Genomic DNA, 69,569 nt, shown 5'->3' with positions numbered 1-69,569 from the left:
AACTATGAGATGGTGTACCCGAAATAATAAAACTAACAAATTTGTTCTTGTTGTAGAATAAAAATAAGAAAAAAGGTAAATTTTGAAGGGTAAGACGCTCACGTCTTCGACAACGCATCGAAGATGCTCTGTGCCTCGCTTGTAACACCCACACCTATCCTCTCAGCCTCTATCTCTGCTTGTCTGCAACTCGCCACATCGAAACATTGAAATGAGAAACGCAAATAAAGCAAAAACTGGTATATGGGTTGTGTTCCTTTTTTTTTTTTTTTGATAAGTAAGATGGTTGTGTTCCAGAATTGATCACCTTATAGCAGATTCCTCCCTGGCTTGGAGACTATTAAGGTCGAGGTAGCATTTCTTGAGATCGAGTGGGTCTTCTGCCTGGCCCAGAAGGTTGAATTCTTTTATGTAGTTAGCCTTCAAGAAGCGAACGTTCCGACGAGGTCCAGTTTTCGAGCCCTCTTGTGCTGATCAAACTTCGTTAGGGAATTCAATCATGGACTAAAGAAAACAATACCCAAATTAAAAAAAAAAAAAAAAAAAAGAAGAAGAAGAAGAAGAAGAAGAATCTTTTCCGTTCCTTATTGTCAAAAACAAATCCAGAAAAGAAAAAGAAAACAGAAATTATAGAAACACCGAATGAGTTAAGGAACCTAGAAAGCTGGTAAAGGATATGAAGAACGAGAATGTTGGAAGGTCTGTCGAAGGTGATGATCTGGCCTTCGAACTCTTCCCCTAATGTAGTCTTAATGGCGAGCAAGCAACCCACTGCGAATTCGTCGCCGTTGTTTGTATCCGTGGCCATCGCTGCGCTGCTGCTTCGTCTTCTACTGCTATAAAACTCAACTAGGTAAGGCAATTTACAGCACCTCGATGCGCACAATAGCTAACATACACCCTAGGATTTCTTCCATACACACTCCCATCTCCAACGGAGAATGGAGATGGGCCATCCTCATCCTGGACCATAACGCTGGACTGAGAAGAAGCATGGGCCACCACCAGGCACCAACCAACCAGCACGTATGTGGAGTTGTAGACCACGGGGCCACCACAGTTGCCACGTGTCCTTTGTAAGATCCACCAATCTGAGGATCCTCCCTCACACATGGACGGTGGATATCTTTTGAAGTTTTGGGTCTTGAGTCTTCCTGACAAAACCAACGTTTTCGGCTTTTGGCTACGAAGTGAACAATCCTCAATATAAACATGGCCTGGTGTGGTCTAGTTATGGTCCCAAAAACGATATCCGATCCGCCCTCCATCCGGAACTTATAAATTTGGAAAAGCAATTTCAGAATTCAAACTGACAAATGCGAAGGAAGGTTCGGCCTGGCATAGTGTCAAACCAACAAATATAAACCCCCAACTCAGCACTCGTTGAATGAGATTTGATACCACCGCCTCAAACTCGAATCATGATCAACATTCACCTTCGATAATGATAAATGCAAAACTATGATTATCATGCTATACGATGAGTCCCATATGCATGGCATGGACTATGATTATCATGTTATATGATGAGGCCCATAGGCACGGTTTAATTCTGTGCTACCACATGTTCTGAAATTAATTAAAGAGTAGGGGTGGTCACGAGTCGATGAGTTATTTCAGTTCGGTTTAGTTCAGTTTAAATCGAATTTTAAGTAAGCTCGATATATAGGTTTGTTTGTTAATCGAGTTTAGTAAAATTTGATTCATGAGACTCATGAGCTTAATCAAGCCTATATATATATATATATATTATTTGTATTTTTATATATGATAGTAAGTAATTTTTTTGTATGTATAGTAAAAATCATATACTTTTATTTTTTAGAAAAAGCTTGACTTGCGGTCGAGCTTAAACTTACAAACTTTTTAACCGAATCAAGCTCAAGTTCAAGTTTTTACGAGCTCAAGCTTGAACCTAATACTATTTTTATGAATTGAGTTCGAATAGCCAAGTATCCAACTTGACTTGGCTTGAATGCACCCCTATTAAAGAGATTTTATGTGATTTGAACCGATCTGGTTGTTAAACCAATCTGCTTGTGCATAGAGTACGATTAAATAAGGACAAATTATCCAACCCTAGGCCAGTTCTAATGGCCTTCTTCTTGTAGGATTGGGATTCTTCAATGAGGATGGAACTACTCTTGTATGGGTATGGAACCTCCCAAAAAAGGTAGGTGTGCAATACAACCCTTTCTTGCATTCTTGGTTTTTTTTTTCTTTTGCTTTTTTCATTGACTATTCTCACTAAGATTGAGAAGCATGGGAGAACCCACATCATTAGGACTCTCTAACTTATTGTAGGTTTTCGAAGACAACTCAATTCATTTGTTCATCTTGATTCATCCTCTTTCCTCCTCTTTATCTATTACTATAATTTAAATTATAAAAGAATATGTATCACTAATAATGGTTATCATTAGTCTATGAAACAATTATATCATGTTGCACTTCTATCGAAACTCTAGTGAGCTAATTCTCTAAAGATGTAGCTTTATTTATCTTTAGTTTGTACATTTAGAGGTGCTAATTAAAAGGGTACAAAAGTTTTCTCTCGCTTTTCCTAGTATTTTTTCGAAAGACATAAATTTATAATGCGAATAAACTTCAGTTTCGAAATACATGTCTAGCCCTAATTAGGTCGACACACGATCTATAAAACCCACAAAGGCACAAACCCTTAAAGCAAATAATGACAAAAGTTACTCTTATGTTTGATTGGCTACTTCACCCTACATATAAACCAAAATTGATGTGTATGCATGATGACGTGTGGTGGTACGGTTGCCACGCATGTAAGGGACAATGTTGGCCATATGACAACTATTCCATGGATTTGAATTTTATGGCTACATTACTGTGAATCATTGATCTCTTTTTCTTTTTCTTTTCATCTTCCTAATTCTACATGCGTGGCTACTTTTTCTTAATTAAAACCAATATAATATTTCTTACATGGGGTCCATTCCATCTGTAGCTTGTGGCAGCGTGCGGGTACAACACGTGGAAATAGTAGTGTTTACAAAACAATGGGATAAATTCATCGGCCCAATTAGATTGCCATGTCATTTTTTTAGATTTTCTTTTTTTGTTTATTTTGAACAGAAAAACAGTAAGAGCTGATAGCACCATATATGTCATAACTGCAAATTGCTTTAAAGAGGATAACAGAAAAGTTGAGCTTTTTGGGCATCTAAATATAATATATACCTTTTGAGATTTGAGAGATAGAGAGTTGTCAAATTTGCAACTCTTTCACGGCACATGCATGCATGCTGTCCAAAAGTTGGTGACTAGAGTCTATAGTGATTTTACACGTGATATTACAGTCTATGCATTTCAACTAATAGCTTTCTCAAGTCATCTACAACAACCATACAGGCCAAAAACTTGCTTCTTTTTCCCACAGCCAACGAGACTATTTATCCAAATGCAAACGTTATCTGTAATGAAAGCTATGCCTTTTGGTTTATAGTTAGAACGGATAATCTATTATTATTATTTTCATAGTCTCTTTGGTGTAGAGAGTAGATGAAATGGGAATTCGAATAATCATCTATATTACCTATAAAAGGGTGAATGTCCTTTTTTTCTAAATTTTTCATTCCATGTTTTTTGTACCTTGTCTAAATATACAGCAGGCATAAAAAGGGCATATATAACTTTTACTCTCACTTCAAAAAATGTCCATAAATTATAAATAGTTTTATCTTAAAAATACTGTTACTAGTTTACTCAAATGGAGGAGTGTCATTCTAGCAGGAATTTGAATGAAATTCCAATTCTTGTTCAAACAAACAGCTTGAATCAGAATGGCCACTCTCATTCTGATTCCACACCCCTATTTCCACTAACCAAAAGGACTTGTTTGAATTTGAAACCACAAATCATAAATTCAATGTATGTCCCATGGATTTGTGGATTTTGGTTACTCCATAACCCGAAACATATTTTGTCACGAATTACCAGAGATGGAAGGCCCATTTATTCAAAGTTCAAACTAAACACATATTTCCGATATCAGTGATGTGGTTACTCCTGATTGGGTTTCATACATCCTTGCACTCATCTTGTTTGCGGTAGATCCGAAGTGCTTTGGTCCTACTATCCAAGCTTCATGAATATTTTTCCACCTACTACTATTCTTTAGGTTTAGGTTACTTCTTAATTGCAGTCTTCACATGCTTGTATACTGAACAGTCTGTATGTATGAAAGGAAATCTGGGCACTTGTCAGGCTGTCACATTCTCGTCGTTTAATATGCTAGGAAACGAAACCAAGTAACAGACATGACTGGTTGAAAACAACCGAAATCTCCCTTTGTTTCACTTGCACAAGTACATTGCAATTCTGCTTCACTTTAATTTTATGCAACCATTTTCTTACCCCCACACTGCTACTATAAGCATGGTAATATTCATTAGAAAGAGAGGTCATTTGCACCTACACTGTCCACGTATATACAGCCATGGAGGTCTGTCTACTTGAGAGGAAGCATTCAGTTGAGTGCTTCCACCAATCATCTATTTTTTGAAACATTCAACAATCTTCCAATGTTATATGTAGTTGGTTAGTTTTCCAATTCAATTGGTTATGAAAATTTCCGGGATATGCCTACAAATTGCATACCTCAAATGAATAAAGAAAGTTATTCATGGATTGTATACCACTGACTGTAATTTCATAAGGGTCGGTTTGGAAGGAGTACAAATGTAAATTTATAGAATACAAAATCTTATGTATTTGTACTCTTTCCAAACTGAGCTCAAGAGTATACAACAGTTGCCTAAAGCACTTCAATTTTTGGATTCAAGTCCTAATATGAGACTCCCCGAATTGAATGCGGATTAATGCATGTGAAGAAGGGCTACCCTCTTTGTTGTGGCGCAATAAGTAGGACCCAGAAACTTATAAGTATTTATTATTATATATTCTAACTCATTTTCCTTATTTGATCAATGGATGAATAAAGTTAGACGGATCCACATGGGAGTTGGAATTGTATAAGAACTGCTAATGTCATTCAAAATAAATTAAATTGGTTTCTAATTTAAACCATGCACAAACAGATCTTCATCAGGCTTGGTACATGTCCAGTCACGCCCAAACAGATTTACCTTTTGCCAAACCTACAACATCACATAAATCTTTTGCTAGTTTTAGGGTAAAAGGAAGGACAAAAGAAAGAGAAGTAGAAGAAGGGCAGTGACATGAGTAGAATATGGGATCCAATATTCTGCAGATAAAAAAAAAAAAAAGAGAAGACGAAGAAAACACCAAAGGTTGCAGGTTTGACAATCAAATCTACGACTACGAGATATATTATAGCATAGGTACAATTTCATTGACATGATTGGATCAATCCTACACCGTACGAGCAAATACCTACCACACACACACAAATAGCTGTGTACTTTGGGCAGGTCACAGAATCAGTGATCCCACAATAAGCCGAGTCAGAGGTTGCATTTGCGTCCATGCCATGTCACGTCTTACTACCCACCGCAACCCAATACTGCCCTTTAATTTTTGCTACCCATCACACATGCTCCCATTCCCATACTATACAATCCTTAGCGGGATGCAATTTGGGCGGGCTGGGCTAAGAATTGGATATAAGGTCCGTGTCCGCGGTCAAGTCCCAATTATTCAATAAATTTGATCCACTCGGGTTGTTTAATAAATTCAAATCGAAATTTAATGTATATATATAAATGGATGGATGTATATAGAAAATTGCATATATGTATTTGCATAGGTGGGTTAAACTTGGGGTAAGATAAGATAGGGTTGGACTTGGACTAGGTTCGGGTCATCTAAGAACTAAGCCTGAAGCTGGTTAAAAAAAAAAAAAACTAAACTTTTGGGCCAGGCAGGTCAGGACCCTAAAATCCAAGCACAATTAGGAATGGCAATTTCTCCCGTAAAATCGGGGCCCCACCCCAAACGGGGTGGGTTTTCCCTAACCTTGAATAAGGATGGGGTGGGGATGGGTTTTGTATATAATTCCCCCAACCCAAAGGTAAATCAGTAAAATATCTCTAAGTTTAATATTGATAATTTAAAATATCTCTAAGTTTTCCCTAAATTTTTAAAATCCTAGGATCCCATAGTTTTATTTTTGAATTACCCCTTAAGTATTATAATTCAATTCTAAAATACCCCCAAATTCCTATATCCTATGTATAAATTGTCTATAAAATAGATAATTTTTAAATAATTGCCTTGGAGCAAGGAAAATTCGGGGATTCTCCGTCTCCGATGGGGAATGAATGCCCCACCCCGCCACCGAGTACGGGACAAGATATCATGACTTCGGGGTGGGGACAGGGAGGGGGTGCCCCGCCCCGTTGCCATTCCTAAGCACAACCCATGTAAAATTGCAAACTGGGTTAGGCCTATCCAATTTGCACCCCTTACAATCTTCTAAGAAAGTAAACTTCACAACAATGGATGCTAGAATTTGGGACTTGGGAGGGAGAAAGGGGGCAACTCCTTCATGGTAGTGATACCCTTTGGGTGGATTCGAGTTGAATCGAATATTTAATTATTCGAGTTTGGTTTGGTATAAAATTATGAACTTTGAATTTGGGCTCAATCTCGATTCGAACTATAAACTTGAACTCAAATATAGATCAACTCAAAAATTATACACACATATAAACAATTGTTTCTTATTATATATTATAAAAAAATTAAAAAAAAACTACTTATATATATATGGGGAAATCTATAATATGGACATATCGGATGAGATGGACCAATCAACTTTCGACTTTTTGTTTCTGCGAATACAGGTTATCGTAAGTAACCTAACAACAATTAAAATCACATTTGAAAAAAAAAATCATTTTAAGAAAGACATTAACTTACGGAAAAGTACTGACCAGCTTTCTCCCTGATATCTTTAGCTCACCACCCCTGTTAAATCATCGTTGACAACAATGGTTTCTCTTCGGTGTCACCTCGTCACCCTTGTGCTTCTTCAAGTGGGAGACATGGATAGGGGAGAAAAATGCACGTTGCAAATATCTATTTGACTGGGTATCATGTTCTACAATGTTACGAATTCTCTCTCTCTCTCTCTCTCTCTCTCTCTCTCTCTCCCTTGTAGTTCAATGATACATGAACTGGTTTTGAGATTTTTTATAGATCTAGATGTCGTTGGGAAGGAGATAACAAAAGATGGGAACTAATAATGGGTCCTTCAAGGATCTAAGGTTTCGCGTCATCTTATTAGTTGTCTAGTTTTGTCATGAAATAGAGCAGGAGAAAGTTCTTTCGTGTCTGGAAGTCTATAACAAATTGTTGAATGTGTCCTGAATTTGATTCCCATGATCTATATCTTGAATTACTGGAAGAAGATAATAATGTAACGGAGTATTTGGTTAATGGATAAGTTAAAGACTTTTAAATTTTAATTAACATATAAAAAAACAATTACCGGTTACTTAAATAAACCCAGTAACTGCTGTATACATGGCAACAATACAAGTTTTAGATATCATATGGTTTTTCATATCATAGTCGGACCTATTTCCATATAAAAATAGAAATGGTGTCTCTTTATCCTATGCACCGTTCTCCTCGAAATAAAGAAAACAATATAAATTACAAAAAAAAAAAACAAAGAAATACATAGGCATTTACAAAAAGAAAAGAAAATCATAAAAATTTCTATACCATGCTAACAAAATGAGAATGTGAAATACACAAAAAAATACAAAAAAATATAGAAAATCATAAAAAGTTCTATACCATGTATATCTTATATACTAAAAAATGAGAATGTTGCAATTAGTTTGTGTCAAAACACCCTTATTATACTTTCCAACTTAACCCTCAACTTTCTATTTCTTCCATTATATATATTGTCACTACAAAATATATCATATACTAAAAAATGAGAATGTTGCAATTGGTTTGGTCAAATCACCCTGATTTTACTTTCCAACTTTACCATAAACTTTCTATTTTTTTTTCCATTATATATATTGTCACTACAAAATAATTATGAAAAACATAAAATCAAGAAAACAATATAAATTACAAAAAAAATATATATTGAAAATTAAAAAAGAATGTAGAAAATCATAGAAACTTATATATCATACTGAAACATGAGAATGGTACAATTGCAACTTTACCCTCAACTTTCTATTTTTCTCATTATATATGTTATTGCAAAATAATTATAAAAAAGCATATAAAATAAAAAAAATAATATAAACTATAAAAAACAAAAAAATACATAGAAAATTTATAAAAAAATATAAAATTATATAAATTAAAAAAATAACATAAATTACAAATCTATACCCAATATATAAAAGCATAGTCAAATATCACCATAAACTACTTTGTATGTTTTCATAAAAAACTCCCAATTACATTAGAGTCCTATTTTAGGTGATTTTATTTGAAACCACGGATGGATACTCGGGTTTCAATTGGGTGTCAGGTAGGTCCGGACTGCGGAGGGCTGGACCCATAGTATATGACAGACTGTACGAACACATACATACATGCGTCAGTGGTGTGTTGGGACCCGGCACCTTTTATTTTATTTTATTTTTTGTTGGTACATGGGTTTGGCCCCTTGCAGTTGTAGCCCAAATGACTTTCATCCACCCAGTGTTAAGTGTCAACCAATCCTGCCATCTCAAATTCTCAAGTCATATATATTTATTACATAAAAGTTCCAATCCAATGGCCAGCTTGAAGTTGAAACATGAATGGAGCAAGAATATTGACTCTTTCTCTCGCTGGTTTGTTTCCATCAAGTGATAGGTGATGTTTGATCATTGATGAAAAGAAAAGAAAAGTGGGGGGGGGGAGGAATTCACCAATAAGCCCTTGAACCTGTTGTCCTCTACTTTAACTCTAGTGTCTATATGTATATGTTTATAAAAAGACAACCAAGTGAAGTCGTTATTCACCCAAGCACTCGTGAAGTGGCACGTTAACATTGCACCTTTTAATTATTGAGCCAGGACACGAGGACCAGGACATCCTACACTTTTTTTAGTTTCCTGCACTTAACCCATCCGGCTTTAGAGCTTTTTCATTATAACAGTACGTGTGCTAAGAGGCAGAGTTACTGATTTTCCATATAAGGCCTGGACACCCGTCATACAGTGATTGGTTGACGTAGAGTGCAGGAAATCGGATGTCGTCTTTAAAACCGACCAATGTGAGTCGGTTCCACCTAAATGATTGTGATTCCAATCAGGTGGGACCCGTTTCATTGATTCTCAGGAAAATCAGATACACGACGGGTTTTGAGTCCCACGTTCCCGTTCTTATTCTATGCTGATGGGCTGATGGCGAGATTAACAACTTTTTCATCACAACAACAACAAGGCGGTTTAAAGTGATTATCTAAATTTAAGGCACCCCATGTTGATAGCTTTTATAACTTAGGTAGCAAGTGATAATTTTGAAAAAAATGGCAAAGGAAGAAAACCGGTGGTTGAACTTTTGAAGTTGAAGTGCTCCCCGTGAATTGACTACCGCCCCGGCCACGAGTCCAAACCCGATACCCGATTCGAGGTGAGGCCCGGCCTGACTGCCGTGTTGTATATATATACTAACCGCGCACTTTTGTTCAACCCTTAAGCAGAAATTCGTGGACATAAGCTAAATTGCACATTTTATACTGCAAGAGAAAAAAAAAAAAAAAGAGCACTGCCCAAGCTACCCGAACTGCCCGTCCTGTGCTACCAAGTACACCCTTCGCTTTGCCGTCTCGCGTGGTCTCAACTCTCAAAACACCATTTCGTTTGTTTCTCAGGTCTCTCCCTCAGATCGCGAAATCCTCGCTTGAAAGGCGGCTCGAAATCTCTTGATTTCGTTCTTCGGATTAATTATCTTCCTACCTGGAGCTGAACTAGGGATTACGAAGCTTCAGTTCGTTTGTCGAATCGTTCTCCGACTCATGCAAATTGAGCCCTAATCTCGGATTTCCTTTGTTTCGAGGCGACGTATGAGCTTAAATTAGGGTTTTTGTTTTCAGTTAGGGCTCGGAGATGCTAATAGGTGTTTTGGGGACGGATCTAGGGTTTCCTGCGTCGCGAATTACCAGAGTATTCTAGGGTTTAGTCGTCGATCGAACGGTGGAATTACGACGGTATTGATGTTTCTCGTTCGGGACGAAGGTGGGATCGAAACTAAAATCGGCGAAGATGCAAGGTTATTATGCATGGGCGGGAAGGTGAGGAGAGGAAACGGAGGCGGCACATGTGGCCGGTCCCCGCGCTCGGTACGACGACTGTAGCTTCTGATTCTACTATATCTACCGTTGATTCCATCTTCAAGGTATAACTCGATTCCCCTTCATGTATTTTGGGTCTTCGTCGTTGTTTCCGATTCTGCTTTCGCCTTTCCGTCGATTTGGTACATGCTAATTGGTTGGCGTTCTTTTTTTGTTAGGGCCTTTGCTTAGATAGGTATCAGGTAGAGAAATGAGGTGGACTTTGGGAATTATAGGATATCGTTCACCGCAGATGGATTCCGTATTGGCAATTATCTTGCTTTCTTTCAGTTTCTGTTTTATCCAGTGGATTTTGAGGAAAGGTTCGAACTTTGTCCCATGGATTTGCTGCTTATTAGGATTTATAGTCCCATATCATTTTTCCAAGGCTCCTCTTTCTTTGCTACTGATGGAGGGGTTAGATTTTGTGCAGAAACGTGAGGTAGGGATCGATATTTGGGCAGAAATGGGCATTTTGGTGTTGAACCGTCTTGTAGGATTTTGTGTTAAAGGCGACTATAATTTTTGAGTCTACCAGTTGGATTATAAGCTACTTAATAATTTGTACCAGAGGTGCTGATTTTGGTGAATCTTAGATTGCCCTGCAGCTTTTTATTGGTCATGCTCTGTTTGGTCAAAGTTTTCAATGGATTTGATGGGTTTTGATCTGTATTGGGATCATTGAGAGCTTAGATGGAGATTGCTAATAGTGGAAAAAATTTGGTGAATAACCACCAACTTAAAAGGTTTCTTCATATTGTCCTCATAAATTCTTTATACTATTAGCTACTTGAGTACCTTACCTTGGTGTATCTGGGCCATTAAATAGTAACATTGCCAAAATGTCCTTATGCTCATGCCTATTAAGTAGTAATCTTAGAAGTTTAGCGGGCAATTGTGTCCTACTTTGAATCAGCTGATTTTCATATAAGAGGCTATAGATCAATCTGACAACTGGGTCTTCTTGAATTTCAATTGGGGCCTTTGGTTTTGATGATTATGTTACTATCCTTGGATGCATACTTAAATGTGTGTTCTTGACTATTTAGGGAGTATGTGATTGTGCCTTCCACCATTTTGGGGCCATATGCAGTATTTAAAGGTCCACAGCATTCATTTTGATGTCATTTGGAACCTTTGAGATGTTTATCTGTAATGTTCTTGTTATGTAGAAGACAAGGAGCATTCAGACATATACAAATAGATACATGATAAGCAACTCTTGGTAGGTAATGGTGCTTATTTGACAGAATTGACCTGTAAGGATAATTTGTTTTCTCAGGGTTAAAGGATCATTCATGGAACTGTCTTCTAGTTTAACTTAAGTGATGAATCTGAGGATTACCTGAAGAAGTGTCAGTGGTATATTTGTAGCAATAAAAAATATAGACATTTAGGGTATTTGGAATATCTTTGCCTCGAATAAATTTACAAATTTCTTAGAATAATAATTGATTTTCTTATAAAGGATCTAGTAGAGCTTATTTTGCTTCAGGATATTGGGTTGATTAGTTTTATTTGTTGAGTGTATCTAACAAAATGCTTAAGTGAGGAGGCTCTCAATGTGTGGAAGATATTTATCCAATTATCCTTCTTGTAGTTCTGTTGATATGGAAAGAACCACTATTTGTGTGTTATTTATTCCACTGATCATTTAAACTAGAGGCTTTTGGATTTTAATGGACCATTTTCTGCAACATGAATGACATTGTGTCATAACAACGAGCCACTCAATCACTGGAGTGATGCTCTATCAATGAGCTACATGTCCTTATCGGATGGGTAAGAGCTGGTTGTATAAAATTAGACCAATATACTGTAGGATGATTTGTCTCATTGGATGTCTAGAGCTAGGCATTTTAAATCAAAATAACTATGATATCCTGATGCCTGTAAAGGGTGCTGTATCGTGTCCAATACTTAAATTATTATTGTAAATTTCATATCTGATACCATATATCCAATGATGTCCTTTAAATAGTGGCAAGGATGGTGTGCAATGTTAAAAAGAAAATACTGACAAAAGACGGACAGACACCTATGTGTTAAAACTTGGAAGATTTTTCTAGGGCAAGTGTGACGAATGTTGTTTAGCAATAGAGTGAGATAGTGGTCATAAATGCATATTCCTGCATAGTCTTATTTTGAATGGATGACTTCAAGTCTTGGACATGTATAATTGGAAACTTAAAAGTTTCTGATTGATGACAAAAGTAGAATTTCACATTTAGAACTTGAAAAAATATTGAAAAGGCTATTTCCGTATATGTAACTAAGATTTATTCCTATGAAAGCTCATTTTTTATCTTAGTAATCTTTTTGTATGTAGGCATAATAGAGTTTGCTTGTTGGCCCTTGTGAAGTATCTTATTGAACAGGGTTTTGTACATGTTTTTTTCAGATTAATATACTACTTTACCTTTTTCTCAAAAACTATTTTTCCTCTGAAAGCTATTTCTATATGGTACTTCAAGGCAGCAAACAATATTCCGAAACTTGTGCTTGCCTGTATAGTTGAGTGCCACTAATTATGTGGTTCTATCTCATTTACTGTATAAAGATCTCTTATCTTTGGGGTTTCCTTCCTCTAAATCATAATAAATTATAATAGATACTATTTATCAAAAAGAATATTCATGCTGTCACACACTTAGTATTCCTGTACTTATCACTTAACAGACAGCAAATATTATGTCTGTTGTTGGTGATTCTGTAGTTGTGTTATATCATCTATGTGTATCACCTTAACTTATTTTATTTTTCACTGAAGTTTGTCCTGTTTTGTAGGATGGACGCAGGATTAGTATTGGTGATTGTGCACTTTTCAAGCCCCCTCAAGAGTCCCCACCTTTCATTGGAATAATTCGTTGGTTAACCGGAAAAGAGGACAATATAAGATTAGGAGTTAACTGGCTCTATCGACCTTCTGAAGTAAAGCTAGCTAAAGGCATTTTGCTGGAGGCTGCACCAAACGAGGTCTTCTATTCTTTCCACAAGGATGAGATACCTGCTGCATCATTACTCCATCCGTGTAAAGTCGCATTCCTTCGTAAAGGTGTTGAACTTCCTTCAGGGATATCCTCATTTGTGTGTAGGCGAGTATATGACATTGCAAACAAGTGTTTATGGTGGCTAACTGATCAAGATTATATCAATGTAAGTGCCTGGTTTGTTGTTTGATCACTCCTTTCTGTAAGATTTTTAGTTCTCTTAAACATCCTATTAAATTTTCTGCAGGAGCGACAGGAAGAAGTGGATCAACTACTAGACAAAACACGACTAGAAATGCAAGCAGCAGTGCAATCAGGAGGGCGTTCTCCGAAACCATTGAACAGTCCGTCGTCAACACCGCAGTTAAAGCCTGGTTCAGATAGCGTACAGAATAGTGCATCATCATTCCCCTCTCAAGGCAAGGGAAGGAAGAGGGGGGAAAGAGGTGATCAGGGCTCTGAGCCCATTAAACGGGAACGTTTGTCAAAAACAGATGATGGAGAATCTGGTAATTTTAGACCAGAAAACATGCTTAAATCTGAGATTGCCAAAATAACAGAGAAAGGGGGACTTGTAGATTTTGAAGGCGTTGAGAAATTGGTTCAACTTATGCAACCCGACAGGGCTGAGAAAAAGATAGACTTGGCTGGCAGAATAATGCTTGCAGATGTGATTGCAGCCACTGATAGGTTTGATTGTCTTGGACGCTTTTTGCACCTCAGGGGGCTTCCTGTGTTGGATGAGTGGCTACAAGAAGTGCATAAAGGGAAGATTGGTGATAGCACTAGCCCCAAAGAAAGTGATAAGTCTGTAGAAGAATTTCTCCTAGCTTTGCTTCGTGCACTTGATAAGTTGCCTGTTAATCTTCATGCACTACAGACTTGTCTTATTGGAAAATCTGTAAACAACTTGCGTAGTCATAAAAACTTGGAAATCCAGAAAAAAGCTAGGAGCTTAGTGGACACCTGGAAGAAACGTGTTGAAGTAGAAATGAATATAAATGATGCAAAATCTGGGTCGAGTCAAGCCGTTTCATGGCCTAGCAAGCCAGGTTTTACTGAAATTTCCCATGGAGGAAGCAGACGCACAGGGGGATCATCTGAAGTTGGTATAAAGAGCTCTGTTGTACAGCCTTCTGCATCTAAAACAGTATCAGTTAAGGTTGGCCATGGAGATTCTGTTAAATCAGCATCAGCATCCCCTGGGTCGGTTAAGATGTCAGCACCGTCGCCTGCATCAATGGGTGTTAGCTCAAAGGATTTGCACTGTAAGATGGGAGGTAGTGGTGGCATGACAGATCTACCTTCTGCAACACCAAGGGAGGAGAAGAGCAGCAGTTCAAGTCAATCTCAAAATAATAGCCAATCTTGTTCAAGTGATCATGCCAAAACTGTGGGATCCTCTTCAAAGGAGGATGCGAGAAGTTCCACTGCTGCATCCATGAATGTGAATAAGACCTCCAGTAGTGCTTCTCGACATCGGAAATCAAGCAATGGTTATACGGGGACGGCTGCTTCCGGAATTCAGAAGGAAACTGCCTTGGGCAAATGCAGCTCTTTGAACAGGAATTCCAACTCAGAAAAAGTATCACAATCTGCAATTACATCTGAAAAACCTCATGATATGCCTAGTGTTGATCATGGAAACAGTCACCGGCTGATCGTTAGATTTCCAAATCCTGGACGAAGTCCTGCACGGAGTGCCAGTGGGGGTTCTTTTGATGATCCTTCCATCATGGTTAGCAGAGCTTCTTCCCCAGCACTATCCGAGAAGCATGACAATTATGATCGAAAAGTAAAGGGAAGGAGTGATGCTTTTCGGGCTAATAATGTAGCAGATGTAAATACAGAATCATGGCAGAGCAATGATATGAAGGATGTATTGGCTGCATCTGATGAGGGTGATGGATCTCCTGCTGCCATTCCTGACGAGGAGTGCTGCAGAAATGGTGATGAGATGGGTAAAACAGTGGAAGCATCTAAAGCCACTTGCTCATCATCAGGAAATAATCCCAGATCAGGGAAATCATTTGAGGCATCTTTCAACTCCATAAATGCTTTGGTTGAGAGCTGTGTTAAGTACTCTGAAGCAAGTGCTTCTATGTCAGCTGGTGATGACCTTGGAATGAATTTGCTTGCCAGTGTTGCAGCTGGAGAAATATCAAAATCTGATCCGGGGTCTCCAATTGGTTCTCCTGGGAGTAGTTCGCCAGTAGTAGATGACTCCTATATGGGTAATGATGCAAAGTTGAGGTTATCACGAGAAGATGTTGGGGATCAACGTCAAGGCCAGAGTGACGATGGCAAAGATTATGATATTGGGAAGCATGGTAATGTTGTTGTTTCTTCACTGGTTAAGAAGAGATTTGGTGTATGCTAATATATCAATTTATACTTTTTTTTTTTTATGTTTTCAGGAGGCAGCAAAGCAATTTTATCTTTGCCTGAGGAGAAGAAGCCAACTGTAGAGTACAGTGAAACTTCCAGCATGGTTTTGCAACCAATTGCAGACTCATGCTTGAAGTCCGAAGGAAGACCCAATGAGACAACAGCAACTTGTATGGATGTGTCAAATGCAGAAGTGAGAGAGGATGCTATGGATTGTGATGGAGCCACCCAACTTGATGAGAAAAAGATGCCAGGTGTTGTTGGGGTTGGTAACGATGGTGGACTGGATATGAAATCGAAGATGAAGAGTGGTTTGTTAGATGAAAAGAAGAAAGTTGATAATGTAGATGAAGAGATAGCAGATAGTAGTATGCCAGTAGCATCAGACTTGGTTCGTGGTTCTGCAGGTGTTGAATGTGGTCTTGAGAACACTACTTCAGTTACGAAAGTCGAGAAGGAAGTTGTTGATGAGTCATCACAATTCCCATCTTTAGAAATGGATGGTGGAAACAAGAATGTTGTGCATGAAGGGTTGACTTCTGGCATTTCAATTGAGCAGAAGCCACTAACTGTTCATGCAAATTGCCCAGGGACTACAGGTGAGAATGGTGATGATACTGTACTTCCTTCTGGCTCTGGTAAAGGTTTGGGGCCAGAAAGCATTAATGAGGTGAAGGGTGAAAGGGCTGATAACATGGAGATTAGGAGTCACGGAGAAAAAAATGAGAACCAGAGGAAGGAGCAGGTAAGTCCAGTCATTGCAGATCAAAAAAATGAAGCTACTGAGGATGATTCAGAGAAAAAGGATGTTGTTGATGGGGAATCCACTCCTCATGGAGAACCACCCACAGTTATTGTGCAAGAAACTGACCAGGGCTTAAAATCCAATGGTGCTGAAGCAGATGATAAGGAAGAATGTACATCTGCTGCAGAAGCCTTGTCTGTTGCTGCAGGATCGGACATGTCTGCTAAGCTGGACTTTGACTTGAATGAAGGTTTCCCCGTGGATGAAGGGAACCAAGGAGAGCAAGTTACTTCCTCTGCTGTCCATCTGCCTAGCCCTCTGCCCTTCTTAGTTTCTTCAATGTCAAGTGGTCTTCCAGCTTCAATTACAGTAGCTGCCGCTTTGAAAGGACCTTTTGTTCCTCCAGAAAACCTACTTAAGTGCAAAGGGGAACTTGGGTGGAAAGGATCAGCTGCTACAAGTGCATTTCGTCCAGCTGAACCTAGGAAGGTTCTGGAGATGCCACTTGGTACAACCGATACCCCTACAGATGCCACTGCAAATAAACAAAGTCGTCCTCTATTGGATATTGACTTGAATGTCGCTGATGACCGAGGTCTGGAGGACACGGCCCCTCAGAGTTCTGCACAGGAAACAGGTTCAGGATGTGGCACTGCTAACAATCGTGATTTGGGACGGGGTGAGATGCTCAGTTCTTCTACACCTGCTCGTAGTGCTGGACTTGATCTTGATTTAAACAGAGTTGATGAGAGTACTGATATTGGACAGTTCATAGCAAGCACTAGTCGTAGAGTGGATGTTCCTATATTGCCAGTTAGGTCGTCATCATCCAGCGGACATTCTAATGGTGAAGTTAATGTCCTGAGGGATTTTGATTTGAACAATGGACCAGGCCTTGATGAGATGGGCACAGAACCAGCACCACGCAGTCAGCATGCAAAGAGCGGTGTACCCTTTCTGCCACCTGTTGCTGGGATAAGAATGAACAATCCTGAAATAGGAAGTCTTTCATCATGGTTCCCTCCTGGGAACTCCTACTCAACTGTGACCATCCCATCAATCTTGCCTGATAGAGGGGAGCAGCCTTACTCCATCGTTGCAACTGGTGGAGCACAAAGGATATTGGGACCGCCTACTGGTGGTTCAACTTTTGGGCCTGATGTATATAGAGGGCCAGTGCTGTCATCTTCTCCTGCAGTGGCCTTTACCCCTGCTGCCCCATATCCATATCCTGGGTTCCCTTTTGGCACCAGTTTTCCTCTACCCTCAACGTCTTTCTCTGGGGGTTCAACAACATACATGGATTCTACTTCTGGTGGAGGTCTTTGTTACCCTTCACAGTTTGTAGGGCCTGCTGGCACAGTAACACCCCATTACCCCATGCCCTATGTGATAAGCCTTCCAGATGGTTCATCCAATGGAGGGGCTGATAGCAGTAGGAAGTGGGGAAGGCAGGGCCTGGATCTCAATGCAGGTCCAGGGTCTACAGATATAGAAGGGAGAGATGAGAGGTTATCTTCGGCATCAAGGCAACTCTCAGTGGCTAGTTCTCAGGCCCTAGTAGAGGAACAAGCAAGAATGTATCAGGCAGCAGGTGCAGTGCTGAAAAGGAAGGAGCCTGAAGGAGGCTGGGATGCAGAGAGGTTTAGCTACAAACATTCCTCATGGCAATAGGAAGGTTAGGAGGCTTTGGGAGAACAATTGTGCAAACCATGGAGGCTTGGTAAGCCATCAGTCTTCTGTTCTTATGACTTAACTGTATACCATGTCATAGGATTACTGCTACTTTTAGTGTGTTATCACTATGTTGGTTGTGCTCAAGGTTGCACACCAAATGCCATATGCCTGAGCTTTGTAGGATCTCATGCAGAATCCTGAGCCTGGGGGCCCTTAACATGTCGCTTATTCAGAGGATCAGCTCCACTGTAAAAATGCACTTGCTATCGACTTTTCTTGGCCAGCTAGTGTTATATTGGGAGACATCCAACATACCAATCCTCAAATATGCAACATGTGGCAAGTTATGTAGGCCCAGGCTTCACTCAGTCCCCTACAACACCCAGATCCAAGCCATCCCTCTTGTGTGCTTACATGCATGCATTGAGTAAGTTATACATATTTTAACATGGATCATGTTATTAGAGCCTTGAGCACTGTAAAGAAATTGCTCCGATTGGAATCTTACAATTATGGTTTCTTGACTTTCTTCTGGATTTTTTTTAGTTCTGATTTCTTGTAAAAATTTGATGTTTCAGTATCTATTGGAAGGATTTTCATGCATTTATTACTGTATTTGTTGTCTCTTTGTTTTTCACTAGGTCTCTCGGGATGAGCTCCAGCTAACACCAGGAGGAGGATCTAATCGGTGGGGTCTTGGAAGATGGGTGGTAAGTGAGTTTCCTTCAACATGTTCAAAGTCTCCGACCACCACCTCTTTCGTTGTACCAACTGTAACTTAAGAGAATCGGTCGGGGTCCTGAAGCTGTTTGTTCCTTGGATCAGTTCTGGGTGGGTGGCCTCTTTAAATCAGTTTCCTTTTGTAGATATTTAACTGTTGGAAAGCATGTGTGCTATGTTACCCAGACACTTGTCAAAATTGGTGCCTCGACTGTTATCTGTCGGGTCACACCCTGCTTCGCCTCCGGGTGCAGCTTTTTCTATGAATGGGGTTGGGTGTATGAACTGGCCTGATCAGAAGCCCTTCTATATTTTTCTTTACTTTTAATTTATATCTTTTTCTTGCGTATATAGTTATAATCTAGCCTTTGACCCAACAATTTTGGTAATTGAAGTTTGCAGTTCCAGTCCTTGATTTGGCATGTCGTGGTGATGGCCATGTGATGTATTTATTATTTTAACCCTGAAAGTTGTTGCCTCCAATGATGCCATACACGAAATGAAACGACAGCGTGTTAGATTTGTTTGGCCTTGGTGGTGCAAGCAAAATGTGCTATTGATAGATGATTATCAGGAAGCATGACCAAAAATTACTCTGAAATTTGTTTGGTGTATTCTTTATTCGTGAGAATTATACAAAGTGCTACGAGGTCTCCCTGGTATATCAATCATGAGTTGTAATGCATTGCACACCTGGCATATTCGTATTCTTTCTTGCTTTCAGCCTTGATCAAATAATCGCAGTAGTTGCTAGTTGGGAGGGGAAAAGGGGTTTACTGGTTTACCCTTGATCAAGAACTGATGAACTAGGAATGCAGCATTCCTACTCCTGTTCGGCCTTTCTATTTGAGAAAGCATTATTTACTTGATGATCGCACTAGTTACTGTTGGGATTATCTGTTGAGTGAGTGAGCTTTGGGGATGAAGCTATCGGACCAAACTAATATTATCGAGTTTTCTGTGCAGCGTGCGTCTACAGTGGTTGTAACTTGTAATTTGCAGAGCTTTAAATGTAGATGATGCTAGATAGAGCCGGTTTAGTTACATCTCATTATTTTCTTTTGGAGGAAGAAAAGAGCGGGCCAGGGATGCTACTCTTTGAAGTTGTATTCTAGTCTCTAAGTATGAATTGCCATTAATTATCGTTTGTAGACAGAATAGACTGGTGACCGTGGTTTTATAGTTTATTATTGTTGATTTACTGAATACAGATGTAGGGTTTTCTTTTGGGCGTGGAGCCGTGGACTGGACAGCAAGCAGTCATTTACCTAGCCGGCTCTCCGGTCCAGTCCATGCAATTTCATTGACTTGGAGTCTTGAATATGCGGTTAGACACTTTGGGGGTATTCTATAGTGTGACACTTTGGTGGGTATGGATTGGTTCACACATCTTGTGGTAAGGATCAATTCACATTACGCTACAGTCTACAGTTGTTCTGGACTATGGACAAATTGTGTGGATTCGATCGGTTCACACCCACGGTGGCATGCTGTAGGGGTGGTGCATACCGGTTCACACTTTTTGATTCTATGTATCTCATAAATGTTTATGAATGATTTGCACCAACATTTAAAAAAATGACCCAGAAATGGAATCGTTATGGGCAATGGTTTTCGGGTCGATGGTTCAATCGTCCAGTTTGAATAGATGGCCCGTTTGACAAATGAATTAAAAAATAAAAAATAATTAAAAATAAAAATGGTAAAAAACCGTTGAATGGGTTGACGGGTTGAATATTCGATTGCTCGTGTCAATGGATTGTTGACTTTTTCAATGATTTTTGGCCAAAAACTGGGTTCGGGGTAAAACTGAATCGCTTGTTTGGATGTTTCTCGGGCCGAATAGTCCAACCGTCCAAATCAATGGTGGTTCAAAAATCTTGATCTACACAGTTAATCATAAATATCTATATTTTGCATTTTATATGATAAATGTATTGAAAAAATTCATCAATGAATTAATATTAACCAATAAATATTAATTTTTATAAAAAATGATAGTAAAATAATTAAAATTTTAAAAAATATATTTTAAACATTTTAAATATTATTTTATTGATAAAACATTGAAATTTAAAAAATTAAGTAAAATAATTAATATTTTATTAAGAAATTGGGGTGTGGATGGGACCGAAATACCGCTTTAGACGGTCTCCATTTGTGGCTGTGGGTGTTTGTTTTGTCAAACTTTCTGTTGGCGTGGGTCTTATGTCTTCTGGAAATAGCAAATAGGAGCTACATTTCGAGATTGGCTACAATCAATGCAGGCTCCACTCGAACAACCTTGCACTGTTCAATGCAAGCCCCTAAAGGCTGGTCGAACGAGCCTTGCACTGATTGAAGCTGAGTTTAGAGTTCAGTTCCTCCGGAACTTGGTAGGCTAGGCTGCCTTGTAAGGTGGTGGGGGGCTGCAGGCTTCAGGCTGCTATAGTGCTTTCGCTATTGTAAGGTTCTACTATCTCTACGACTCTATTTCCCTTTGGTTAGGCTGCCTTGCCTCAATTTATCACATTAAAATCGGGGTTTGGAAATTTGTGGTGGATGATGGCTCTGTTTAGACCTGGAAAAAAGTTAACCCGACCCGACCCAACCCGAAAAAGTAGGGTTAGGGTCTCATGTTTAACTACCCGAATGCGGAAATGACCCGACCCGACCTGATTGTCAACTCTAGTTGGGATTATTTATGTATTGTTAGAAGTTTTCACTCTTTAGTTTTTTTATTGTCAAATGTTCAAGTTTTTTATTTGGAAATTTAAGGTTATTTCTTTTAGTTTTGATATTTTTCATGTAATTTTTCTTTATTTTTTTAAATTTAAATATTTTTTGGGATGACCCGAGTTGACCCATGGGTCAACCCTAACATGAACATTTAGGGTTAGGGTCTAACATTTGACAAACCAACCCAAAATTCAACCCGTCCCGAATTCAACCCAAATTACCTTAACCGAACCCGAACCACTGAAGCCAATTGTCAGGTCCAGCTCTGTCTGCTTAACTGTCATGAGCACAAGGAATTGTTACGCGGTACAATTTATTTTTCATCTTTTCCGTAATCCGTATTAACTTACCAGTCAGATTATGAGATACCATAAATCCATCGTATCTGAAAAAGTGATAACCAATCAACTGGTTTCATAAATGCAAAAGCAGTAATCAATCAATGTATCGGGTTGGGGGGGTTGGGGTTGTGAAACTAGGCAATTCACCACCTTTGTTCGGGTGTTTTGTGTCACCCACTCCCATTTGAAGCTTGTGGTTTTGACAAACGGATGTTCATATTTCTAGTCTCAAGTCTCAACAAAGGCAAAGCCAACATTCGGTACAGTGCCTAACTAGTAATTAAGCAAGTGGGTCACATGTTCGGCTGTCTTGATCACATCACATCTGATGCAGCACTCCCTTGCAATCCATCTCTTTATGAAATGTGGACAGATCGGCAAGGGAAATAAACCCTTAAAAAAAGAAACCATCACGTGAACTGCTTTTTTAATTTTCAAAACTGGCGTGCTCTGCTCAGTGCTCATGTTTCACCTGGGATTTTGGGGTCGCAACTCGCAAGAGAGTGGACAGTGAACTCCTTTTAAAAGACCTTCTGATCTGATCTGAGCTCTGATGCATAATGGTACAAAGAAATTCTTTTACTCTACATTATTACCGTCGCAGCTCGCAGGTAAAAAAGCCCAAGCAAAGCAACGGGCATGATGGATGTAAGGCCATCATCGAGATTGATTCGTGGACGGCTAGTGGGCCACTGATTAATGAGAGAGAGAGGAGTGAGGAGCGGGCACAAAGTTGATAACATGTTATTATTGGGTTTCATAGGAAGTGAGAAGAAGTTAATAACTTTGATTGATGGCAAGAAGGAAAAGGGGGGGCCACGGTAGTCGAGTCACAAGTGTCCAATTGTCCAACGATAGCACTAGCAGGTATCGTTATGGTTAGTTTAGGGGCATCCCATCCCATAGATCCCTTTGTCTACTTCCAAAATGGTGATGAGGTTGGGCTTGGGGCGAATCATCATCAATACACTCGTATACTTAATAATGCTCACCCACCCACCCACTTCCCTTTATTTTCATACCGAGGGCCCATCTACCATTAGAAAAGTCAGCCCACTTCCCTTTTCACATGACACAGAAACCCCGAGAGTGGTGGGCCCCCGTTTTTCACTTCAAACAAAAAAAGTTGAAAAAACTATGAAGGGTAAGGGTAGGTGGTCCCCATCTCCCTTGAGGACTGTTGGTCCCGGGCTACCATCCATCCATCCGATCACATCATCATATCATATCATATCATCTCATGTCATGTGTCATGTCTCCAGCGATGGGATGGTCAATATTGAGGGGACCAAACCAAGGAAGCCCTCCCAAAATATTATTAGGTACCCATTCTTCACCCTTTACGTCAATTGTTCGCCATTCCAGTTCTGATCCTCTTATGTTTTGAATATAACATCTTACACCTGCGCCTTAAAACCGCTCCACAGCCAATCCCAGCCGTGCATTGGGAATATCTCCCAATGACAAGTACGGGTAATGTTCTTACTTCTTACTGCACGCTGAGATGCGCTGTGGGGCGTTTTTGGGACGCAGACGTTAACTCTTTTGGCCTTTTGAGTCTAATTTTATGTTACGCCACTTTAGATTGATCTGTTTACTGACTTCCCAATTAATACTAGGGCAATTTTTATGGTATATTAGTAAAAGGTAAAAACTTTGCCGGAAAGATATAATACCGAAAGGGCTTTTGATACTTAAGAGTTTGAATTTTCAATTGGGTTATTTTAGTATCACGAGCTTTTAAAAATATTCTAATTATGTTAAAATGAGAGTAAAATTACAAAAATGTCTATATTTGAATACAATCAATATTTAAAAAAATTGTCACTACCCAATGTTACATTTATTTTAGGATACTAAAATGTTGCATTTAACAGTTCATATCCTTCTAATTGTCACTACCCAAAGTATAGGGCACCCATCTCCAATTTACTCCACTTTTATAATGCCGGTTGAATGATTATAAGGTTTTTCCGACATGTGAATGTTTTTCCAGTATGGAAGTGGAAACCATTATTATTAGGGTAAAATATAAAAACCACTCTTGAAATTTAAAACAATTATAAAAACCTCCCCTATAATTTTACATTAACAAAAACCTCCATTCATTGATTCAGAAGAAAAACCGATAAAATTATAAAATTTCTCCTTGATCTCTCTCTCTCCCCTTCATCCCCACTTTCTCCACTCCCTTCCATCAAGCCAGAGCAACCAAAAGGAGCTATTCATTCTTCACAGTGGCAACGAATAGAGTTCAGGCAACTACCAACGACGACCTTCTTGAAGCTCTCTCGTTCTCTTAATTTCTCTTTCTTTCTCTACACTCCTCTTCTCTCCCCTCTCCCCTTTTTCTTTGTTTTCCCCCTCTCTCTTCTTCCCCATCTTTGTTTCTCTCTTCTTTCTATTTCCCCTTCCTCAGTTTCTTTTGACCGCCTGACCGCCATTACAACTCTCAACAACGATGGTCTGCTTTCTCCTCATCCCTTCTCTATTCAAGTAGAACACAAATATCCATCCAACCAACTAACAAAAAAGAGAAACCATAGATTTCTTCGTCGACCCATAAAACCCCAATTGTCTCTCTACCATTGAAAATTATCGCCCGAATCGAATTTTCTGCAATGACGCCGACCCGAGTTTTCACAAGGATATTCCTCCTGTTGGCTCTCTATTGTGGGATCGACCCTTTTAAGCACAGTGCCATCTCTGGCTTCCCTGATTTTGTCGCTCACAAGATAGATTTGCCTCCATGGTCAGAGGTTCCAGTCGAGAGGGACACTCAAAATCTGTTGCAGAAAACCGAGATTAAGTTTCTGAATCAGGTCCAAGGTCTAGAAAGCGTTGCCTTTGACCCGATCGGCCAGGGACCTTACACTGGTGTTGCCGACGGTCTGGTTCTTTTCTAGAACGACAACTCTTGGACTGATTTAATGAGGAACAAATACCCCAAACAAAACTTGTGGGAAGGCACGAGGGCGAACTCCAACGAGTTCTCAGTCAGTGCATCTCCATGATTCCAATGAACATGGAGGTTGCTGCTGCTACAACACAGACCAACTTCTTGCTTGTCTGGGACATCTCCATGGGAGGAGGATGGATAAAGACTACAACACTTACCATATATGCAACCCATGATCGGAGAATTAAAAACACAGAGTACAACTTCTGAGGGAATCCTTAGAAGCAAATGCAACGGTTTCAAATCAAGATGGGAGCGGGAAAATCGGCTTTTACAAAAAACAACATTGTGGAATTAACGGGAGTCCTTTTTGAACAGAATTTCTACTCTGGGACTGGGACCAGGATAGAATTAAGAGTGAAATAGAGAAGAAGCCAAATTACGCAATAAAAGAATCCATAACCAGCCCAATGTCTTTAACGTTGGTTGCTTCATCGTGGTGATGAAGAGCATCAACGGGGACGATTTTGGTGGTGCTGGTTTCTTCATTTGGAACCTTGACCAAGGGAGCCAACGTTTTCTTCTCCGGACACCAAAGCCGCTATTAGTTTTTGCTGCTTTCATGTCGTCGAGGTCGAGGACTCAACCTTAGATGAATAGATCCCAAAGCAACACGGGTTCCTATGTCCTGTCTAACCATCAATGAGTTTTAATAAAATTATATATAAGATCATATACAAAAAGGTTAAAATAGGTATTTTAAAAAAATAACGTATCAGTTAAACATTTTTTTTTTGTGTGTGGCTTAATAACAGAAAGGATGGAGGTTTATGTTCAATCTTTTGAAAGTTTATGGGAGGTTTTTGTTAAGAGAGGTTTTTATGATTGTCGAAAGGGGTAATAGCATACAAGAGCAACTTTTGGGGTTTAATATCAATAAAATTAATATATTTAAAAAAAATTTAAAAATAGGTTAACTTTTTAAAAATAATATCAATAAAAGGCAAAAACATTGTTTATATTATTCTTCTTGTCATTTGTTCACCAGAGGCAGAGGTGGCAACGGCGACACTAGTGGTTTTTCTATCCAATGTCGCCACTTCCGCCCATCTCCGGCAATATTATCGGAGGCGGAGGCAGAGGTGGAGGTGGGCAAAGGTGGTGGCATTGGACAGAGAAACCACTAACGCCACCACCGTCACCTCAGACAATGTTATCGGAGGCGGTGGCGGACTATAGCGGACGGTGGTGGCGAGCGGCGGCTCTGATGAACAAAGGGCAAGAAGAAGAAGATGAACATTGTTTTTGCACTTTATTGATATATAATTTTTTTTTATTTTTATTATTTTTATTGATATTAAACCCCAAAAGTTACCTTTAGAAACCGTAGTCGAAAACGTGTGAGGGAGGAAGTTTTTGTATTTTACCTTATTATTATTATAATATTATCTTTATCATGTATTAATTAGGAACAATTTGACATTATTGACATTTGTATTGTTTGGACATGGACACGCGACACTGACAGCTATGCATTTTTTTTTGAAAAAAATAAATAAATAACAAATGAAGATCTCAAGGAGCCCATGCGAGGAACGCTGAATTATCACCACTGTCTTCCAATTTATTGAGGGACGACTTATTATCATAACAATCCGGTACTCTCTTCTTTCTGGTCCGCAATGTGAGAATTTTTTTTTTCTATATTTTTTAAATATATAAGAAATCGAGGGAAAAAAACAAAAGAGAAAGACGACGAGGGCCACGAGGCAGCGAAGGCACATTAAAAGAAGGACATTGCATTATAAATAAATAAATTTGTAAATATAGATCTAGGTGGAAGGTACCGACCAATCACAGGAAACGTGTACAAGTACCAACCAATCACAAACACACACGTTTTCAGTACAGCCTGCACTGGAAAACCTTAGAACGTTCCCAGTCCCACCTTCGTGAGTTCTTGTACAAGACTCATTGATGTATACGTTTGAAGGGTCCTACTTGCTATTATCATCAATGATAACGCCATAGCTGCCTAATGTACGCAACTGCTTTCATATTATCATCATGTTGCCTTCATACAACATCATCATCATCATCATCGGTGGCTGAATTGAAAAAGCTTATTGCTTTCCAAGTCGTTCAGTTCATCAACTTCAGCCGTTGTCATTATATGTAAAACATACATGACATGCTAATGGAAGGGTACTGTTTATCAATGCATACATATACAGGTGATGCACCCGTACAGGAAACACCTGAACTGGATGCAGGGAAACAGATTCAATCAGTGCAAAACACGTTAAAACACCCATTATAGCCTTGAATTGAGAATATCTCCCAAACTAAGCACAAGCTGACTGATAAGACTAAAAATAAAGTGAAAATTCTTTTTTATTACCATGTTCTTTGAGTCTAATGTCATTCTCTATTAAAATGTGTTAATCTAGTATCTATCATTAAAGCCATTTGTTAATTAGTCATTTAATGGTTTTTGAAAAAATACAAATGTACTTTGAGTATCATCTAATTTTCTTTATTAACCATTTAAATATTGATAAAAAGTTAAGTCTTAAATCTTTGTCTCTTTTATTCAAGAAAGTTGAGGTCCAAAATGTCCATTTAGACATTTCTCCAATTTTCTTGAATAGAAGAAACAAAATTTTGGAATTGTTAATTTTTTATCAACATTTAGATGATTTAAATGATTTAGATGATTGATAAAAAAAATTAGATGATATTTATCTTTTTCAAATTCCACTCAATCAATGGTTAACAACTGATTAACGTAGGTAATGAATTGAAACGTTTTAAAATTTCGAATATTTAACTGTCAGGTTTTAAAGTTTGAGGAACAAAATAACACTATGCCCAAAGTACTAAAAGAAAATTTTTCCAAAAATGAATGCTGTTCCACGTGGCTTAGAAGACGGCACCAGTTATTTGAAATTGAATTTAACTTGGAAGAGAGATGGAATGGAAAAAGAGACGAGTACTGCAGTGAGACCGACAACCATTGATAGTGTGTGAGAGAGAGATAGAAAGAGAGAAGGGTAGGCCGTTGGCCAATTGTCCAAACCAATCTTACATTATTTATCCATGAGATTTTCATTTTCCGTGTCACTGACCGAATCTCCATCACCACTAAGCCTTATTATATCCTCCACCCAAAATCCATTGCATCTCCTCTGCTCTTCCCCCTTCAGCAACCCGAGACCCAGAAAACAGCCACTTTTTCAGGACAGCTCAGTTTCTTCTCGGACTGATTCTTTACGCAGAAAACACCCAGCCCAGAGAAAGAAAGAAGGAAAGATACCGGAAGAGAAGAGGATAGATATGAGATGGGTACGACCAACCCATTCAAAAGCCAACCTCTATTCTTCACCAAGAAGCTCATAACTTGGGCTCTCTATGCTCTCCTTCCCTTAACTCTCCTCCATTTTTATTTTTATCCTCTCCCTCTAAAACAATCTCTAACCGATCAAATCCCCGAAAATAAGCCAATCATCGTTTCCTCTCAAGGTAAATTTTCCGTCAACATGATATCGTTCTATTAAAAACCCATATAAGGTTGTCATGTTTCTGCTCTGGTTTCTCTTTCCTTGTCTTATGTTTTTCTGTCACTAAGGAGAAAACCTTCTTCCATGTCTTCCTTTTTGCAGTAGAGCAGCAAGTGTTTTACGAAGCCCCATGTGACTACAACGATGGCAAATGGGTACGCGACGAATCCGGCCCTCTTTATAATGGCACAAGCTGCACTACAATCAAAGAAGGTCAGAATTGCATCAGCCATGGAAGGCCTGACATTGATTATCTCTACTGGAGGTGGGAACCCAAACAGTGCGGACTCCCCAGGTTTGATCCCACAGCTTTCCTCCGACTTCTCAAGAACAAACATTTGGCCTTCATTGGCGATTCCATGGCTAGAAACCAGTTGGAGTCTTTGCTCTGCCTACTCTCAACTGTCTCTACCCCCGATCTTGTCTACCGAAACGGGGATGATAACAAGTTCCGGAGATGGTACATTCCTTCTCACAACACCAATGTGTCAATCTACTGGTCACCCTTCTTGGTAAAAGGAATCGAAAAATCGAACACGGGTGTCAATTATAACAGATTGTATTTGGATTCTGTTGACGACCGATGGGCATCAGATATGGGGCAGATGGACATAATAGTTTTCTCAATCGGGCACTGGTTCCTCCACCCTGCTGTTTATTTCGAGAATGATTCAGTTCTAGGCTGCCATTACTGCCCTGAGCTCAACCACACAGAGATCGGTTTCTATGATGTTTTCAGGAAGGCTTTTAATACAACCCTTGAGACTGTAATAAGCAGCAGGCGTGGTACCAATAGCAATGCAATTGATATAATTGTGACCACGTTCTCTCCTTCGCATTTTGAAGGCGAATGGGACAAAGCAGGAGCGTGTCCGAAGAAGGAGCCCTTCAAGGAAGGAGAGAAAGAGCTCCAGCCAATGGATGCCGAGATGAGGAAGATAGAGATAGAAGTGGTGGAGGCAGCCATGAAGAAAGGGAACCAATTCCCAGGGTTGAGGTTCGAGGCATTGGATGTCACCATATTATCATGGATGAGACCGGATGCTCACCCTGGTCCATATATGCATCCTTTCCCCTTTGCCAATGGCATCCCAGAGCGTGTGCAGAACGACTGTGTTCATTGGTGCTTGCCGGGGCCAACGGATATTTGGAATGCAATACTGTTAGAGGTGATGAAGAGATGGGAAGTTCAATCAAGGAAACAAGGATGAGATAGGCCAGTTCATGCATTTCCAAACCAGGAAAGTAAAAGAGAGACAAGGTGAGAGAGCTTCTCTGTGACTCTTGCTTTCTTCAATTTCTATATGCGGATGCTGTGTAATTGCTTTTAGAACAAAGAATAGATGGATGATTGATTGGTTCGTCTTACATTCTTAGACCCCCCCTTTCCGATTAAAAGAAGGGGGGGGGTGACTGGTAATGGTAAGAGAGACCTGATCATAGGAAAAGTGATTTAATGGTACAAGGAATCAGTCTTGCTTTAGAAGGTTTTCGGTTGTGTAATGCATACAAATCATTTGAATGGGAAATGATACAAGTAAATTCTAGTAAGGAAGCCATTCTTTAGTTGTTTCTAAGAGATTGTAGATACTGGGCATGGACAAGTTAAATGCTTGATGTAAGTTCCAAGGAAGCTTTCTCTTTTCTTTTCCTTCTCCTGGCAAACATGTTGGAAATTACATTAAATTCATGCTTCCCTTTCTTGCACAACACATCCAAATGGTCCTAGTAATCTAACCAATCCAATGTATTATTTTGTCACTTGCTATTTATTGCCCACCAAAAATAACCTCATAAATCACAATGGCTTTGTTCCTAGTTGCCTACACATGCACACACATCTCGATGTGATGAGAGGGACCTCCTTTGGTAGATTGGCATTTCCCCTGTAGAGCCCAAAGTACAATGTCAAACATTCCCAAGCAGTTACTACAAACCTTAAGTTTCTATCCACAACCCTGGTGGGAAAAAGGTAGTTTGGATCTTCTATTGAAAAGGAAATTTACTAGGATACACTGGTTAAATTGGTGGATACCAAGAAGAGATCTAGTTTTTTGTTCTATTTGGAAGAGTCTCCCAAACATTCTTCCACCAGAAAAAGAAGGAAAATACTTATCGTCTACCCCTCCATTTATGGATGGAGAACTCTCAGGCCACATGTACCCTCCATTCGACTCCCTGGACAGAGAGTTCTGTGGTAAGATTGATACTTTAAACATCCAGATGCTTGCAGAACTTGGTGCTTCTCCTGCCTACCAGCTTATTCAAGAAGTGGATAAATTAATTTGGGTTTTAAAGGTTGCTACTGGGTTCCTCGTGTCAAAGTTTAGATATACAAATGTTCTTTGTATGTTGTGTTCTCTTCTCAACAGTCAACACTTCATTATGGAAACAGAAAACCAATCTCACCAAGTTACAATTTGGTTCCAGGTGGACAAGTAAAAAACTTTGTTTTTACATAGAGAGATGCCCACATTACCATATGCATATGGTGAAACTGAGAAGATTTCCTGGTATTATAAGCATGTGGATTAATGCATAGGAACAGCCCTCACCATCCCTGACAGTTGCGCATTATAAACATAGGCATCTGGATTGCATCGGAGTTACTTCATTTCATTAAAAAGGTCTACAGCCTCAGTGAGGTACCCACATCACTTCTCCCAAAGTTTTTGATCATCAAAGCATACATCCAAGCATTTGAACATCCAAAGTATCTGCTTCATACCGTTTTGCTTTTCCAAGAGCATCAATGAGAGGAAGCTGACCCCTTATCATCCATCTCCTGAATAAGTAACGATGTTTTCTCAAGTCTTAACTATAGCTGCCTAGAAAAAAACCATCAATAAGAATTGAAATAAGGCACTATTAGGAACAATCCTGTTCTCCTTTCATCTTCTAAGTCAGGGAGAAACCCCTCCTGCAGGAGCTTTGGAAATCAAATGGAGATTTGATTATAGTGTTTATCAACCATGTTAGGAGTGCATTGCAGAGAACCCATGTCATCATAATTTATAGAGATGGACATCCACCGACCAATTACCTGCTTTGCCCAAGATGTTCGTCTCAACCCTTCAACTTTCCCAAGTGCTGGATGGTGTTAGAACTCGACCTGAATAGATGTAGTGAATAATAGAGAAATAAACAAATGGAGATAGAGAGGCGAAAGGAGTCCTACCTTGAAAGTCGAAACCATCAACTTGATTGAATGTTTTTACTGCAAAATTTAGGGATTCTAATTTCTAAACCCTTTTTATTGCAAACTCAAAAAGATTCTCAGGCCACCGTACCCAGAGAAACAAACCGTGCTGTGCCTTAAGAGCTGCATACGGTGGTGGCATTGGATTATAACCGCTGGAATTGTACTGTAGCTCAATTGAATGGTTTATTGCATTGTCTTTCAGTTGAATATATTCAGCCATTGTCATACGGCCACCTTAGTCCCAACGCTAATACAATCTGAATTACGAACCTCTCAACCCTAACCCGAACATTGAGAAAAGATAAGAACGATGAAACTCAGATCCACGATTTTACTTGCTAGTGTTAGAGACCATAAACCAAAACATGCAGGATACAGCAGAGGATGGATTTGTGCGTATTATGAATTTACTGTAATAGCCGATTTGAAGAAACAAAGAACAAACTAGGCCCTAATATCTTGCTAATCTTTTCAGTATTAATCGTTGGAAATAATAACAAACAAGTGAAATGGAATAGTAGTGCACATGAGCTAGACTTTAATTGGGTCATGCCCAGCCCATGGGATGGAAATTGCAACCCAGGTTCAACCTTCAGGCCCGCAGAGCCTGGGCCCAGCCCCAAGCCTGGCGTCTTATTAATTTTGGTCTAGGCTTGGCTTTCTAGACTCTATAGACTGATAACGCATTAAAGAGCTATATATCTTTATCTTTCCTTTTAACCTTTTAGGCTCAGTTTGGAAGGAGTACAAAAACCTTCTATTTTGTATTGTTTTGTATGTATTTGTATTGTATATATTTGTATTTATACTCTTCTCAAATTCAGCCTTAGGCTACGTTTTGGAAACGATGCAAATGGAGTGTAAATCTCGGTTCAGGGTAAATTTGCACTCTGGTTTACTTTTGCCTGTGTTTGGCAACATTACATTTATGCATTGACAAATGACAGACCAATGCATATTTACATTGATAATAAGATGTAAAAGTATATCAATAGAAAAGAAGTAAATTTGCATTCAAGTAGGCTTTTGATAAAAAAAAGAAAATCATTTGCTTTATTGGAATTCATATTTGCATCCATTACAGCTAAAAGTCTGTTTGGTAAGAAGGTAAATTTATCAGTGTAAAACTAACCTAATTTTGCAATTTATATTCACAGCAACTCCCAACCTATTTTTCCATAAAATGAACATGAAAATAAAATAATGAAATCCATAATTCAACAATAGGTAGCGGTTGAATCTTGCCAAATGGCCCAATCAGAACGTACTACTTGTAAGAATATCTAGGTTACTCGTGTGTGCTAATGACGAGTCAATTTTGGATTGTGATGGTCAAGACCCACCATCAAATGCTTCCAACTTCCCACTCTCAAGGTCAATTGAGCCAAAAAATCAGTTTAAATTCTTAAACAAAATCTGTAGTTTTAAATTAATTAAGCAAATATTTGGAGAGTAGTCAAAAAGTTGAGCTGTGAAAATGATGCATGAATCAATTAAATTTGTGTAAAGGCATGTGATCATGCTGATTACTTTGTGCATGCCTCCCTTTTAGGTGGCATCTCTTGATGGATCTTCATCTTCTCTCAATACCCATCATGTTTGAAGCCGGCCGATTAATTTTCTGGCGAAGTTACTGATGTGAGCAGTGGGCTCTTCTAAAATTTCCGTTACAATTGGGGATTCCGGACCAAAATCTTTTTTAAAAGATTTCTTTCAATGCGAACTGATCATTCTCACTAGGTTCCATTTGTTTTCAACTACTGCCCGATCACTTTTAAAATTAATTAATTTTTTTTTTCTTTTTGGTTTTAGGCAATCAATATTGGTATTTTCCATTGATGGTTGTCATTGTTTAGGACAGCTTAATTGAAAATGAAATGTGTTTTTCTTTTGCTTTGGTAATTTAATTAATTATATTTAAAAAAATTCTCCTTAATTTTATATTTATTTAATTAATATTTGTCTATTTAATTTAATTTAAGCAGCATAATTGTAAGAAGCTAAATTCCAATTGGAATGATAAAGATAAATGAAATAATACAAGGAGAATTTCTTTTTCATTGATAAGACTATTATGTATTAATACAAAATGGAGTCTTCACCAGATTTATATTTAGGGCCGGGTAAGCATAACTTCATGTGTAGAGAAAATCTTGTGATAAGAATTCATTTGGGACAGAGAAATTAATTTGATAGTTGATATAATATTGTATTAATAACTTTTTTAATAATTTATGAGACATAATTGGTTGAATAAGATGATAAATACATCGAAAAAAATAGAATTTATAAAAAATAAACAGACTATAATGTAATTGGTTGTGATCTAAATTTAATGACTACAATTTTTTTATTTTATGCTGGCAGTGAATTCACCCTACCCTAATAAAGTAATAATTGACCGTCATTAAACATAGATGGATGGATGACATATAACCCCAACCCCAAACTCTTAACGTGTATGATCAAAACCCCCTTTCGTCAGACTTCAACCATGAACGTAGATACAAGCCTTGGCCAGAGTGTTACGTGTTGACGGGAGTTATACAGAAATAAATAATCAACCAAGCATAGCTGGAGCCTGGAGGGTGCGTGAGAGCGAGAGTCCAATAAAGTGCATTTTCCAGATTTCCAAACTAAGAAAGAAGATTACGCCGTGGAATCAGGGCAAGAATAAAGCTCCCCATTACAGAATTCCATGCAATCGTCCACCATCAACTGAATCCACGTGTGCCAATGACGCGGCAAGCGTTAAATTTCGCCCTACTGTCAGTCTGTGATCTGTCACCACTCACCACCCTCCCTTTTCAGCTCCCTTCCTTCCTTCACGACCTCCATGCTTCCTACACAAGCGGGGTTACAGAGAATCTACCCTTACGTCACCTTTGTTAATTAAGGCAAAGCAAATCTACTCAAAACAGCGCTGAAGGCTTCTTCACATTCCATGCGACACATCTCTCTCTCCCTCTCCCTCTCCCCATGCGGATGAAAATGAAGATGAATTCTCCTGCAATAACCTTAGAATTCTTTCTCCATCTACTCAAGAAAGACAGATGCATGAACTCAGGGAAATTAGGGTTTTTCCTATTATGGTTGCTGTGTTTCACCTCCATTTTCATCTTCTTCTTTTTGTATTCTCCAAATCCGTTTTTTAGGGCCACTAGGCGCCAAGAAGAACACCCCAGTCAAAATGTTCTCGTCGTCAAATCCAATAAGTGTACACACTTAAAACCCCGTCGTCCCTGCTTGTTTGTATTGTAACCATTTCTTCTTTATTTCTTTTTTCATGAATTTTTGTGGTTTCTGTGCATATGTTGTCTAGACGATGAGCAGTGCGACTTGTTCACGGGTCGATGGATTCCAGACCTGCAAGGATCGCTTTATACCAACTGGAGTTGTCCTACCATACCCGACTCGAAGAACTGCGGCAAGTATGGCAGGAAGGATTCCGATTTTGTGTACTGGAGATGGAAGCCAGATCAATGCGAACTTCCGAGGTTTGATCCAAAGACCTTCCTGATTTTTTTTCGAGGGAAAAAAATAGCATTTATTGGAGACTCGGTTGCTCGGAACCAAATGGAATCGCTTCTCTGTCTCTTATCTCAAGTAAGTCTCAGTTCTTCTCTCGTACGTATACATAAGAGTAACTGCTCTTAATTCTCTGCCTGCTATCATTCATTAAGCATTGTTTGGCACCTTTAGTTCATCACCACGAGAATTCTTGCGGGCGAAACAATAGAGAAACGGCTGTCACCAATCACCATCATTATATTTTTATCATGTCATCTACTTTAAAATTAGCTAGATAGATTAAAACATGATTTTCGTAATCTTTTAACCTGATGTGAAACCCTAAGTTGTTGTAGACTTGTAGTAATGCAAGTCAATTTGGTTAGATGCAAATTTTAAAATTTGAGAGTTCAGAACACCACTGTAAGGTTGGATAACAGAATGATAAGCTATCTGTCAACTTACCTGTATTGAGAAATTTTAGGGTTTATTTGCTTTAACCCCCCCCCCCCCCCCCAACACCAAACAAAAAAAAAGGAAAGAACAAAGAGAAAACACAACCTGTAACACCTATGGAATGTTTCGGTGATTATTTGATCATGCTATTCTTTCGTTTCTCACTGAATTACTTGTATGGTTTTCTTTTGATTGAGTAAATATAGACAAAGGCCATTTGATAACAATTGAAATTGTTGAACTGAATGAATTATTGCTCTGTGTTTTAACGAAAAAAAGTTATCAAAGAGATTGTGAATTCCTTAATGACTAAAGCTGAAATTCGGTTTTATTAGTGAGGCAGTTGAATATCATGCCATCCGGTAGGCATGGTATTGTTGACACGTTAATACAATAAACTAGATAATAGATGAATGTGAAAAGATATGATAAATCATATAATATAATACCTTGGAGCTTAATTTCTTCCTTGAAACTTACATATCGATTATGTATAACCAATTGCCAATGGTAGTTGCCGACGTATTGGAGGATGTGTATTTAGACAACGTAAACTAATCAACCCAGAATTGTATTTCTGCAGGGATAAAAACCAAGATTTCATTTGTAGAACAACAATGCAGATTGAAGCCTTTACTGTTAAGAGATCACGATATTTGGGATCAAGAGCCATTGATTCGTTCTGCTTTAATAATCATGTCTTATGATCCTAATGGACCATAAAATAAAGAAATCACATTTACCAAAGAAGCAACCCTTTTACTTTATAAAAGAAAATCTCTCTCTTTTTTATTTTTTTTTCTTTTATCTCTTAGTGTCACTTTTTTCTTATAGTAAATAAATATGGTTCTTGTTTTATTACTATTATTTTTTAACTTAGTTCTTTTATGGCTAGGACCCAGGAATTCTTAACATCTTTCATCTGTAGTGTGAACATATATTGCTTTTGTAGCATGTAATTGTAATCTGTCCCTAATTCTTTTATGACTTTTTTCTTCTTCTTCCACCTATAGCGGGTGGGCAGTGGTTTAAACCAATGTTTCCAACCTGTCGTTGACCCACCCAAGACAGTTGAACCGGTTCATCTGTCATCACAGGTCCATTTTATCCCAAGAACCCAGTAAGTTACAATCATCTATTGACTTGGTAAAAGAAGTTAAAAACCGTAAATACTTTATAAAAAAAATGTGAAAAACATTAAAAAAATAAGAGAATGAGATGCAGACAGAGAAAACATTCATTACGATGAGAATGTGGAGAGAGAGAGAGAGAGAGGTGATCTTTGAGATGGGCGACATAGGGATGGGGGATACTGCGAGGGAGGGAGAGAAAGTTTCCTACTTCCTAGTATGTTATTATAACAACGACAATGTATGTAATGTTGCATGCAGGAGGAGACTCCAACAGACACGTACAAGGATGTGGAAGATAGATTTCGCACATGGTACTTTCCTTCCTATAGCTTCACGCTCATGGTCTTGTGGACAAAATTCCTGGTGATGGGAGAGGAGAGAATGATCAACGGGTCACTCTCCGGGGTGTTCGACCTGCATCTTGACAAGGTCGACGGGAAGTGGGCCGACAAGCTTCCCGGAGTGGACTATGCCATCGTCTCTGACGCTCACTGGTTCTTCCGAAAGAACTACTTATATGAGGGTGACATGCTAATTGGATGTGTCTTCTGCAATGAACCGAATGTCACTGATCTTGGGCTGGGGTTTGCCATTCGAATGGCGTTTCGGACTGCACTCAATTTCATCAATGCTTGTAAGGAGTGTAGGAACCTGGTAACTCTGCTAAGGACCTTCTCACCTTCTCATTTTGAAAATGGGACGTGGAACACAGGAGGGAATTGTAATAGAACAAGCCCTTTAAGTGAAGTAGGGTTGAACTTGGGCGGTACGGAATGGGAACTCAGGACCATCCAGGTGGAAGAGGTTGAGAGAGCAAGAAAGAAGGGAGGGAAGAGAGGGAACAAGTTTAAGGCATTGGATGTGACCAGGGCAATGTTGATGAGGCCTGATGGACACCCTGGGTCCCATTGGAACAACAAAGGAATGGAAGGTTACAATGATTGTGTTCATTGGTGTTTGCCGGGACCCATCGACGCCTGGAATGATTTCTTGATGGCAGTGCTGAGTTGACTGCTGAATAGGATGACCCTTGATTAAGGGATAGGGACGGATGCTATCATATATACTGTAAACCAGCCTTCAATTCATTCAGTTGTTGGTAACAAAGAGATATTTTGTTCGTTCAAATTTAATTTACTTCATGATCCTGGTTAAATGTATCTATATTGATAGAACCCTCTTTTCTCTTTAGGTCCATGTAATGTTTTGGGCCTGGGCCGTTGCAAGCCATTAACAGAAAACCTCCTACTCATGCTTCACAAATTCCATGGAAAAGACAAATGATTAACATACATTGTTTCTGATAAACAACGTATGAATTGTTTCATTATATGATATATCAAAAATAAGGTGCTGTGCCCTGTACCAATATGCCTTGTGCAAAATTATATACAGTCCCCTGTAGAAACAGCAAATATAATGTCTATCACTTGGCTGCAAAAATAAAGAGGAATTAAGATCACGACCGCCTCTAAAATTAAGAACTAAAGTTGGATCATTTGTTCCTTTTTCCCAATCAAATCTATCTCAAGGTACCTCTTGCCTTTAAAAAATACACCTATTTCTTTCACTCCATAGGCTCCCGTGAATGGCAAAAGCAGACACCCCTTTTGTTGAGCCCTTTAATGGGCTAAATATCTATAGGAGATGAGATGCCCTTCAAGATAAGCTGTTGCCATCCAAAACTCTAATGGGACCAGGCCTTAGATTAGAACTCACAATCAAGTAGCAGGAGGCCAATTCAGTCCTTCAGACCTAGTTAAGCAAGATGCACTCAATCAAGTCCATTTCACTTGAACCAGTGAATTCACTTAACTCCTTTTGAAAGAAAATAAAAGAAATGATAAAAAATAAGAAACTTTTCAATTCAGTTGAAGTGTAGCAAGGTATCCAACTAATAGCAGAATGGTTAGACAGTAGTTGGTAGTGCTTTGGGAAATCCCGGCACAGCTGGAATTCGAGGTGTAGAGATGGAAAGCATTCGGTGGGCTTTCAGTGGACCCACTGGGATTACTGATTCCACAAAGGCTGAGGTTTTATCTGCACTTACTGGACTTCGTATAGCAAAAGAACAGGGATTGTTTACTCTAGCTATCAAAGGAGATTCTGTCAGCACTCAGCAGTTAGCACCATAAACTGGCTAGGAGAAAGATAGTGGTCCTTGGAGGCTTGCTCACTTTCTGATGGAGACAAGAGACATTTTGAGTTCCATGACTGTGAAGCTCATCTGGATTCCTAGGGAGTTGAACCATTTAACTGATAGTTTTGCCAGATCTGGCGCTCTTAGGGAAGTGCTTTTTTTTTTATAATTGATTTTAGGGAAGTTTTTTACAGTGACAGAAACTTGCCTTTGTAATTTCTGTTTTGGGTTTCCTCTTGTACAACACCTCATGTACCTTTCTTTTGTTTCTTAATCAACTCAGTTATTCTTTCTCTCAAAAAAAAAAAAAGTTTTAAAGATGCCAAAAAAATGTAAAAGACAGAAACTTAATGCTCATGAAAACAAATGAAGAAAATCGAAGTCAACCATAATGAGCATCCCATCACTACAAATCAATGTTTTAAAAACTGACCCGAACTGGAACCATTCTGGCCACTGGTTTCCAGGTCAACGGTTTGACTGTCCAGTTTAATGGATGACCTGTTTTGACAAAAAAATTAAAATAAAAAGTGGCCAAAAACCATTGAACGGGTCGACGGTTTGACTACCTGGGTCAATGGGTTGTTGACCAATTCAACGGTTTTTGGCTAGGGACTGGGTTTGGGGTAGAACGGAACCACTTGCCTGGACGGCTCCCGGGCCAAATGGTCTGATCGTCAAGGTCAACGGCGGTTCGAAAACATTGCTACAAATACAGGTAGAAAATTAACATAATAATACATACAACTCAAGAAGATGGAAATGAATAATAAGCATACTCTTAGTTGTAGCAAAGTGGCATCAGTTTTCCATGCTCCCAAAAAAATCCTTTTACCAATATTTGTTATTTAACCAAGCTACAATTTGGCTCCAATTACTACGTATCCTCTTTTAACTGTTTTATCATCACCCAAATTTCAGTTAATGAGGGAGCAAAAATTGAAACGATCATCCTCCACTTTAAGAGTCAATTCAAGCCACTCTTCTTAGCCATCAAATTTATGAGAAACAACAAAGATATCTTTTCAAAATTCAAATAAGATGCTTACATTATTAATCAGTATAATATTAATAAAAAGGAAAATTATCTAAACCCTCTCCTTAGTTCAATGGCAATGTCTTAAACTTTCTATTACTTTAAGATATCTCCAAAGGCTCCACTATCAGACATTCAATTAAATTACAAACACAATTCGTGTTATTACTATAGTGCCCCCATCCTTTTCGGTCTCTTAAACCCATCTACCCAAAATATCCTAACAGTTGTCCCATAGCTGAACCTCCAGGAAATGTGCCTGTCCTAGTCCACAGGCTCAATTTATTTCTGCCTGCAGTATGCAAGATCCTAGCTTCGACTCTATCCATTCACCATATCATTGACCAACATTATCCCATTTAATAGTGGACAAAGAGTTTGGTTCTTTCTCTCTTACTCTGATTGTGTGAGACTCAAGAAGAAGTTTTACAAAGATAAATGCAAGGATCTACAGAATAAACAGACAATGATAATGAACAAGTAAAGCTTGAGCTTCTCAATAATGGTAAATGCTTAGCTAACTAGCAAAGCTACCATTTTCATACCTCTGCCTCTTCTTTGTGTACAGACTTTGACTGTAACAGGTATCCTACCATATACTTCCAACTCAAGTGGGATTACTGCAATCAAAGACAGCACCTTTCTCATCTTTCTTTTCTCTATGAATTAGTTGTTTCAGCAGAGGTAGCATTAGTAGCATGGCTCAAGTAACAGGACAATGACCTTTGTGGGAGTTAACATCAGTACTGAGTCTACTGACATCGCCAATCTCTTATCTCCAGCTGTCTCTCTTTTCTCCATCAATTAGTTTTTGCAGCAGAGGCAGCACTTGTAACGATCTTAAGAAACAAGGCATGGCCTTTTGTGGGAGTTTAACATCAGCACCGACACCCCCAGCCCTTATTCTGATCTTTCAACTGCAGAAGATTATCCACATCCACCTCTATGTCACCTCTAACATGGAGTTCTTATGATTCTCTTCCTTGTCTTCTTTTCTATCAAATAGTTTTTAATTTGATTTTTTTTTGAGTTGATCATACCTATCCTTTGGAAGTTTTTCTGTTTACATAATTCGGATGGATTTTGGGTGAGTTTTAGGGAAAAAAAAACAATCTTTGTTCTGAAAATTTATATTCTGCTAAACAGTCTCTCCCTATGGATCCTTGAAGGTCCACTAGGATCAGGATTATTTTTGGTTGGAAATTTGAATTGAACATGCAACTTGGTTTGAAAGATGATAATATTATTGGAGGACTTTGGAGATATATTATGAAATGGCAGGGCCTATGGGATATTTTGGGGTGAGAGAATTCCTGAATAATGCATTTTCTTCTATTAGGTCGTATGGGTTACCTAAAGGTGTCTGTATTGATTGCTTTCTTAGTCAAACCTTTTTGTCATCTCTCTCTAGCCACTGTTCCCGTCTTCTGCTAAAATTGGTTTTCCGTATAAACAAGTCTCTAAAGCATGCACTGATTTTTTTCCCCTTGTTTATAGAAGCTTTTTGAAGAAAGTGCTTCCCCCTCCTTACTCTTCTGCTTTCCTATTAACTTACCTTGATTTAATTGCTAAACAGTATGTGGGCTATTGGTCAAACCTTCACAAGTTTCAGCTTTTTACAGCTTCAGTAATGAAGCCCTGCTAGTTGGCTTGCACTATTTTATTTCTGGCATTGTTGTTTCTGTTGTCTTTATACTATCTTGGTCATATCAAAATTTGTTAAGGAGGTGAATTGGTCGGTTAGGGTCTGTCCTTCAAAATTAGTAATGGTGCATGTGGAAGAATTCTATTATGGTTATTAGCTGTGATTTGAGAAAGGTAGGTATCTTACCTATAAATGTGTCTGACAGGGAGTCATTGGAGGTAGCTAGAAGTTAAGGGAAGTTCAAGATACATACACCACATCAGAGTGACTTTTGTAGGAATGTCTTTATGAAGTATATTTCTTCACTGAAGTTTTCACAGAAGCAACTTCATTTATAATCCTAATCCACGAACCTAAATTGTCCATAGGTTGCAACTACTGCACTAAAATTTCTAAAGATGTATCATTTAACTAAAAAAATGACATGATTCTTTTACCATCCTTTGAAAAATGTCATCAACATTTCCAACCAGGAGAAAGAAGCACTATTCATAATAAACTACTCTTTTCCACAACAGCAATGTATGTGAATAAAAAATTATGAATATAGACTGCATTTGGTTGCATGAAAAATGAAGGATTTCCTAGGAAAATGACAATCAATAGGAAACCGAGTCATATTCCTAGCTTGTTTCCTGGTGTTTTGCTTAACTTGGAAAACAAACTTGAATAATTGAAAAAAAAAAGAGTTGCAGGATATGAATCGAGAGGTCTAACCTCTGTTAGGAAAATGACTTGTGGAAAATCTTAAAAAAAAAAAAACTATTTTCCTAAAATTCCTACATACTTTCAAAAAAAAATGTTCGTTTTCCACAGCCATTGTTCATGCCACTAAATTTCGTAAATAGCAATTTCAGGAAGTCAGCCGTTTTCCTCATTTTACATGTAACCAACTAGAGTCTGGAGCTCAAAGAAACTGAGAAGCAAAAAAAAAAGGAAATAAAAAAAAAATGAAGAAAATCCCATCTGGTACCTCATGCATCCGACGCATTTCCAAGGGGAAATGAGTAGAGCTCACGAACTGGCGAAAACTCTACCAACCCAATGTCCATTGCATACCCAGTAACAGGTAATTTCAAGTCCCGCAACACAGCAAAAGCCTCGGCCATCCGATTTTTTGGAACTTGTTGTGCGACTGAGCAGTGAGGGACCCAAGAGTCTGGGCTGTACTCCTCACCGATTTCAATGCCCTCCTTCTTCAGTACGTCGCACAGTTGTGAGTGGAATTGAAGGAGAGAAAAAGAAGGTGTTGGAGCAAGGAAGAGAACATTGTTCTCACTGGGGAAACTTGCAATGGAAGAAAATGACAAAGGCAACGGTTCTTGCTTCGAAGCAAAGTTCTTCATAACATTTTCCAGTTTTGGAGGATCGAGGGTAGGGCTAGAGAAAAGAGTAATTTGTGGCCGAGATTCCATCTCAATAAGCTGGGTACTGATCTGGCGACGAGCAAGGACGTTCCAAGCCTTCAAGACCTGATTTTCCAGTGCAGGGTCGAAGTATAGCTCAACTCCATAGCCTTGTGCCATTTTCTCGATTCAGAACTCAGAAAATTTGTAACCCATAAACGAAATTTATAGACCTGGATAAAAAAATGGCGCGTCAATTCAACAAAAGAAAAGCATACAACAAAGAGAGCCGCGTAGTTGAGATGAAATAGAAATAGAAGAACCCAACTGAATTTTTGAAAAAGGAACGAAGGGCAGCTTCCACTGCAACAAGTGTAGACCAAAAGAGGAGTGAAAGGGTAGATATAAAGGAAGGAACCCGATAATTAAGCGATAAAGATCAATTGAAGAGGTGTGGGATTCTTTGATTTAAGTGGAATGGTCAGAAGACTCACACAAGGGATAGATCGTCATAGGGAAGATATAAAAGAAAGGTTTCTTATTCCAACACCAAAATCCGATCGACAACTGGTTAGTTGCTAAGGTCTCCGCCTGGTTGTAGGCTTATAGCGGCGACTTGCGATGGAATCCCGCCTGCACCAGGGACAGGGTTGTTGGGAGTGGGGGGAGTTGATGGGTTTAGGATGGGCTATCTCACCTCTGTTGTGTAGCCTCATAGAGCAAAATAAAATACCAAAAACATGACTGATTATTACCAACTAATACGTCACTTTAATTATTCTTTCCAGTTTAAAGTCTTAATTAGTGTAGTAGTTTGTGTCTTTTATTTTCCTCTTTTCTTTCAGTGTCTTGGGTTGTTTGTTTCTTTTTCCTGTTGCTGTTGTTGTTCTGCTCTGTTTTTCCTGTCTTCTGCTGTCCTGTTTTTTTTTTTTTTTTTCTTAATGCAAGGTTTTTAAAAACGAACTGGAAACAGAATCGGTTAGGGGACCGGTTTTCGGTTAAGCGATTCAACCATCTGGGTTGAACGGTTCAGTCTGTGATGTCATAAATAAATTAAAATTTAAAAATATATTTATAAATAATAAAAAATTAAACAAAAACAGAAAAAATACAGAATTAATGACTTTTGGGGGAGATTGACGGGAATTGATGACTTCAGTTGATGATTCTTAACAATGCGACAGGAGCAATGCCGTTTTCCTTTTCTTTTTCTTTTTACCTAAGTAAATTTCTAGAATGAAGAGATTGACAAGTTCAAACTTTTTGGGAAATCGATGACAGCAATACCGTTTTCCTTTTCATTTTGCCTAGGGTGAATTTCTAGAATGAGGAGATTGACAAGTTCAAACTTTTTGGGGAATTGATGACTTCAATTGATGATTCTTAACAAGGCTAGAGGAGCAATGCCATTTTCCTTTTCTTTTTACCTAGAGTGAATTTCTAGAACGAGGAGATGAGATCTTGATATGATTCTCGTAAAACATTTATGTATATATCTCAATTTGAAGAGAAATATGCTTCATTTTCTATTATCTTTATCTATTAATTGTAAGAAAAATAGGCTCAAGGTCCTTCACCGGTTCACTTCCGCTAATGGTGGTGTGACGGTGGGCTCGCCATCGGTGGGCTTGGGCTTGGTTGCAGGTGATTGCCACTGCAAGCCTGCAATTGTTACTGCCGCTAGAAAGTAGAAACCCCTGCAAAATCGTCTGGCTGTCGCTGTAAGTCGGTCGTCGGGCCTGTTACTATCGCAACTGTTACTATTGAACGGCTGGACCTACTGCAAAATCAACGTTGCCGCCGTAGATGAAGTTCACTGTCGCCGCCAGTCGCCGTGAATCACCGTCGGTCGCTGTGTATTACCGTCCGACACAACAGGTGTGGCCGCCGCAAGTGGTCGATTGGGTGTGAGTGCTGAGAGAAGGGAAGGGTTAGAACGAAAATGGGGTCGTTTTAACCCTAAGCATGTTAGATTTGGGGTCGGGAATATGGTAGTCATTTAATTTTATTTTATTAAATTAACGAAAATAAAAAATTATAACCTGCAAACCACTGTCCGGGTCGAACGGTTTAACAGTTCGACCGCCCAAGTCGACGGTTTTCTGACTTTTTCAACGTTTTTTAAGGAATTGCCGGTTTATAGTATAACCGGACCTGGGGGACTGACCGTAGTCCGGACTCAAAAAATGATGAAATGCATTTGAAATTTTGACAACCCGCCCAAACTCTCAAGCCTTTCATTCTCGAACTTGTCTTTCTCCCTCTTCTTTTTCTTCCTCCTCTCTCACATCTAGTTTCACCAGTGTCACTGACCGCCAGAGACTGTTGCTACCAACTGTTGGAGATCATGTTCAATTGTTCAAACCTCTCTCTCTCTCTCTCTCTCCCTCCCTGCATTTCAATTTTCAGGTTCTCAGAGGTGGCTGATCTCTTCGATGGTTGCTAGCTTAGAAATCCATGGCAAGAAAGAGACAAGATTGATGTCCCCAAAAACAGTTTATGAAGCATACCTTGTATTCAAATTGGCGAAGAGAAGAAAAAGGCCTCAACCTTCTCCAGACAAAGTTGTCTATAAGGTTTTCCAAAACTGAGGGTGGAGATATCCAGAGTTATCTGGATCCCTAATTGCCTCACCGGTTGTATACTGGAGTGATTTTCAACCATGTACATAGCCGTAGGTTCATCAAGATGGGGAAGTGGATATGACTATCATGGAGGTGAAGGGTGGTCATTGGATGTCTGGTCTTATTATCCAAGGAAAAGAGATTAGGCCTACATAAAGTAAATAAATAATATAAGGCTTTTCTTTTGCTCTGCTCTGTATATACTTATACCTTTTCATTTCAATGAATGTTACATATGGGAATTGAACAACTATGTTTTGACAAAATCAATGTAAAATTCAGCTATATCATCTGTTCTCGTCATCCTTGTTCTTGATCCATTTGTGTTCTATGGATTCAAAAATTTCATCAAAATAGAACAAATTGCATTGCAAATCTGAAATCCATTAAATTATTGTTGGTCAGTTTCACATCATTATACTAGAATTAAATAACATTGGCAATGTTTGATTAAAAAGATCGGTGCGGTTGTTTACTGATTTCTAATCACCATTTAAAATCCTATAATTACAATATTATACTTCAGACTGTTGCAGGGGTGAAATAAGAATCACTAGAGTTGCAGGGGTGAGGCAGGGTTACGTAGTTGGCCAGAATACAGCACCGGCGAGGAGGGTTCCTGTGTGGCTAGAATACAACAGCGAATCAGTGGGGAGAGAGGAAAACCGCGAGAATGAAACTTGAATGGGCGAGGGATGGAACTATCGGCGGGTATAGCGGCGAAGGGGGCGGTGGGTAGAAAGGGGAGAGAGAAGAAGAGATGAACTCGCAGTAGTATTTGGGAATGAAAAGAGAGAAGGTATGAAGGGTGAGTGATTTAAACATATTTGATAAATGATGAATTCCTTACCGCCATTACAAATAATTTTCCGTTAATTTCAAATATGCTGGACGAAGAGAAGGTGTTCAAATATGATTGGACGGGACAAAAAGCTTTCTTTCCTTGGGGGACAGACGATCTGGACTCAGGTAAAGCATGAAACAAATGCTATCTTAACAGTCTCAGCCTCTCAAGCGAGCTCGCGTGGTGGAGAAAATTTTCTGTAGCATGCAATTAAAATGGAGCACGCCACCCTTTCTCTTTTCATTTCAAACTGGCGGAGTTCAAGCTACACGGCAGTATCAAAAAGATTATGAAATCCAATTAAGCCGTCCTATTAATTTGTTTTTTCTTTTTCTTTTTTTTCTCATTTCCTCTCTCTTCTGATCTTCTCCCCACCACACCACCAAACCGCTCCCACTCCACCGATCCTCATGAATTTTCCCGAGCATTTCTCGAAAAGTACTGATTCCGATTTATCGAAGCGGGCCTTCCGATGGAATCCAATTTAGTGGGATTCCAGAAAAGAAGTGTCCATCGACGAAATAGTAAGCCTTGACTTCAAATTCAAAAGAGGTTTATTACAACTATACAATTAAAAAAAGCTCGGTGTTTTCAATGTTGATAGTGAATACGACCGGTTTGCTTCAAACGTATACATGGGAGCTTGGTCTTAAACTGGATCCTTTTACGCTACGCTCAAAAGGACCAATGTGACGACTACAAAAATTGTGGCCCTTGTAGTATCTGTGACAGCAATACATCGCCATCGCCGATCTGTGAGTGTGTTCAGGGATTCCAACCTTAAAACCATAAGACTTGGGATCTGAAAGATGAGTCGGATGGGTGTTAAAACCGGCTTTGTTTGTCAGAAGAATGATGCATGGGTTCTTTAACACTGAAATGAAGCTGCCTAATAGTTCTAGGGCATTTGTAGATGAAAGCATGAGTTTTGAAGAGTGCACAGCCCAGAGCCGGAGTAAGTGTTCTTCTCCAGCTTATGTGAATACTAATATAAGCAGAGGAAGCGGTTGTGTGTTTTGGGTAGTTGATCTGATCCGATCTTCGGAAGTAAGATGATTTTTTCAGCAAGTTTGTTTGGATCTCTGGTTGTAGCGGTGGTGATAGGGAGAGAGAGGGGATGGGTTGGGCGGGTTAACAAAATTAAAATGAATTTAGGAGTTCTACCGTTATGTCTCAACTTCCGTTAAATTTAACTTTCAATTGTAAAAGGTGATGTGACAATTTTCTATAGGATGGGACAGAAAATTTTTTGTCCTTAGGGACAGATGATGCAAATTCCTCTCATGAACTTTGGACTTCCATCCATAATTGGATTTATCAATTTATGTAGGGTTCTCATGACTTACCACGTGCCAAATAGAAAGGGATGGCAAGAGCTTGCTAGGGAATAATAATAGTGGCAATTACAGTAAACTCCCAACAAGCTGTTACACGTTTTCCTAGATTTGAGGTAAGTGCAGCTAGATTTTAAACTAATACCAAAAAATAATGATTAAGTTAAGAATAAACTAAAACTAACAACGAGAGAATAAAATTTTTGGTTGCTAGTTCCATCAAAGTACTCAAATCTATATGGTATTGTTGCTACCAAATTTGGAGCCGAGGGTAATAAGGTAATTTTTAGCATCCAAGGCCGATAGGTTTAATTTGAGAGAAGAAGTATGTTAGAAACCCTAGGAGTTATCCCAAGGGCAAAGACTCTGACGGTCTAGTTAATTGAGAGTTGTGAGGGGTCAGACCAAATAAGAGAGGAGACTTGGAGCTTAAGTTCCGGTTTGTATTTGCCTCAATGTGGGAGACCCTTTTTATAGTCAGTCACCTGAGAAGAAGAGTAGTTAGGAGCAAGTGGTGGCGGTTGGTGGTGGTTGGTGATGAATGGTCAGGATACGTCCAGCCGACACCACATGTTAGGGTCCGAGGGATGGCTGAGATGCTTCCAATCGACGCCACATGTCAAGATCTACGGGTCAGCCAAATACTCCTACATCACTTGCTCCCCATTCTCAAGGCCATAGCGATCAAGGTTGTTTGGCGGGTTGCATTGAGGCCTCGACTTCGACCGAAGAGAGTATAATGTACTTGTGCGGAGGCATTGGCCTCGACTACAGAGCTCTTCTTAGCGTCTAAAGACAACTAATCCTCCATTCACCCATTGCATCAGCAAATGACCATCTTGGGTTGAGGGATCATGAATGTGGCTTGTGTGGGCATATGCTGTCCACACCCATTGTCCGTGCCTCGCACAAGCATTGATGTCTCCTGTCATATGTTCGTGCGTGGCACGGACGTTGTATGTTTGTATCCAGGATGGGCATCGAGGTCGACTGAATGAGGTCGTGCACGAGACGGTGTAGGGGGGTTCGATTTTGCGCATCCTTGATCCAGAATCGATGGGAAAATCAGTCCCGTCTCTTGGTGTAGTTTCATTTCCCAAGGTTGGTGCCACGTTGGGAGGCTAGTTGAGCGACTCTCCACCATTTACACGAAGCCTTCTACTGAGGACACTTCGGCTATCAACAGCCAATTCCTTCAAACTTTCTTTAACAAACATTTTTAAGATTATTGTCCTCAACATGTTGGCCTCGGATTCAAGTTGTGAAGAATATAACCTTCTTAATTGGAGTGATAATAGTGACTCTGAGAGCTCCTCTCGGATGTCTACCACCCAAGTGCTAAGGGAGAGAGTCGTGTCTCGTGGGGTCGAGTGCGATCAGTAGAGTGTGGGCTTTACTAGTGAGAGCACCGGTTCCATGTGGCTGAGGGCTAACGCCCCAGGGAATGTTCTTGGGCACCTTAATGTGGTGGATGTGGATGAGGTCGAGGAACCCACAGCCGAGGAGTGGGCCAAGGCTAAGCGTTGAGGCGTAGCGCTGGGGCGTTACCCCGATGCCATTAGGCCAACGGTGGTTGTATTGGTAATGACCCATCTTGGCAAGGTGCAAGTTAGCACATTGGCCAAGAGGTACTACATTCCAAGGGACTATAGGGTTAGTCCCTTAGCCAACTCACCCCCGCTGCCATTAGGACAACGACGGTTGTATTGGTAATGACCCATCTTCAAAAGGTGACAGTGACGTTGAATATATTTCAGTGTTTGTTCGCACTATGGAAGCACCTCAATGAGGAGGGCTTGTTTTACTTCCAAAGACAACGAGGAAGGGTGGTGGACAACCCATCATCTGTTCACAACTAGAAGAAGAAATTCTTCTTTATTAGTTGCCATGAGGGCTGGTCCTTTCGGTTTAGTTGGGGGAGACCAAATACGTTGACCGAGAGGATTATGCCACGCAACAATGATGAGGAGAAGGTCGTGATGACTCAACTTTGGCTAAGCGAGACAACTCACACTGGACCCTTGGTCAAGGAGGAGGAGGCCTTGGTGATGGTTGGCCTTAGTCCTACCCTCGATATGGATGCTCTCGTTGTCTGCCAGTTGCGAAGTTGCTTGAGTTTTGTTGGCATTCTTCTAACTCGTTTGCTTCTCTTTTTCACAGAAATGGAGGTCAACATGAAGATGAAACTGCAGGCGACGGAACCTAAGAGAGCAGTGTCGGCCTGAGGGGACCTCAGGCGGGTCGCATTAGGCAGAGCCTCGGTTGTTTGATCCCCAAGACAATGAGCCGCTCATTGCTCATTTGACCTTCCGACCAACATGGAGTGTCTGAGAGGGGGACTCCTTGTCAGCCATCAGCTGGCGATCAGCATGGTCCTCCCTGGGGACCGGCAGTCCTGGACACTGTATTTGGTGGACTCAGTCGGGGACACACTATTAGACAAGGCCTCTGAGGTATGCACACACTTCTTCTAGATTGTTGTGTCGCCGAGGTCTTCTTGGTGGTATATGACTGGAATTTTTCCTTTCTTATGTCCAAATGGTCTCTTGCTCAGTTGACCATTGTGATAAGGTCGAGGTGCTGATTCAAAAAATTCGGTGAACGAAAAAGGAGATCGAGCACCTAAAGCAGCAAACGACCGATATTCAAACTGGTCGGGAGGCGGCCAGGGGCCAGGCACGCAACGAGCATGAGCATCATAACAAGTTCAAGGCTGAGGTGGCCAATAACAAAGAGCTCATTAAGGAGTTGAAGTCCTCCTTGGCATCAATGGAGCAGCAATTGGAGGAGTCGGCTAATAAAGGCAGTCGAAAAATATAAGACCTTGGCGGAACATGAGACAGACTTGATCTTCTTTGCCTCCCAAGCTTACTTAGAGGGCTTTGAGGACTACAAGGCCCAAGTGACAAAGAACCTTTCGAGTTTCAACGTCAGCCAGCTGGATCTGTTCGTCGTTGAAGCTCGACAAATAGTAGATGTACTAGAGACGAACAATAGCACAATTGTCAAAATTGCTGCCAATGCCACTACCCAGGCCACCTCTTAGACTAGAGGGGCCAATAAACTTTATCCTTTGTTTTCTTTTGTTTGGGCCTGTGTGCCCTTGATACTTGTGTATTTTTCTTCTTCTTCTTCTTCTTCTTCTTTTGTAAGGGACCGATGCCTCTCTTAAGAGACCTTTTTTTGTAAAGACGCTTGAGTGAATAAAACTTGAATTTCTTACCAAAGATGTTCTTTTTTTTTTGTGCTAGGGGTTGATGCCTCCCCCCAGAAGAGGCACGTTTAAACTTGGCTCGAAAGTAATCCTTTAACTTGAAAGTGTTCTTCACTTAGGGCATATTTGTTTGATTTGAAGTCTAAATGCAAAGAATGTTGTTCTAAATTGTGAATTCTGAAAATTATCAAATATCCATTTTGACCCCATATATAAGAGTTTTTGTTTGCCTTTTGGGGGTATCATTGGAAAACAAAAAGTTGTATGATTACATTTTAAGAGATAAGAGATAAGAGGAAATGAACAACCATTTTTCTCTTAAAGTTAAAAGATTCATTTTAAGAGATAAGAGGAAAACAAAAAGTTCTGAGGATGTTATGTATTAGAGTCCTTTAGGCCGATTACAACACCGCGTATCGTTCTTTACTTAGTCTTGGAACACTTTTGCCTTAAAGAAAGAGAAGGAAGTTGATTGTGGCCGAGGTCGACGTCATGCTCAGCGCATCATTGCGCAGGGGCTTGGTGGCCGAGGTCATGAGTGGTTGCCTTAGTGGAGAAGTGGTGTTTACTTAGTGTGTCATTGGTCATGTTTTTATTAAGTCATTGGTTGGTGTCGACTTGTTGAACTCCAAAAACTCGCTTCTTTAAGGGTCTTTGAGGTTGAGACCAAGGTTGTGGCCTAACTTATCAATAGTTGCCGAGGTCCCAGAAGTTCTTATCTTAGTCACAAAAAGTAAAAAGGCAGGTAGGTGTATGACTTGCAAAGTATCGTATGCCTTGGGGGTCGACATCTGGTTCGATCGTATAACCTAAAGGAAGGTTGTATGCTTTGGGGCCAACGTCTGATCTGAGTGTATAACCTTAAGGAAGGTTGTATGCTGCAATTGGCCAGCCAAGGGGTCCTAGAAGCTAGATGGAACAAGAGCATTTACACAAAAAGATATCTGAGGTGAGAGGAACTTTACACTTGTCATTAAGAAATTTTCACTAAGGTATTTACAACTCTATTGATAATACATCCAGAGATTCTTAGAGTTCCAAGTACGAGGCATCGGTCTTCCACTCAAGTGTTCTAGCTAAAAAGTATCGGGTCCTACTGCTTATTTGATTTTATAGGGCCCTTCCCAGTTTGGGCCAAGCTTTCGAACGTTGGGTTCAAGGATCATGACTTTTCGAGGATGAAGTCACCTTCATTGAAGTGACACTCTCTGACCCAGGAGTTGTAGTATCTTGCAACTCTTTATTGGCATGTCGGGACCTTGATTTGGGCTTGTTCTCGGAGACCTTCCAATTGGCCGAGGTTGTTCCTTAACTCTTCATTGTTCTCACCTTCTTGATAGGCCTTAATTCAAAGCATCAACTAGCCGATCTCTGTTGGGATGATAGATTATGTTCCATATGTCAAGTTGAAGGGAGTTTCACCCATGGCAGTTTGAGGTGTCATTCGTTATGCCCAAAGAATATTGTACAGTTTGTCTGCCCAAAGCCCTTTGATAATCTTGTCTTCAATCCATCTAGGATTGTCCTATTGGTGACCTCGGCTAGCCCGTTAGTTTGAGGGCAGTCGATTGAGGTGTATTGCTACCTTATCTCTAGGCTTCCAAAGGTGTACTTTTGCCTTATCCCTAACCCGTTATTTCGAGGGGATAAGGGAAAGTTTCGAAGACGTATTCCCATAGACAACACCAATTGTTGCTGTTAAATTTGAATCCGAGGGCAACAAGGTAATTTCCAAAGTCTGAGGCCGATAGGTCCAACCTAAGAGAATAACTATGTTAGAGGACCCGGGAGTTATCCCATGGGTGAAGACTCCAACAATTAAGTTAATTGAGAACTGTGAGGGGGTCAGACCAAGCAAGAGAGAAGACTTAGAGCTTAAGTTCATGTCTATCTTTACCTCAATGTGGGAGTCCCTTTTTATAGTTGGAGTCGCCTGAGAGGAGGAAGAGTTAGGAGCAGGTGACAGCAGTTGGCAGTGGTTAGTGATGGGTGGTCAGGATACGTCCGGTCGATGCTATGTGTTAGGGTCCGTGGGATGGCCTAGGGCACGTCAGCTTGACGCCACGTGTCAAGAGCTGCGAGTTGACCAAATACTCCTACATCAGGTATAGTTGGAGTAGTAGAAATGACACGAGCTCCATATTCATGTGATTACAAAAAAAGATATTGTGATCAACATATAGAAATAAATTGATGACTTGATGAGTAACCCATTAACACTCATTAAATCTATACATTAAGTTTTATGGATGTAATTACCATCTTGGAACCAGGCTGGGAGCGTAGGATTTACTAACGAAGCAGTCCCACCAAGACCTCCCAAATCAATGGATAACAATTGCACAATATGTGTATTTCTTTCTAAACCATCGATGGATGATCTTGAACATACCACAAGAATCTGACCGCTTGCAATGTTAAATAGCAACAAGCATGTCATCGTATTGATTTTCTGAAATAGGAGACATCCACCATGAGGCTATTAGTGTGGCCATTTTAAAAATTAAAATACACTACCCTAAACTTCTTATCTATAGTACTCGAACTACTACTGATCCACCCTAAATTTTACTTGATTTGCTAGTAAGAAAATGTAAAATAGGGAGTGAATACCTACCTGTTCAAGCCACTGATGAAAAACATTCATGTGAAGTAAACCTAAGAATCCACATTTGCAGATTTCTATGGGAGAGGAAGAGAGGAAAGGGAACAAAAAGAGAAGAAATGGGAAAAAGAAAGAAAAAAGAGAGGAGGAAGAAATAAAAGAGAGAACCATGTAGAAAGTGAAGAGACATTCGTCTGATAGAGAAAAGAGGAAAAAAAAAAAGACGGAACCATGTTTGCTTTGAGCGAGAGCATGAAGAGTCTTTAGTCCGATAGAGATTTGGATGTTTGTGTGGGAGATGGCTTTTGGAAGCCAAACCTAAATCAGAGGCATTAAAAAGTGCCTCCATAATCGCCCAATAACTTGACCGCCTCGGGCCAAGTGCCTCTAAACGTAGGAATTCCAGTAGTGCTAACAGTTGGACTATAATATTTCATTCAGGCAAAACTTTACTTGTATTTCAAATTTTCTCCTATTGTTTAATTATTTATATCTGCATTTATTAAATTAAAATTTACTTTTCAAAATCTCCCAAAAAAGATTATGATGCGTTTATCTTTTATGCTAAATTTGAATTTGGTTTGACATAAAACATGAAACCGATTCACATTCTTAGGGAAAAGATGAAATTTGCCCACTTTAAAATAAAATACACATTTGGATATGAACCAAGGTTGATTTTGAGACTACTGAATAACGAGGTAGAAGCAAATAAATAAAAATAATACCTAAAAGCATTGGAATCTTTTTTTTATATAACCTAATGAAATCTTATAATTTTATAATCTTTCCCTTTTCATGCTTTTAACCATTATCATTAAAAATTTAATTAATTACAATGATGCCATTGAATAAAAGGAAGAACAATCATAATTTGTCCTTTCTTCTTTTCCTCTTTCATATTTGATATTAAATATGTAATTATTTACGATGGTGCAAATGTTAACTATTTAAATGATGCCACTAAACTTTTACCTTTTTAATATTTGCTAAAAATTTTCTTTATCTCTCATTTTATTTACAATCAGGCCATGGTGGGCCGTACTTCCCTCCCCCGGGATACTTTAGGGGTTGGCCTGGTACAACCCTCGGCCTTAGCCCATGTAGGCCTTCGCCATGCCGTGGGTAAAGCTGGTCCGTGGGCCAAGTCGGGCCATGAATCTGGCTAATCCATGTTTTTTTTTAAGTTTGAAAAAAATAGTGAAAATGTTAGCATAAATTAAAAAAAATAGATAAAAAATTTAAAAAAAGATCTTAAAATTCTATTTTATATGAACTTTGATGTATACAATTGTTTACATATGCAATAATAAAATGAAATAATATAATAAAATTGAAAATAAAATTATATTATATAGTTGTTGTATATAATATATGACCTGAGCCCACACGAGCTCGTGCCATGTCGCAGACCAAGTCTTATGCCAGGCCAGGCCACAAACCGAGTTACGCCATGTTTTATAAAAAAATTGAAAAAAATAATGAAAGTTTTAACATAAATTAAAAAAATATATATATTAAATTTTTATTTTATCCCAAACCTACATGGGCTTGTGTCGTGTCGCGGGATGGGCTAGTCTGCAAGCCAAGTCTTAGGCCAAGCTGGGCCATGAATCAGGCTAAGCCTGTTCATGGGCTCGATAGCCCCATGGTTTAACCCGACACATTAACAATGCTAAATTAATTAGTTAAATAATTTGAGATGGCCTTTACCAATCTTATGTTGATAATACATAATGTTTTTATTTATTTATTTATTTATTTACTTATTTTACTAAATTATTTAATTAGTTAACAATTTATTAATCTAACAAATTATTATTTCTAGCAAAGTAAGACATAATATCATGTATATATTTATAAATATTTACTCTCTCACTTGATTGTCTATTTATCTCATTTATTTTGTTAAATTTATTTATTAAATTAATTATTATATAACTATTTATAATTATTCCACTATATAAAACAAAAATACAATGACAAAAGTCATCTCTCCCTCTTTCACTCTAAAACAAAAATATAATTATTCCACTATATTTACTCATTATTAATTTATTTTGTTAAATTAAATATATTATTATTCATAAATTTTTATTTATTTCAAATAGATATTTTTTCCAATAAACTTTTAATTAAAATTTTAACTTTCGCAAATTTTCCTATAATAATAATGAGTAAATATTCCCAAGGCTCAGTTTGGAAGGAGTACAAATGCAAATAGGTAGAGTTCAAAACCTTATATTTTGTATGCATTTGCACTGTAAATATTTGCATTTGTACTCTTTCCAAACTGAGTCCAATGTACGACGGTGGTGCACAAATATGTGACCAAATAAATCAGCAAATCAGATCCCATTATTAGGTAGTGTTTGGCAACTGCTGAAATAGGGGCTATTAAGTGGGGTGAAAAAAAAAGGAATTTAAACTTTAAATTTAAAGAGGTACTATTTAAATATAACGAAAAAATTTAAGGGGGCATTCTTTTTTCTGATTTTAAGAAGGGGAAAGTTGGTCAATGGGATTTTGGTTTCCATTGACCAAGAACCCCATGTTCTTTTTTCAAATTTATGTGGCGATCAGGGAAAGTTTATTTTCCTAGGTATCACTTACCTGGATAAGTGATATCTCATCTCCTAGGTGGATAAATAATAATGGATTTTTATGACTAAAATGGTCATTGCCTTATTTACATGAGAAATAAAAGAACATGGGTAAATGCACTTACCCGGGAAGTGTTTCCCAGGAAAAACTTACCCAAATAGCTTATTTACCTGGATAAATAACCTACCGAAAAGCAAGGTTCAAAGCATCGATACGATATGCCCCGTATCGAATGTATCATATCGTACCTTTTGGTCTCGATACGCCTATTTACAAGTGTTTTGGGACCCTGATTTATTTTAATAAAAAAACCATTAAAAAGTCTTTAAAATTCATTAAAAAAAACATTAAAAGTGTGTTTTTAAGTATCGATACACCCCTACCAATACATAGGGGCGTATGGATACTTTGATCATTGTCGAAAAGCGAACGGGGCCTAACGAGTAAAACTAAAACAACCTAAATACCCATACCTCGTCAAACTTCAATAACTAGTCATCCATGCTCAAGAGATGAAATGCTGAATGAGACATTTATAAATTTAAATTGTTTTTCATTTTCCACTATGAACGTCTATTTCAACTATTACCAAATCACTCAAGTCTTACATATAATCACTCTTCTTTCCTTCTTAATCTTGGTTCGAGTTGATTGGATGTAATGCTGCCTGAAATGACACCCTTTGATCCTTTGTATTTCGCATAAAATTAGCTATCTATTAGGGCTGCAAAATGCTCTCTATATGGAACATTTGGAGGTTTCATCTAGGTAATTTATTACTAGTATTCAATTCCAAAAGAGCCTCATCTGAACCCAACTTATAATTTTATATTTGGATGCGAATATTGTCGGATTAAATTTAAACCATGCCATATCCGATTCAAATCAGATCCGTTACAACCCACTATAAAGAAAGCTAAGTGAATTTTTATCAAGAAATTTCTCTCAAATTTTTATTTCTTACTTTCTGTCAAACCAAACAGCTCTATTTTCAATCCCCTGACCTGAGTGCAGCGCACGCGAGTATAGGTAGCATAAGCCAGTCTGATTTCTCTGTCTTCAATGTATTGAAGATGGGGTGGAAGAATTGGAAAGCTGAGATTTTCCCAACCAAGTCGCAGCACTGCTCCACCTCTACTCCGTTGGATCCGTTGCGCGGAAGTAGCAGAAGAAGACCAGAATAAGTATCCATGATATGTTGTACTTATCTTCTTGATTGATGATGCCAACGCTACTTCAGTCTTTCAATCTTGGCCGGTAACACTTACGTCTTACCCCATTTCTTCTCTTTTATGCTCATGGCTGCAACTGTTTCTTTCTCCTTTTGCATAAACCCTCCCCACCATCATCACCAACCTTTCTCCCTATTCAAACCACATCACACACTGTCCACATCGATATCACCTAAACCTGCTCACCCTCTTCTCCTCGTCCATAAATTAGACACTTGTAAATTCAGACCTTCGTTCTCATCCTCCTCCTCCCATTCTTCTTCTGAATCCTCCTCTTCTCCTTCGCTTCCTCCTCCTGCATCTTATTCGGCTGAATCATATCTCAACGACCTACAGAGAACAGGTCGATTTCTAATTAACGATGAACTCAAGCAGCTCCAAGTCTTACAGAGCTTCCGATATTCCTATGAACTTGATACGGGGTCGTTGTCGGTTCGCGTCATGGATGCACAAGAGATGGATGCTACAGTTGGCTTGCTCTCGGAATCGTTTGCAGAATCCATGGCGCTGCCTTTCCGCTATGTCCATCTACTAGCATTCTTGGTGAAGCAGTACATGATTGAACGAAGAGCTCTAATGCCGCATACAGCAACTCTAATTGGATATTACAGAGGAGAGAGTGGTGAAGAGGAGCTGGCGGGTACAGTTGAGGTTTCTTTCAATAAGAGGGGTGCCAATGCTTCTCCTCCGACGCCTACTCCGCCCAAGGATTCCCCGTATATATGCAACATGACTGTGAAGAAACCGCTTCGAAGGTATGCTTTTCTTGTTGGCTTCTGGGGCACGGGTGTAGTTTTCCATGATTAGCAATTAGTTTAGTTCGTTTTCCTTTTTTTCTTTTTTTTTCCTTTCTTCCCCGTTTTATCACTTCAATTCTAGTGGGGACTATAGGGTTCTTTGAGGTTAAGAATGGATTATTTTTGGGTTTCTTGTTGATTTGAATTCATCTTCATTGTGTTTAAAAGATGGGTAAATTTTACCTTTTTTTAATAATGCTGTTGGGTACTGGGCTAATAGGCAATTACTTTCATAATTTGGAGATGGACCGAAAGGAATTAATTGTCAGTCTTATTATGCATTTCAAAAATAAAAAATGTCACTCTTCTTATCAATATTAGCATTCATATTACCTTTTATCATTTCTTTTCTTTTTTCCTGGTGATTCATTTTTATCAATATTAGCTTCCATATCCTGGATCCTTTTTTGTTTTTGGTAGTTTCAATTCTTGCTGGTGATAGTGAAAAAGTTGACACACCCTGCAAGAATTGGATAAAGAGCCGAATAGGGTTATAGACATGAACTAAGAAAGTAATGGAACATTTCCCTCAAGTGAATTAGGTATTATCGAATTCTTACTCTTCTAGTGAGACAATCCACTTAACTGAAGCAAAAATTGAGATTCTGTTGCACCATCTTATGCTCAACTTTGCGAAGCTCTTTTCTTATTAGTGAAATTTCATCTCACATGAGGTCATATTTTTTATGGTTGGTATCTAGTGGGAATTGGAGAGTTTCATAAACTAGTGATTGAAGCAAAATAGTGAACATAACTTTTTTTTTTTTATGAATAAGTAGTGAACAGAACATTAGCACATAAGAGGAGCAGAAGGTCAACAAAACCACCCACAAGTGGCTGCAAGTGACTACCATCCACAACTGTTTATCTATAAAATACTAAAACTGAGAAAGCTCTAAAGCTCAGATTGTTCTTTTATATTATTCCAATGTCTCGTCTATGCATAAACAGTATTACTGGTTTATGTAGTTTTGTGAAAGAGTTCAGAAACTAACGGAATTTTGAAAATGGGGAGTTGAACTATACTCCTTTATATGAATTAGTCCTAGCATTTTGGTATTGCCTTACCTTTGACAATTAGAGTTGGCAAACAATGCTGGTGGTTATCCACATGTTCCATACTGCCATCCTATCTCTGACTGCTTTGTGGCATATTACTTCATTTGGGTAATGGAGCTAGAACGGAGAACTTGAACCCAACCTGAAGTACTTATGCATGTCCTACTGGCACTTAAATCAAGAGACTCAGTTTTCTTGCTTTTCTGTCATAAGACTCCCATAGAATAATTCATAAGTTGGTCTGTCATTTATACTTTAAGCACCACTTCATCTGTTTATCTAGTCCAGGAGCCAAGTATAAGCAACATAAGCTCCAACATGACCCATTAGTATCATATCTTGATTAATTGACATTGTTGGCCTTTTATCCTTGGTTCTTAACATCTTTATATATTGTCAGTGTTAACAAGCATCCTTGCTAACTTATCCCTTGATTCATATGGAATTTGAACTATTATGAGGTTTTAATTTATAGGAATGTTAGTCATGAAGGAACTGTGCTTATGTATTTGATAAATTGGATAGACAAAGCTTTGGTGTATATGCATGATCTTGTGTCTGGATAGAACCTCAATGAACACCTCTACAAGCACTAAAATTTGTTAAGGCCTCAAAGCGATAACAATTGATCTTTTTGTTTGGATAGTTTTAGTGTCACCTTTCTTCTTGCTCTTGTTCCTAAGAGTAGAGTTATATATAAAAGAATAACAACTATGCTGAAATATCACCAAGCATTATACAACTTATGTAATTTTCTTTTACTTTTAGCTGTTTATGGAACTTTTAGTCTTCCTTGTTTGACAAGGAAACTGTTGAAAAGTCTCTTTTTTCACTTTGTTGAAGTCAAAGCACTAGAAAGTAGAAATACAAAGCTCACAAAGAGTAATAGTATGATAACTATAGCATGGTTACGGTCCCTTTTCCCCTTAAATTCTTTCAAAACCTACGTTATTGAGCAAGGGGTTAAACATAAATCACAACTTCTTAAGCATGTGAACATCCTTTTTGGACGTTCATATCATCTTGAATGGTGATTTTTAACAAAAAATTACATGTTATTTTGGCATATTACAATAAGGCGGTGAATTTTCATTCTTCACCTGGTTTGTGGTCTTCCCCATGTTATCAAACTAAATTGGGATGGATGTTCAACTGGAAACCTGGGACCTTCAGGCATGGGCAGGGTACTTTGAGTTTATGAACGGAGGAGGGACTTTTAGTTTTACAAACCAAAATGACATATGCAACTCCAAGAAAGCTGTGATTGGCTCACTTATATGCATTACATGTGACCAGTTGTGTTAACATTCATAATGTTCTAGAGAGGTTCATTGAGTGACTCCCATGTTTCAAGGGAATAAAATACTCTTACCACATTCTTAAGCATTTTGTTCTCCTGGTCTCGAGCTCAAGCCACATGGCAAATTGTCTTGTTAAAGAGCTAGTTATTAAGGGCATTTATGTTTTGTGGAAAATGTATACTCTTGATTATTTTCTCCTTTCATTCTTGTTTTTGTTGGGTTTAGTGAAGTTTCTTTTAGAAATCACATCCCTAAGAAGGGTAAATCCATGATGCTGGAAAGGTATGATACCAAAAGAGCTTTGACCAATCAAAAACCTCCCGTGAACTTTTATGAATACCCCCTTATTGGTTACCAGTTTTATGATACTGGTTGATTGGCTATAAGTTTTCTTGTATCATGTACGAAGTTTACCTAAAAGCCTCTTAAATTTATCAATTGCATGACCAGCAGCTCCTGATTGCACTGGAAGGATGATTGATTGCATCACAGTTGTCAGAAATTATAGCAGTTAATTGAATTCCACCCCAGATTGCTTATCTTTTTCACAATTGAATGCTTTTCTGAATAGACTAGGGGGCGGGCTAATCCAGCTCCATAGCCATTAATGTTTCTATGTGTGATCATCAAAGCAGACCTGGTTTTAAGTGTTTGACATTGGAAAATTTCAGGCGGGGCATTGGGTGGCATCTCCTGAAGGCATGCGAGGAACTTATATCCCAGATAACTTCTTCAAGAGAGGTGTACTTGCATTGCAGAATGATTGATACAGCTCCATTCAACATGTACACTAAAGCTGGTTACAATATTATCAAGACAGATAATCTCTTGATCCTCTTAACTTTGCAGCGACGTAAGTACTTGATGTGCAAGAAGCTCCCAGTCACAAACACTCAATCAGAACTTGGTATTACGAGTTCTAATGAGGAATCTACTTCATGAAAGGATTAGCAGAAGATATGGCTTTCCTATGGATAACAAGGTGCAAGCTATAACATAACAGCCACAGGTTTTTCCTGGCAAATTATTTCTTGTTATTCCCTATGTGTCTTGATTTATGGAGCAACATATAAAATCAACAAAATTGTACATTCTGTTACTTATAAGAAGAGCTTCATTCTTTTTCTCTTTTTGTATTTTTTTTAGCATTTCCCCTTAGCTTCTATTCTTACACCTCAGTCCAGTGGCTTCACTTGATCCTAGAAGTTGGTCCAATCAGCCGATGCATTTTTCAATCAAAGAAGTATGGCCAGGTCCTGTTGAATGTTTTTAGGGCAGGTGGTCAATTGTATGAATCAGCAGTCCTGAACGTGCTGTCCCGTTTATTCTCCCATTTCAATGAATTATATTTGCAGCCATATTCTTTGTTGTGTCATTGAACGTGCTGTCCTGCTATGCCCGACCTCAGGTGCAATGCGTTATGTATGTCAATCTGTTTAGCCAGAGTAAAGCCATATTAATCTGCAGAAGTTCAAATGGTATTGCATGGTTTCAAAAATATTTGCTTTATTTCTTCATTATGTATCTATTTATCTTTTCTAGGAAGTAGGTTCCTACTTGCCAATTTTGAGTAGTTGATGGAACAATTTTTTTTTCTTTTTTTATTATCAAATTCATTTGGCAAACTTCAAGCTTGAAGTTTATCCCATACAATTCCATTTTCTCTGATCACTTAGGTGAAAGCAAGTAAAATTGCACATTCTTTTGATTCAAACAGTTCCTTTTTAATACTGTAATAACTTTTTCAGACCATTCTGAGCGTATGCATCCCTGTTCGCAAGCCTTTCGTATTTGTGTAGAGAATCAGCTGGAGTTCTTTTACACATTCTGTCATCGAGGGTCTCTCACTGCTCTCAGTCCGAACACAGCGAGAAGCGAGGTTGGCAAACATGGTTATCGATTCAATGGTGTACGAACTCCGAACCATATCTGGGTCTATCACCTTGCGCAATTTTTTCCGATCGTTCAATATATGCTTGACCTGAACAGTTCACAAAGTACTCAGTCAAGAGTGTATGGCCAATTGGTCATTTTGGAAGCTATGAGACACCTTCAAATTCAAGAAGCAGATTGGAGAACCTCTAAAAATGGAGGAAAAAAAAGACTTATACCTGAAGTACAAGGTTTTGATCAGTGGGTCCCTGGTTCAAATCCACTGCTCTGCGCCCAGTCAAAAGCTCAAGGAGAACTACTCCAAATGCATAGACATCACTTTGTAAAGTGAGCTTCCCTGTCTGTCAAAAGACGAAATACCCAATGTTCATACCCCTATTGCAAAACATTCTTTCTCCATGGAAAGACCACTTCATATATGGAGGATAGTCCTCCCACGCAAGAACTATGGTAGGATGGAAAATGCCGTTTCCTATAATCTATTTCTTATGATTATTTTCTATGGACTTTGGACAAAGGTTCCTTCCTCACAAGCACAAAGAGGAGGATCAAAGGGCAGAATAAGATTAGAACCACAGAAAGTTGTCCAATTTAAATATTTATCAACCACATCTTTTACTGATTCAAATACCAGAATTCTAAACAGGGGTTAAGATTTGACACTGAAACTAGGTTATGGAGCACTCTGTCTAGAAGATCTAGAATTCAGGGGTCATTACTTCCACAAGGAAAGTCGCAACATACGTGAATCGGAGTAGGAGAATAAATGAAGAATTGCAATTCGAATTTAACGAACCCCATGAACAAACATACCGATGTATATTCAGGATCAAAATAGCCAAAAGTACCGAGCACCCTTGTGGTCACATATGTTTCCTGGCCCTCGGGCATCATCTTGGCGAGGCCAAAATCAGAGATCTGGTAAGCAAGAGAAACTGGTGTTACAACTACAATGCATAATTCCAACATGATTTCCGTTCAAATTAATTACCTTTGCTTCAAAATTTGCAGTTAGAAGTACGTTGGTTGATTTGAAATCTCTGTGCACAATAGGAATCCCAACTGCAGAGCCGGAATGAAGATAAGCAAGCCCTCGTGCTGCTCCCAGTGCTACTTTGAGCCTTAAAGGCCAGTCCATCTTCTCCTCACTGAGTCCTAGAACACAGATTAAGTAACTAAAAGGTTTAACTGAAGTAAATGGACGCATGAATAGGCATCAGTCGATAGGTATAGATGATGAATTATGGAATACTGTCACAGTACCGACCATTTAATTGATCTTGGAGGTTTCCTTTGTGCATGAATTCGTAAACAAGAAACCGATGCTTCCCATCAGCACAATAACCAATCAGAGAAACTAGGTTTGGGTGGTCCAATCTGCTCAAGATGTCAACTTCCACACGGAACTCCCGTTCACCTTCAGCCTCTTTAAACGGTGGCAGCTCCATTTTCTTGATTGCCACTACCTTCAGAAACCAGGATTATGAGGGGAAAAGAGAAGACAAGATCATCAAAATCTGCATATCTGATGCTAAAGTTTTATCTTGGGTTCATTTAGTCCATTATTTTTTGCAGTATTCATCATCAGCTGTGATTCAAAACGTAGGAGCATAATCTGATTGGGGAATGCAATTCAGGGATTAGATAAAGTGGCAAGTCGAGCTTTAATGGTATTGTGATCAACTTTACATTCAGTAGTGTTTATTTTCTCGTAATTTTGTTATAAGCATCTGTGGAAAGCTGCCCACATACCTCTCCTGACCTCAGAATTCCTCTGTAGACCCGACCGAATCCTCCTTTCCCAAGCAGATTCTCGTCACTGAACGAATGCGATGCTTCCTCCATTTCCTTGAGTGTGAACACTGATGACCCTTGAAATCTTCTCGGGGATGGATTATGATCTTCAAGTTGCCAGTGCTCGACGGATTTGTATATCCCTGAAACAGAGTATTCAATTTGTTCAACTTCAGGATTTGACTTTGCAATGATCAGAAACCATTGTTGTTAATTAATAATTACGGGTAAGGAAAATAAACAATGAGAAGAAGAAGAAGATACATGGGTCAACATGATCCTGGGATTTGCTTCTCCGCCTCTTGTTCCACGCTGAGACCAATCCGAAAGGCATAATGACTCTGTGAAGAAGCCAATCTGTCGAGTGTTAAAGAAAGGGATGAAATATACTAGTTGAGAAATGAAATGACCTATCTTTAGACAATTATATGATAAAGATGGTTCAATTCCCTAGTTTCGACACGCTTGGCAATAACCCACTCTCGAAATGCTCAACTAAAAGTGAAAAAAGAACTCCATTTGAACCCGTATAAATGAAAAATCTGATTTCTTTCTCAAACCAAAAATGACGAAAGTTGAAAACATTGGAAGATATACTCAGAAAATAAGGAAAATGGGTGGTAGTGTAAGAATCCTATCAAGAGTGCGTGCAGAGCAAGTGAAGTTAGATTTGAAGAAAACTCAACAACCGCATCTACCAACTTACCTTAACTTCTCGAGTAGAAGAAATAAACAAACTGGGTTGTGGGTTGGATGAGAGAGCAAGCGAGAATCGAGAGACAGAGAACCAATTAATAATTAAAGAAAAAAAAAGGTTCTTGAAGAATAAGGCAGGGAAAAAAAGTGTATAGAAAGAATAAAAAAGAGGAATGCTTGCTTGACTGAGGAAGACCGAAGAGGAGTGGTGGAGAGCGGAGAGGTGGGTGTGTTTGATAAGTGAAGTCTAAAGAGAAGATGCAACTTCTCCTTCCATTTCTCTTCCTTTTTTTTTTTTTCGTTTTGTGTTGTGACCAGAGCGAGAAAGATGGCCGTTGAGAGGAAGCTTTCAATCATTTCTTCAATTATTTCATTTCCAAAATTCACCTTCCAAATACCCCACAACTTGCAAAATTAGATTTTGGTAATCTTAAACGTCTTCGATCTCAATCTGGTTATCGTAGTAAATTTAAATATTTAAAATTTTCAATTTTAAATTACGCTGATAATTTTGATGCACTAATTCCTTATACAAATCCCGTATGGCTGTGGGGGAGCATCCGTGACCCTGACTACGGAGTCCTTAATCACAAAATGAAGAAAATGGAAGACACTCTAAAGTCTAAACACTAATGAGTAATGAGTAAGAGGGCCATAGCCATCTTTTAGTTGACGATAAAAGAGGTTCCATCCTCGAGAGTCGAGAGTCGAGAGTCGAGAGTCGAGACTGACTGACAGGGCGGATCTACGTGGAAGTTGGTGCGGGGAATGCTTTAAAAAATGTATCCACTTTTATCTTCAATAAACAAATGTATTTTTACCAAATGTTTACAAAATTAAATCAAATTACAAATTTATTTTCAATGTTTTCACTCTTACCAAACGCAATTTTATGTGCTTTATGGAGGAGAAGGCAGCATACTGCTAACTGATTAGCAAATGTTGGTAGGCATTGGGGAATGCTTTTATGGGTGTTTTGTGGACGTGCTGGGGCTTCCTTGTGTCTAAGACCATTTTCTATCTACCCTGTCAACTAAAAAAATACAAAAATAAAAATAAAAGCTCTGTGACACAGTAGTCAATTAATGTTTCAAAAGGGGTATTTATGTCGTTACAAAGAGGGCAATGGAAAAAAAAAAATCTTCAAAGCTCACTTTTGACACATGCCCAATATTTTTTGGAAAAACATATTTAAATAACCCATTTTGGAATCCACATGTTGTCACTCACGTTCCCTTGCTGCGACGTAGGGGTCTACGCATGTGTCAAGATGAGGTGGACTGGACCAAACTAGTCATCAAACAAAAGACCGAAACAAAGAGGTTTTGATTCGATTATTAGGAGAGAATGAGAGATAAATCACCTTTCTATATACAGTCAAAGCTTACCTTCATCACCATGTACTGCCCTGAGTCCCACTGAACAGTAGGCAGTATTAGTGGTAGACAGTACTCATAACTCATGTATTGCCATGAGTCCATCACATCACCATGTATTGCCACCCTCTAGCTTACAGAAGAAAAATGAAGTATCGATCCCCCTTTTCCCTTCTTTTTCGCTAACACGAGTGTGCTGTGTGCTACTGCTACATGTATACCATAAACCGGGGCTTGGTGGAGTCTGTGGCTTCAATCCACGAAATGTAATTCTTGAGTAAATTGTAAGCTCTGAATAACATGGTGGAGGTGGACCAGGTGGTCTGAGTGGTCAGATCAAATCTGTCTATAGTTCAAATACCACAAAAAAAAAATTAAAACTGTCTATTCATCATAGACCTTCATGGGAGATGTTCTGGATGTATAACTACAATGGTTGTGGGGACTAGATACAAACTCACTCTGGCCCAGTACACTTGACATTAAAAATGGCCACTGTTATCCATAAGTATGGATCTGACCCCAATACAGGGTCTCAACCAATGATTAAGGTATTCCTCTCAAAAAAAAAAAAAACACAATGATTAAAGTATTGATATGATATCCCCATATCAGTATTGATGTATCCATATATGTTTGGATATACTGATATACAAATATTTTGAAAATTTTTAAAAAGTCTCATAACTTAATTATTATAAAATAAAAACCAAAAATATATATATAAAAAAAAGAGCATCAGTCATATCAATATGCACCATGCACATCTTTGATATCTAACACATGGATATTTTAATCCTTTGTGTCAACAGCCATTGCAATTGTACATCATGAACATCTCCATCATCCTTTAGGGGGAGATGTTCCCTATGTATGGCTGCAATGGTTGTTGGGACTAGATCAAAACTTAGTCACTCACTTTGGCCAATTTGGATGATCTGACCCCAATGCAGGGTCCCAACAACCATTGCAGCCTTTCACTGGGAATATCTCCCTTGTCCTTCATGGCAATATACAACTACAGTGGCTGTTGGAACCATATGTTGGGACCAAATCCAGACTTGTTATCCATGTCTATCAAAAACTAAATTAAAGGGAAAGACAAGGAAAATGTTTATGAATGATGTTGTCCAAGAAAAGAACTCAAACCTTAAGTTGTGGGTGGGTGGTGGGGAAGTGTTTAATAATAAAATCACTTAACTTAGGACCAACAACATAGTCCAACACCTTATCAAAGATAGGACCCAGTTACTTGGATTCACCATCAAAGACAGTTGGATTGAACATGAATTTGACTTCATCTTATTTAATTAAATCGATATGGTTTGATAACATGCATAAAAGACCATCTACAGCATTCATTGGAAGAAGTGATATGTTACAAGTTGAAATGACCAAAAGAGCTCTAGGGATAGACCAAAAAGGACTTGGGTGGAAGTAATAAGAAATGATTTAAGCATTCATATTTTGACAATGGATATAATAGCACTGTAGCCAATCCTATATAATTAGGACAAGGTTTAGATGATGATGATGATATGTATAGTTGTATAAATAATTGTGTTAACAAACATTCATATAAATAATGTTGGTCTTATGTATTTTGATGATAACAAATTCATTAAAAGTACTAGTGAATGTGTCAAGTGTGCAATTATATCCGTTGAATTAAAAATAATTAACAAATGCTAGAAGAAGCAAAGTATGGATAAAATGTTGGGCAGCTAGCAATTTTGTTAAACCTCTCCAAGAAGATATTGGCTACCATGAGCTAAAAGAAGAAGAGCATCCAAATCCAAGTAGTATATGTCATGTCATATTTAGAACTTGATGTAAATCATGAGCATTAGATACACACACTGAGCTCAAACATGACCAAACTCGGTCAATTTGGACCTTAGAGACCAATTGTTAGTACTAAGTTTGATTCTTAGGTGATTTTGGACTCAAAAATTGTTTAATCTTACTTTGAAAGCTTAAGTTAATAAAATTTGGATGATTAGAATGTAGTTATGCAAGGTTTTAGGGTCTTGAGCAGTGAATAGTCAACTATAGGTTTTGATGAATTAACTACCTTTAGCAACTAAGGCATGTGTTTTTGTTGACATTGTTCATGAATAGATTATAGGTGTTTGTGAAAAATCTATTAAAAGAAGAGAGGCATTTTATTTGTACATGTGCATTAGCTGTTATTGTCCTTCGTATTCGTGGTATTCAAAGAAGGTAACACTAGTGTTGATAAGGACAATACAAGGAAAGTCTATCCAGGTATAGCAAACACATGCAAACTCTATTGGTTGTAACATTTTAACCAACACTCAAGAGGTGGCATGAGAAGAGAACATAGGTTCGAATTAGTCGAATTTCTATAAAAATCTTTGTATGCTTTACTTTTAATCTTTATTTTTCTTGTTTATTACTACTTAACTTGTTTAGTCGATTACAATACATCACTTTCTGTTGCATTGTAGGCATAGTGCACACACTTTGCCTTCACATTTATTCTTACATTCTTGCATTCATCTTGTTAAAATACTTTAGGAAAAGGGGGGAAATGTTTCAAACACCTAATTCACCCTCCTCTTCCTCCTGGGCCAGGCTATCTAGGCAACAAATAGTATATATAATTAAATAAAATTTATAATAATGAATATAGTGTTTTATATTTAAATTAATTTATTACTTATGCATTAGTTAAAAAAGATTAACTTTAATTTGTTTCAATATAATTAATGAAATAGATGCTGGTTAAATCCAAATCCAATCCGAAACGAATGGAATGGAATTCAAGTAAAGTTTAGATCGGATTGAGATATGAACCGAATCCAATCCAATTGCAGTCCTAACCAGATCTTTTACGAAGATGAAATTAGTGAAAAAAATCCTTTTTCTTTGTCATGGTCTTGGTAGTAATGATGAGCATTTGTCAAGAATCTTTAAAATTTGTAGTATTTTTAGGTAACGAGCATATGTATGCATAATTCATAACTAAACATGTTCATGAACCGGGCTCGGGCTTGACTTTAGACAAAATTAAAATGAAGCCTAACCCGAAACCCGAGCCCAATGCAATTTAAGTCAAGCCTGAAGCCCGACCCGTGAACAGATGTGATCTATAAATGGCCAACATTTAACATGAAGACTTAAAGAGTGACCAAACCGGTGGGCCTTAATTAACAATACAAAAAATTTATGAACCACCTATGTGTGTCGTTGGTCGTTGGCGATCATAAGTTGATGATAACCATCTTAATAATTGATTTAATTCCATTCTTTGTAGATGGTCAATGAGGTGGATACAATTATGTAGTCCCCCGGCCCCATTACTTGTTTCTATTAATATTTATTATTTTGATTTGTCGGAGCCCCATACATGAACCCGGAAAATTCCAGTAATTAAGATTCCACTAGTCTCAAACCTCAATGAGGATGATTGGA

At 38.7% G+C, this 69,569-nt stretch overlaps 7 protein-coding genes and 1 long non-coding RNA gene across 17 annotated transcripts in view; 4 read left to right on the top strand and 4 right to left on the bottom strand.

Moving 5' to 3' along the window:
- The window catches only part of LOC148853991 (RNA-processing, Lsm domain-containing protein), an 8,918-nt gene extending 7,982 nt beyond the window's left edge, over nt 1–936 (bottom strand). The window contains exons 1-3 of the mRNA XM_088941453.1: nt 680–936; nt 308–468; nt 103–183 (exon numbers count right to left, since the gene is read on the bottom strand). Of these exons, the coding sequence (XP_088797579.1) occupies nt 103–183; nt 308–468; nt 680–808 (371 nt within the window). The 5' untranslated portion in view covers nt 809–936. The remainder of the gene's footprint in view (nt 1–102; nt 184–307; nt 469–679) is intronic.
- An 8,700-nt stretch (nt 937–9,636) lies between these two features.
- LOC148853990 (uncharacterized) lies at nt 9,637–19,182 on the top strand. Of its 4 annotated transcripts, none has more exons than XR_016113140.1 (6): nt 9,637–10,317; nt 13,040–13,408; nt 13,490–15,572; nt 15,660–18,098; nt 18,246–18,479; nt 18,694–19,182. XR_016113140.1 is itself a non-coding variant. In XM_088985559.1 (6 exons), the coding sequence occupies exons 4-5, from the start codon at nt 13,538–13,540 to the stop codon at nt 18,047–18,049; spliced, it is 4,425 nt and encodes a 1,474-aa protein (XP_088841685.1). In that variant the 5' UTR covers nt 9,753–10,317; nt 10,432–10,575; nt 13,040–13,408; nt 13,490–13,537; the 3' UTR covers nt 18,050–18,098; nt 18,694–19,182. The 4 variants fall into 4 exon arrangements, 3 of the variants coding, with proteins under 3 accessions (XP_088841683.1, XP_088841685.1, XP_088841686.1); XM_088985559.1 differs by lacking the exon at nt 18,246–18,479 and adding an exon at nt 10,432–10,575 and having other exon boundaries at nt 9,753–10,317; XM_088985557.1 differs by lacking the exon at nt 18,246–18,479.
- An 8,521-nt stretch (nt 19,183–27,703) lies between these two features.
- On the top strand, nt 27,704–29,941 carry LOC148853989 (xyloglucan O-acetyltransferase 1-like). Of its 2 annotated transcripts, none has more exons than XM_088981939.1 (2): nt 27,704–28,252; nt 28,393–29,941. In XM_088981939.1, the coding sequence occupies exons 1-2, from the start codon at nt 28,072–28,074 to the stop codon at nt 29,499–29,501; spliced, it is 1,290 nt and encodes a 429-aa protein (XP_088838065.1). In that variant the 5' UTR covers nt 27,704–28,071; the 3' UTR covers nt 29,502–29,941. The 2 variants fall into 2 exon arrangements, with proteins under 2 accessions (XP_088838065.1, XP_088838066.1); XM_088981940.1 differs by having other exon boundaries at nt 27,802–28,252; nt 28,396–29,941.
- Nucleotides 29,942–34,346: 4,405 nt separating this feature from the next.
- Nucleotides 34,347–37,751, top strand: TBL22 (TRICHOME BIREFRINGENCE-LIKE 22). The gene is made up of 3 exons (XM_088986230.1): nt 34,347–34,709; nt 34,815–35,098; nt 36,850–37,751. Exons 1-3 carry the CDS (start codon nt 34,472–34,474, stop codon nt 37,600–37,602), a joined length of 1,275 nt encoding a protein of 424 aa, XP_088842356.1. The 5' UTR covers nt 34,347–34,471; the 3' UTR covers nt 37,603–37,751.
- Nucleotides 37,752–42,218: 4,467 nt separating this feature from the next.
- On the bottom strand, nt 42,219–44,473 carry LOC148853987 (uncharacterized). Of its 3 annotated transcripts, none has more exons than XM_088986232.1 (2): nt 44,336–44,473; nt 42,219–42,991 (listed from the first exon to the last, which is right to left on the bottom strand). In XM_088986232.1, the coding sequence occupies exon 2, from the start codon at nt 42,936–42,938 to the stop codon at nt 42,387–42,389; it is 552 nt and encodes a 183-aa protein (XP_088842358.1). In that variant the 5' UTR covers nt 42,939–42,991; nt 44,336–44,473; the 3' UTR covers nt 42,219–42,386. The 3 variants fall into 3 exon arrangements, with proteins under 3 accessions (XP_088842358.1, XP_088842357.1, XP_088842359.1); XM_088986231.1 differs by lacking the exon at nt 44,336–44,473 and adding an exon at nt 43,087–43,500; XM_088986233.1 differs by lacking the exon at nt 44,336–44,473 and adding an exon at nt 43,253–43,390.
- A 7,251-nt stretch (nt 44,474–51,724) lies between these two features.
- On the bottom strand, nt 51,725–53,633 carry LOC148853986 (uncharacterized). Its single transcript, XR_016113255.1, has 3 exons — nt 53,392–53,633; nt 53,034–53,226; nt 51,725–52,849 (listed from the first exon to the last, which is right to left on the bottom strand). It is a non-coding gene; the product is annotated as an uncharacterized LOC148853986 (long non-coding RNA).
- Nucleotides 53,634–56,813: 3,180 nt separating this feature from the next.
- LOC148853985 (Acyl-CoA N-acyltransferases (NAT) superfamily protein) lies at nt 56,814–61,730 on the top strand. 2 transcript variants are annotated; one of them, XM_088985826.1, is made up of 3 exons: nt 56,814–57,970; nt 61,044–61,113; nt 61,222–61,730. In XM_088985826.1, the coding sequence occupies exons 1-3, from the start codon at nt 57,276–57,278 to the stop codon at nt 61,312–61,314; spliced, it is 858 nt and encodes a 285-aa protein (XP_088841952.1). In that variant the 5' UTR covers nt 56,814–57,275; the 3' UTR covers nt 61,315–61,730. The 2 variants fall into 2 exon arrangements, with proteins under 2 accessions (XP_088841952.1, XP_088841951.1); XM_088985825.1 differs by having other exon boundaries at nt 61,044–61,730.
- Nucleotides 61,731–61,946: 216 nt separating this feature from the next.
- LOC148853984 (putative serine/threonine-protein kinase PBL28) lies at nt 61,947–65,095 on the bottom strand. Of its 3 annotated transcripts, none has more exons than XM_088985822.1 (8): nt 64,766–65,095; nt 64,324–64,400; nt 64,018–64,202; nt 63,533–63,731; nt 63,257–63,420; nt 63,079–63,183; nt 62,484–62,606; nt 61,947–62,353 (listed from the first exon to the last, which is right to left on the bottom strand). In XM_088985822.1, the coding sequence occupies exons 2-8, from the start codon at nt 64,391–64,393 to the stop codon at nt 62,117–62,119; spliced, it is 1,083 nt and encodes a 360-aa protein (XP_088841948.1). In that variant the 5' UTR covers nt 64,394–64,400; nt 64,766–65,095; the 3' UTR covers nt 61,947–62,116. The 3 variants fall into 3 exon arrangements, with proteins under 3 accessions (XP_088841948.1, XP_088841949.1, XP_088841950.1); XM_088985823.1 differs by having other exon boundaries at nt 64,324–64,416; nt 64,766–65,076; XM_088985824.1 differs by lacking the exon at nt 64,766–65,095 and adding an exon at nt 64,657–64,725.
- Nucleotides 65,096–69,569: the final 4,474 nt, after the last annotated feature.

The sequence above is a fragment of the Nelumbo lutea genome, chromosome 4 (genome assembly GCF_056320005.1).
Source record: "Nelumbo lutea isolate HS-2025 chromosome 4, American lotus-T2T, whole genome shotgun sequence".
NCBI lineage: Eukaryota > Viridiplantae > Streptophyta > Magnoliopsida > Proteales > Nelumbonaceae > Nelumbo > Nelumbo lutea.
Note: the sequence above shows the minus strand (reverse complement) of the source record. Positions and strands in the feature narration are given on the sequence as shown.

What these genes read in the sequence shown, in the direction of transcription:
- LOC148853990 (XM_088985557.1), top strand. Translation starts at nt 10,198, where the DNA reads ATGCATGGGCGGGAAGGTGAGGAGAGGAAACGGAGGCGGCACATGTGG. An exon ending in CTGATCAAGATTATATCAAT is followed by an intron (nt 13,409 to 13,489) that starts GTAAGTGCCTGG and finishes AATTTTCTGCAG; the next exon opens with GAGCGACAGGAAGAAGTGGA. An exon ending in TTATGATATTGGGAAGCATG is followed by an intron (nt 15,573 to 15,659) that starts GTAATGTTGTTG and finishes TTATGTTTTCAG; the next exon opens with GAGGCAGCAAAGCAATTTTA.
- LOC148853989 (XM_088981939.1), top strand. Translation starts at nt 28,072, where the DNA reads ATGGGTACGACCAACCCATTCAAAAGCCAACCTCTATTCTTCACCAAG. An exon ending in AATCATCGTTTCCTCTCAAG is followed by an intron (nt 28,253 to 28,392) that starts GTAAATTTTCCG and finishes TCCTTTTTGCAG; the next exon opens with TAGAGCAGCAAGTGTTTTAC.
- TBL22 (XM_088986230.1), top strand. Translation starts at nt 34,472, where the DNA reads ATGCGGATGAAAATGAAGATGAATTCTCCTGCAATAACCTTAGAATTC. An exon ending in CGTCGTCAAATCCAATAAGT is followed by an intron (nt 34,710 to 34,814) that starts GTACACACTTAA and finishes TATGTTGTCTAG; the next exon opens with ACGATGAGCAGTGCGACTTG. An exon ending in TTCTCTGTCTCTTATCTCAA is followed by an intron (nt 35,099 to 36,849) that starts GTAAGTCTCAGT and finishes TGTTGCATGCAG; the next exon opens with GAGGAGACTCCAACAGACAC.
- LOC148853987 (XM_088986232.1), bottom strand. Translation starts at nt 42,938, where the DNA reads ATGGCACAAGGCTATGGAGTTGAGCTATACTTCGACCCTGCACTGGAA.
- LOC148853985 (XM_088985825.1), top strand. Translation starts at nt 57,276, where the DNA reads ATGCTCATGGCTGCAACTGTTTCTTTCTCCTTTTGCATAAACCCTCCC. An exon ending in GTGAAGAAACCGCTTCGAAG is followed by an intron (nt 57,971 to 61,043) that starts GTATGCTTTTCT and finishes GGAAAATTTCAG; the next exon opens with GCGGGGCATTGGGTGGCATC.
- LOC148853984 (XM_088985822.1), bottom strand. Translation starts at nt 64,393, where the DNA reads ATGCCTTTCGGATTGGTCTCAGCGTGGAACAAGAGGCGGAGAAGCAAA. An exon ending in GAATTCTGAGGTCAGGAGAG is followed by an intron (nt 63,732 to 64,017) that starts GTATGTGGGCAG and finishes TGGTTTCTGAAG; the next exon opens with GTAGTGGCAATCAAGAAAAT. An exon ending in CTGCAAATTTTGAAGCAAAG is followed by an intron (nt 63,184 to 63,256) that starts GTAATTAATTTG and finishes CTTGCTTACCAG; the next exon opens with ATCTCTGATTTTGGCCTCGC.